Here is a 72,089-nt window from a genome sequence, read left to right as displayed (position 1 = left end):
CCTCTAGTTAGGTCCGTATTGCACGGTACTTTACTATCTCCACAAGCACCAATAACAATAGTCTGCCTATAGAGCATTTGGTATAATAAATAAAAAGCTATCCCTTTATCTAGACATTGCCCGAACAATATAGATTGTCCTTTTAATACCAAGGGCTTACCCATTTCCAGGAAAATCAAAGCGAAATACACTGATTCCTTCTTTCTCCATAGCAACAGCAAGGTTCACCATAGCGTAGAAGTCCTATCAACAGAAACACAATGAAAAAGTTAGATGCTTCATCTGCAACTCTCCCACAATCAAACAGACTACATATATACTAATAAAGAAGTATGGAGAAATAATCATCTGCTGTTAACCAATGAGATAGCCAATGAGCCAGTAATTGCTTCAGTCAAAACTTAAGGATACTTTTAACTTTCTTCCATACTGTCCATCTATAATAGCTCTATACTGATCATATATAACATTTGACTTCAATTTTATTCAAACCCGAAAAGTCAAATAAGAAATTTGCTAATAGTTCAGAGTTCCATTCTAAATATAGCCAAATCAAAGTTGTTAAGTTTTTTTTTTTCCTTTTGAGAAGGAAATCAAAGTTGTAACTTTTCCATAGATATCTAGAGCATCACTTGATAATATAGTCATAACTATTTGCTCGACAGAGTGGAACTAGATCTATTTTCCTCAAAAAGAGCCTAAAATTGATATCAAGAAACCCCATTCTGGGTCAAGTCAACATGGAAAATCACCAATCAATTAAAAATCAATGCAAAACTTTGCTAAACAGAGATGTGAAACAGCAATGGATGCTGAAAACAATCCAAATAGTAGAAAATTCAAGGGTGCAATATAACAGCTAATGTAGCACAAGAAACATAGTAGAAATGGTAATAGTTCAAACCTTCGAGGATCTGAATCCATGACACAAAACCACGATCTCCACCGATCCAGTATCATGCAACACACCAACTAGTTTCTCATTGTGTTGGTTCAGCACTGTAATTTTCTTCTGCACAGCTGCTGAACATTAGGACGCGTGCATCAGTAAATAGACAGAACAATGTCACAACATATGTTATAAGTTGTCAAGGAATCTGCACTGCCTCTTTCACCAGTATAAGCAGATTGATGAATATACTATAGCGCTTTTTGTTGGCATCAGGCTTTCATACTGAAAATGAAGAGGAGTATTTAAGCTTTCACCAAAAAATTGTCAAAAAAAACTCGGATTATGTTTGCTGCAGATAATTCTGTACTAGCTACAACACAACAGCATAGAGCTGTTTGCAAACGAAGGGCCACTTTTTCCGTAGTAATTATAGATCATATGTAATGAAACTCGAAAACTATCAAAAATAAGCATTTTTCTTCATATTGTAATTCTGTTTTTTTTTAATAAAAGCAAGCTAAAATTTGTCACCTGGGTTTTGTGCCATACTGAAAGCAACTCTGAATCTGATATTGGGCTTGCGTGAAAGATTGACGCGCACCTGCGGAAGAGGAAATTCTGAGAAAAGAGATCTTTTTTTAAGAACAAAATTTGGGGATACCACATTGAAATTGTACGCTAAAATTCCCATATTGATTTTATTGAATCTAATTGGATAATTGGATTATACACAGAATAAAAGTCAAAAGAGGTTCTTACTTGGGTCTGGACTATTGGTTGCTACTACTACTGACTATCACTGAATCAGACAAAAGAGTAGGAACTTGAGATGAAAGTCAAAATTACGTAAAGGTCCTCCTTTCTGATACTTTTTCTGTTTTGGTCCTTGATGTTTTCTATGTAGAAATTTCAATCACATAAAGAAAAATGACGCTCCTATATTATGTTTTTGTTATAAATAGAATTGTATTTAAGGTGAATGTCTATATGTTAGAGAGATTTTAGGGTTTGTTACTTTGTGGCTAAGTCACTTTTCTCCTATAAATAGAGGGATTTTATTCCATTGTAATTGATCCCAAATCAATAAGAATTCACTCTCTACTTTTCTCTGCAATACTCTTCTTCTTCTTTTATTATTTTATAACACGTTATCGGCACGAGACTCTAACCAACGGAGTAGAGGCATATGCTTTGGTCGCTAGTGTTACACCATGTGCGTCCCAAGGTGACGTATAATGAATATGAGACTTGTTAATCATGATTTAAATGAGTTTAAAGTCATAATATGATTATATATGATGTTTGGATAAAACATATAAAGTTTGGAAAATATCGGATTAAAGTTGCGGAAAAACTAACAAAGGATTTACCCTGTAACAGAGCTTTTTGAGAAATAAATTTTGTGTGCTATATGAGGTCTTTTTGGGACATATTATATACCAAATTGAAGGTCTTGAAATGTAGTTTCTAACACTCTTAATCGTTCATTCATACGATATCCGGACAAAAAGATATAAGTGTCGGAAAATTGGCGAATTAGAGGGTGCCAAGATAGCACCTCTTGACTTTTCAAAAGTTGATATATATGTCTTAACTCGTCTCTCTCTTCATTTCTACATAGAACCTGACCAGAGAACACCATAAAAACAGTCCTTGAGCTCTCTAATAGTGTTTCAAAGAATAGTATCATCCCGGGCACGGAATCAAGAAGCGATAACATTAAAACGATCCCTACGACGTAAGTATCGCTATATCGCCTCTCTTTTTCTTTGTAGTTTGAGTTTTGGAATGTATTTAATAGTTAATAAAATTTCTACTTTCTGTATTTAAATGTTTAAATATCAAGAAATTTTGATAAATTCATTTCCTAATAGTTAGAACTCACGGGACGGTGATCGGAAGCCGTGAGTTCGAGTTATTTGACTTGTAGCGAACTGTTTTGTGGGCTGTTTCATGTTGCCTTTGGGCTGAATATTTTTCTACTATTTAATGGAGTTTTGGAGGATAAATGGTGTGGAGAAACACCACATAATGACGGAATGGTGGGCTTGTCGTTCGTCGTTATATTTTTAAAGTTATTTGATACTACTTTGGTTGTCGTTTTATGTATGAAGTGATTAGGGTGTGTGGGCTACTTTGTGGTATATTGTGATGGAGATAAGGTTGAAAAATGATGCTTACATGTTGTTATTGTTGTGTTCTTGTTGTTGTTGGTATATGGTATTGGAGGAGGGCTTAGTTACAAGGGAGATGCTGCCCAAATTTACGTAAACGAGCTACTAGTTTAAGTTGCGGACTTAGCCTTTACTCGGCACTGATTTTGAATCTCCTTATGATGTGGTAGATTGAATTGAGTTGTTTGAAGAATTTCTTGGAAGGTATTAAGGACTCAATGGAGTTAAGGTATGTTAAGGTTATCCCTTCTTTCTTTTTGGCATGATCCAAATGATACAAACGAAACGAGCAAAATACGCAACTTTCATAAATGACTCTATTCATAGAAATACTAGGGGTGTCTATATTCTTGATTCCCGATGTGAATTATTATTATATCCTCTATTCATGAGTCTCAGAAAAATACGTATTTGATAAAGTTTGTCCCAAAGGCATATTGATTTTATGATATTCAAGAAATCTTATTAACGTATTTTTTTATGCATTTCATGCATTTATACATGTACCTTGACCCATGACCAGAAGGCGTTATATACGCGTATATTATATGTATATAGGATATGGGAAAAGGTTAAGGCGTTATATAGGCACCACCACCTGATCAGCTGATATATGTTGATGATTTTGCCCACAGTGGCCGAGATGATACGATAGGATGCCCTTAGAGGCTTGATGATGTTATGTACACCTATACCTATGCATGATATGGCATTTACACGCACGTGCATGACATTATAACTGTTTCAGGATTCATAAAGTTATTTAAACTCACAGGTGGAATTCTTTACCCCGTGTTTCATCTATGTCTTTTATGTACTGATTTTCATGCTTTACATACTCAGTATATTATTCGTACTGACGTCCCTTTTTGCCTGGGGACGCTGCATTTCATGCCCGCAAGTGCAGGTAGACAGACTGACGGCCCCCCTTCTTAGGATCCTTGATCAGCGAGAGTTGGTGTGCTCCATTTGATCCGGAGCTGCTTTGAGTTTTGGTACGATGTGTTTGCATACATATATGGGTACGACGGGTCCTAGTCCCGTCCTTTATACAGTTGTACACTCTAATAGAGGTCTTTAGACAGTCATATATAGTTAGATAGTATGTGGCCTTGTCGGGTCACCCTACCGTATTCGGTACGATGTGTTTGCATACATATATGGCTACGACGGGGCCCAGTCCCGACATATATATATGTCTTTTGGGCATGTTTTCCCACGTAAGTTGTTCATATGAATTAGTAGTTTATTTCCAGATGTTATGCATGACCTACACTTATTTCATGTTTATATCTTAGACGAATGCTTAGGGGTGTTCGATAGGTAGAACTCGGGCACTCGTCACGGCCCATCGGTTTGGGTCGTGACAAAAGTGGTATCAGAGCAGTTCTGTCCTAGGGTTGTCTACAGACCGTGTCTAGTAGAGTCTTGTTTATGGGTGTGTTGTGCACCACACTTATAGACATGAGGCTACAAGATATTTAGGATGGTTACTTTTCTTTCTTATCTTAGATCGTGCGATATAAGAAATCATTTTTCTAACGACATGTTATGTTTTCAGCGATGCCCAAGAAGGCTACAGCCGCCCAAAAGGGCAAGTCTGTGGATGATAAGACTACAAGTAGAGTGCCACAAGTTACCAGGTCTCGAGGAGAGTCGCATAGTGAGACTTCATCTCAGACTTCGCATACCCTTCCCTCTCCAGAGGAGATCCGAGGGGAACCAACTCCAACACCCGCTCCAGTACCCCCAGTTCCTCATCCAGATGCACCGGGTCAGGAGATGAGAGATGTTATTCAGCTATTGACTCGATTAGTAGCCGCACAAGCTCGACGCCAGGAGGTTGGTATTAGTCATACAGATAGGGCCATTAGTGCGAGGGTTCGTGATTTCATTAATTTGGACCCTCTGATATTCACTGGAGCAGATCCAAATGAGGACCCTCAGGTATTTATCGATAGGATGTAGAGGACTTTGAGGGTAATGAAGGCCACTGCGACTGAGTCAATTGAGCTAGCTTCTTATAGACTTCGGGATATTGCAATTAATTGGTACGAGTCTTGGGAGTTGTCCAGAAGTGAGGATGCCCTTCCAACAGTATGGCAGGATTTTACAGAGGCTTTTCTTCGTCATTATTTGCCACCAGAGCTTAGACGGGCCAGAGTTGATAGGTTCTTAACCCTTCGACAGGGTAATATGAGTGTTTGGGAGTACAGCCTTCAGTTTGATTCTTTGGCTAGGTATGCTCCCACTATTGTAGCTAAGATGGAGGAACGAGTTCACTGGTTTGTGATGAGGATCGGGTTCTCGTATTTAGGCATACGCTCAGGGTGTAGAGGAGCGTAAGCAAAAGCCGAGGGCCGATCGTGAGCATAATAGGGGCCAGAGTAAGAGAGCGAGATCTTCAGGTCCTTCTGGTGAGTTTCGAGGTGGTTAGAGACAACAGTACCTGAGGTATCCAGCTCAGCCATCAGCTAGTGTACCCCTGATGTTTGGCATATTTCGATATGTGTTGATGTTACTTTACCCATATTTTAACCGCTTTTTGATGCTATTTGATCTTTAAAATGCCCAACATGGTTTAATTATTGGTTTTATAACTAATTGAGTTGTGTGTGGTGAATTAGGGTGTGTGGAGTGCAAAAATATGAAGAAAAGGTGCTCTAGGTAGAGGAAGAGAGATTGGATGCGTCGCATCCAATCTAGAAAAAGATCAGTTCGCGCACCCTTAGCAGTGAAGTCAGCCCATAGCATCCGCCATAGCATCCGCACCTGGGCAAAGCTGAGATGGAGGAACTAGGGGTGGACGCGTCGCATCCACCCTCGCATGCAAAGCTGAGAAATAGAGGACAAGGTGGATGCGTCGCATCCACCTTCGCAGGCAAAATTGAAATGGAGGACGAGGTGGATGCGTCGCATCCACCTTAGCATCAATCCCTGAAGCCGAATTGGACTAGGAATAGGAGAGCTTTGGCCCACGACTTTTGTACGCAATATATAAGCTAAAAACGCCTCTTTTAGGTTATCGAACATATTGGGAAGGGGAAAAAAGCCACGACAAAGCTGTGGAGGCCGGAATTCATCAAGTTCCATCTTTCTCCCACCAAACTTAGTAATTTTTATGTTTCCGTATATGATTTGTTGTTTGGCTACCATGTCTATGTGGAGCTAAACTTCACGTTCTAGGGTTGTGGTTCTTTCATGACTATTGTTATTCGGATATTGATTTTGACTTCTTGATTTATCATATTAGTTTATTTATTCAATCTTGCACTTAATTATTTAATTGCTTGATCACCAATTGAATATTATCTACGAATCTAGAATTGAACTCGAAAGTGGGAATTCTATATTGCATATAGGATTGAGTAGGGCAAGTTCTTGAACTCGGGCATCGGGGAACGGATTCGTGGTTAGGATAGACATATACCTAATTGCCTTGCTTGGTTGATTTACAGGAATTATAAATGCGTTCTTGTTGATTCTAACTCCATAGACATATAGGCGTTAGGTTAGCTTGAATAGGCAAGTAAGAACTCGACAGATTCTTATGAGCATTAACCCTGTCAACCAATAAGCTAGATAAATTAGTCGGTCAATTCAATTGAAGAATACAATAGGATTTTTAGATAGCCCATAACCCTAGATCGTTTTCATTACATTGATATCATTAAAATCTGCTCTTTCTCTGTTTAAAGTTTATTATTTATATTTTTCTTATTTAATTAATTGGAATAAAATATTTTTAGATTTAATTCTTGTTTAGATAATTAGGATAGTCTAATTTAGTTAATAGCTAATCATAAGTCCTCGTGGGTTTGACATCCGACTTTTAGTCACTTTATTACTTGACGACCGCGTATACTTGCGTGAGTGTGTTTGGTCGCAACAAGTTTTTGGCGCCGTTGCCGGGGACTTAGAAATTTGCTATTTTTCTAGATTAGACATTTTTTATCTATTCATGTTTTTTTTATTATTTTATTTTAGTTAGTATTTTTTATTTATTTTAGCATGGCATCTTGGAATAAAAATTGTTTGAATGATGGTTATTCTTATTTTGATGATCCTTGTCCATATTGTGGAGGACCCCACTGGTGGAAAAATTGTCAGAATGTTCCCAGGAGCGAGTTGTGCGCACAATCTCAATCCTTTGAGTGGAATATTTGTAATATGTGTGGTGGTCAAGATGGCCATTGGGATGGTTGTCCTAATTTTGTTCATCCTTCTCTGAGCCCTTATTATGATCTTTCTAATGATATTTCTGAGTTTGATAGGGGCAATGAAGTGCAGGATATGGAGCCTGATGCATATATTAGGGATATTCTGAGGCAAGTAGCAGAGCAACAGGATGAACTCAAAAAAGATATGAAAAGAATGAGGGCAGCAATCACAAGAATGAAGGCCAATATGGAAGAATTGAATGAAGAGAGCGAGTACCAGCAAGAGAAAATTTTTGAAAAAGAGGAGATTTTGAGCCAAACTTGGCTGGCAGAACAGGCTGAAAAGTTAGAAATATATGAAGCTCAACATGAGGAACTTACTGATGGGATGAGACACTTTATAGAGGGAAGATCTAAACTGGGACAAGGGATCTATAAATTTGTCACTACTATTCACGACTTGCAAGATAAATTAAATGCAAAGGTTGTTGCGTCTATCGCCCAACAAAATAGTAATGAGTTGTCAAAAGCTGAAAAGGAGCTTATACGCCAAATTGAGGAGCTAAAAGTGGAGAGCCAATCATTCGAGCATATTTCTGTTGATGATGCCCATGTTGAAAAAAGTACACTAGAGCCATGCGAGGTAGCAGATAATGTTATATTTGAAGACTCTAATGTGTGCACATATGAGGATATAAATAGTAATACAATTCTAAAGTTGGGGCGTGTTGGTCCTCATTCTAAACATTTTTCGACATTGTATTTGGATGATGACATGGAAATCGAGTCATCTAAGCCTTTGGAGGAGTCAATGGAAGAGGAAGATGATGCCTATATTTTTGAATTTGTCATGCCAAAAAGCAAAAAATACATTCCTCATCTAAAGGCCGAGAAGTGTAGAGTGAAAAATTTATTACTTGGCCTGGTTATCTTTGTAGCCCCACCACTGGAGCATAGCCGCAAACTGGATGCCATGTTAGGGGCTCAATTCATAAGTTCGAGGTGGAGGCAAAAAGTGGTTCACGTCGTGCCGCTACGTTAAATCAGGCGCTTGTTGGGAGGCAACCCAGCGTTACTGCTTTCTTTTATTTTTGTTTACTTTTTATTTTATTTTATTTTTATTATTTTGTAGTATTTATTTTTGTTTTGTAGGATTATGAGCATAGGAAGCAAAGCCATTAGAAGAGTGCAAAAGCGAGCTAGATGGTGAGGACTAAGTGTGGGGTGCCCACACAAAGGACGATGCCTGGGGGAAGTCTGAGTACCTCGTGAGCCGCTATTGCTTCGGCCTTTGGCCTACCAGGGAGTCTCGTTTACCCTCTTATTATTTATAATGTGCATTGAGGACATTGCAAAATTTTAAGTGTGGGGTGAGGAGATCGTTTGGATGAGTTTCTGTGCTATTTTAGCTTAGTTGTAGTACTCATTCTTAAGTGTAGTAGCTTTTGTGAAAAAAAAAACGAAAAAGTAGAAAAATTGGACTTTTCCCGACGATTGATCTCCTAGACAGTTTTCTTGAGGGATTAAAGTCTAAACAAAAATTCAAAATATGTCTTTTAGCTTTCTTTAGGTAGTAATAATCCCCTGTGGTTTTTCTTTGTGCCTCGGTTCTTTTCCATGGGATGTAGTTTGAACCGGGTAGTTTTTTTCTTTCCGAGTAGATTAGGAATTTAGGGAATAAAAGGAGCAAGAATGATGAACCTAGGCGCCCTTGATGATGCCTTGTTAAATTGGATAGCATGTTTTGTGGCGCCTATGTCTCGTTTACATGACTTATGTTCACCTTGTGTTTAATACTTAATATCTCGTGGCTCCGTGAATACTTGCATTACTTGAGAGTCGGAATGTGATCGTCCTTAGTGAGTCATGTGCCATGTGTGGTGAGGTTTTTTGTGTTGTCCATGTAGTGTACTTGTGTCTAGAACTTGCCCAGTATGTGAGTTGAAGCGAAATTTTAGGTGATGCTCGGTTTGAAAAATGATTTTAGGCTTTCTTTGATCTTTTTGAGCTTATTGCTTATCACAAATAAAATCTATCCCTAGTTAACCCTTTTGAGCCTGTAGACCTTTTATTTGGTACCCACATTACAAGCCTATACCCTTTTTATTTTTAATTGACATTGTTTTGATCCTTTTACCTCTTAAAGCACTTTAATTGTTAGATGAGCGCTAAAAGAAGTAAGAAGGGACTAAGTGTGGGGTGACTTTTGAGTGGAACCAATGAAAGAAAGAAGGGTACACTTATTTTGTAAAATAATACACCTCTAGCGAAAAGTGAAAAAAAAAAAAAGAAGAGAAAAATCTGGAAAAAAAAAAGAAAGAAAAATATAAATGAATAAATTGTTGTCTTGTTCTTGCTAGTGGGTATGAATTAAAGTAGTGCTTAAAGAAAAAGGGACTGTTTTGGGGGTGATATTGTTTGTGAAATTGAAGTGGGGTTGAAGAAAAAAAATGCTTAAAGTAATTTTGTGATGTATTAAAGTGCTTAGGAGGGTGAGTCACTATTCCTTAAATATATCCTACCCGTCCCTTAGCCCACATTACAACCATGAAAAAGTCCTAATTGATTTTAGATCGAGCGAGCTTACATTAGTAGAGATTTACATTAAGGGCAAGCCTATGGTACTAATTTCATGCATGTGACTTCTTTGTGAGAGTGAGCGATTTTCTTTGATATATGTGAGTCATTAAAATATATTTGATCATGAGATTCGAATGTGTGGATTGAACTCGCTCTCTTGTTCTTGTTGTGAGGGCACATGGTTTCACGAGGGATAGGTAACGTTATTAGACTTCTCTATGATGTTGGTTGTTCAAGCCATGAGTGCATTGTGACATTGAGTCGGTTTTTGAGGTTAGGATTGTTGTGAGCATGTTGTCTTTGTTCGAATATGTTTAAAGAAGGGCATAAGTAAAGGGAAGTGTATGTGATGCATAGTCTAGAGCCTAATTGTTGCAAATAACCACGGTCATAGGTGCAGTGTGCTTTGAATGATAAGAGCTTAATTTTGTTTCGTTTACTATAGGATGGTTTGTTCGAGGACGAACAAAGGTTTAAGTGTGGGGTAGTGATGTTTGGCATATTTCGATATGTGTTGATGTTACTTTACCCATGTTTTAACCGCTTTTTGATGCTATTTGATCTTTAAAATGCCCAACATGGTTTAATTATTGGTTTTATAACTAATTGAGTTGTGTGTGGTGAATTAGGGTGTGTGGAGTGCAAAAATATGAAGAAAAGGTGCTCTAGGTAGAGGAAGAGAGATTGGATGCGTCGCATCCAATCTAGAAAAAGATCAGTTCGCGCACCCTTAGCAGTGAAGTCAGCCCATAGCATCCGCCATAGCATCCGCACCTGGGCAAAGCTGAGATGGAGGAACTAGGGGTGGACGCGTCGCATCCACCCTCGCATGCAAAGCTGAGAAATAGAGGACAAGGTGGATGCGTCGCATCCACCTTCGCAGGCAAAATTGAAATGGAGGACGAGGTGGATGCGTCGCATCCACCTTAGCATCAATCCCTGAAGCCGAATTGGACTAGGAATAGGAGAGCTTTGGCCCACGACTTTTGTACGCAATATATAAGCTAAAAACGCCTCTTTTAGGTTATCGAACATATTGGGAAGGGGAAAAAAGCCACGACAAAGCTGTGGAGGCCGGAATTCATCAAGTTCCATCTTTCTCCCACCAAACTTAGTAATTTTTATGTTTCCGTATATGATTTGTTGTTTGGCTACCATGTCTATGTGGAGCTAAACTTCACGTTCTAGGGTTGTGGTTCTTTCATGACTATTGTTATTCGGATATTGATTTTGACTTCTTGATTTATCATATTAGTTTATTTATTCAATCTTGCACTTAATTATTTAATTGCTTGATCACCAATTGAATATTATCTACGAATCTAGAATTGAACTCGAAAGTGGGAATTCTATATTGCATATAGGATTGAGTAGGGCAAGTTCTTGAACTCGGGCATCGGGGAACGGATTCGTGGTTAGGATAGACATATACCTAATTGCCTTGCTTGGTTGATTTACAGGAATTATAAATGCGTTCTTGTTGATTCTAACTCCATAGACATATAGGCGTTAGGTTAGCTTGAATAGGCAAGTAAGAACTCGACAGATTCTTATGAGCATTAACCCTGTCAACCAATAAGCTAGATAAATTAGTTGGTCAATTCAATTGAAGAATACAATAGGATTGTTAGATAGCCCATAACCCTAGATCGTTTTCATTACATTGATATCATTAAAATCTGCTCTTTCTCTGTTCAAAGTTTATTATTTATATTTTTCTTATTTAATTAGTTGGAATAAAATATTTTTAGATTTAATTCTTGTTTAGATAATTAGGATAGTCTAATTTAGTTAATAGCTAATCATAAGTCCTCGTGGGTTCGACATCCGACTTTTAGTCACTTTATTACTTGACGACCGCGTATACTTGCGTGAGTGTGTTTGGTCGCAACAACCCACAGAGGTCTTATTCCTATTGAATTACTTGTTTAAATTTATAATTATGTACTGAGTCAAAGTTCCAGGGCCTCTCGTTCTCAGTATAGGGGTGAGTCAAGTCAGATGAGGCCACCCTTGCCACGATGTGCTCAGTGTGGTAAGCAGCATGTCGAGCAGTGCCTCGTGGGGTTAGGTGTTTGTTATACTTGTGGTTATCCAAGCCACGTTATGAGAGATTATCCGACAAGAGGTGGTGCAGGTATAGTTCAGCTAGCGGGATCTATAGTTGGTTCGTCATCATCAGTACGCCCCCTGGGCAAGGATCATAGGCACCAGCCGACCGTAGTAGAGGCATAAGTGGAGCATCTAGCTCGAGCGATCCTCAGAACTGCATTTATGCATTAGCGGGTCGACAGGATCAAGAGTCATCACCTGATGTTATTACAGGTATATTATCAGTCCCCTAATATGATGTATATGTATTGATTGATTTAGGTTCCACCTTATTGTATGGCACTCCGTTAGTTGCTAGTAAGTTTGGGATAAAACCTGAGTTGATTAAACCTTTTGAGGTGTCTACACCTGTTGGGGATCCAGTGATAGCTAGACAGGTATATAGAAATTGTATAGTAGTAGTTCTTAGTCGTTATACAGTAGCAGACCTGATTGAGCTAGATATGGTAGAATTTGATGTTATAATGGGTATGGATTGGTTGGCTTCTTGTTATGCTAACGTTGATTGTAGATCAAAGATGGTTCGGTTCCAGTTTCCAGGGGAGCCAGTTCTAGAGTGGAAAGGTAATACTGCATCGCCGAGAGGTAGGTTTATTTCCTATCTCAAGGCAAGGAAGATGATCAGAAAGGGCTATATTATCACTTAGTTTGGGTACAGGATGTGAAAGCAGAGTCACCGGCCCTTCAATCTATTTTGGTGGTTAATGAGTTTCCCGATGAGCTTCCAGGCCTTCTGCCAGAGCGAGAGGTTGAGTTTGCTATTGACACATTACGAGATACTCAGCCTATATCTATCCCTCCTTATAGAATGGCACCTGCAAAGCTGAGAGAGTTGAAAGAACAACTGAGGGATTTACTTGAAAAAGGCTTTATCAGACCCAGTACATCACCGTGGGGAGCACCTGTGTTATTTGTGAGAAAGAAAGATGGTTCCTTGCGGATAAGTATTGATTACAAATAGTTGAATAAGGTGACGATCAAGAATAAGTACCCACTCCCGAGGATTGATGATTTATTTGATCAGTTGCAGGGTAACATGTGTTTCTCAAAGATAGACTTGAGGTCGAGGTACCATCAGATAAAGGTTAGAGAGAAGGATATTCCGAAGACAGCATTCAGGACAAGATACGAACACTTTGAGTTTCGGGTTATGTCGTTCGGTTTGACCAATGCCCCAGCGGTATTCATGGACTTGATGAACCGTATGTTCAGACCCTTTCTAGATATGTTCGTGATTGTATTTATAGATGAAATTTTGGTTTATTCTCGTTCAGAGGCTAAGCATGCAGATCATTTGCGTACTGTGCTCAGAGATCTACAAGAAAAGAAGTTATATGCAAAATTCTCTAAATGTGAATTCTGGTTGAATTCTGTAGCCTTCCTTGGTCATATTATTTCGGGTGAGGGTATCCGGGTCAATACTGTTGCGACCAAACACACTCACGCAAGTATACGTGGTCGTCAAGTAATATAGTAATGAGTAAAGTATCGTTCCCACGAAGACTTATGATTAACTTTTGACTAACTCAAACTCAAATAACTTATCGATTCAAGCGATTTCTCACAAAATAGATAATTTTCTAATTTACTACCTAAAAACTATCAAGTAATGAAATACTAAAGATCAACCACAATACTTAAATGATTTCGAATAACAATCAATAGGAGATAATATTCCAGTGTCACGGGTTATCTAACAATCATGTTGTATTCTTAGCTTAAAATAACTAATTGATTTATCTGGATTATTGATTGACAGGGTTGATATTATTCATAAGAATCTGTCGAGTTCTTACTCGCCTATTCAAGCTAACTTGATGCCTATATGTCTATGGAATTAAGATTAACAAGAATGCATTTACACTTCCTGTATTTCAACCGAGCAAGACAATTAGGTATATTTCTATCCTAATTGCGAATCCGTTCCCCGATGTCCGGGTTCAAGAACTTGCTCTATTTAATTCTATATGCAATCTAGAATTCCCACTTTCGAGTTCAACTCTAGATTCATAGATAGTAATTCACTATTAGCTACTCAAAAAATTAATTAAAAATAGAATTAAATAAACAACCCAATATTATAAAATCAACTTTGTCATATTAAACTTCAAACATCAACATTCATGTATCGCCTATGACCCTAGAATAATAGGGTTCTTAGCTACTCATGTTCATGCAATCATCAAATAATTCACAAGAGTGCATAATAATCAATAAAAAAAGGAAAAATAAGAACTCAAGATGAATTCCGTGGTTCCCCAGCTTTGTCGTGGCTTTTTCCCCTTCCCAATCTCTTAGATGCCCTAAAAGAGGCATTTTTGGCTTATATATTGCGTACAAAAGTCGTGGGCCAAAGTTCTCCCATTCCTAATCCGACTCAGCTTCAGGGATTGATGCTGGGGTGGATGCGTTGCATCCACCTCGTCCTCCACTTCTCAGCTTCACATGCTAGGGTGAATGCTTCGCATCCACCCTTTGTTCCTCCATCTCAGCTTTGCCCAGGTGCGGATGCTAAGGCGGATGCTATGGGCCGACTTCACTGCTAAAGATGCACGAAATCTGACTTTTTTCTAGATTGGATGCGACTCATCCAACCCCTCTTCCTCTAGCTAGAGCACCTTTTCTTCATAATTTTGCACTCCAAACACCCTAAATCATCACACATAACTCAATTAGTCATAAAACCAATAATTAAACTATGTTGGGCATTTTAAAGATCAAATAGCATCAAAAAGCGATTAAAACATGGGTAAAGTAACATCAACACATATCGAAATATGCCCAACATCACCACCCCATACTTAAACCTTTGTTCGTCCTCGAACAAACCATCAATATAGTAGACGAAACAAAATTAAGCTCTTATCATTCAAAGCACACTACACATATGACCATGGTTATTTGCTACAATTAGGCTCTAGAATATGCATCACATACACTTCCCTTTACTTATGTCATTCTTTAAAAATATTCAAACAAAGACAACATGCTCACAATAATCCTAACCTCAAAAACCGACTCAATATCACAATGCACTCATGGCTTGAACACCCAACATCATAGAGAAGTCTAATAACGTTACCTATCCCTCGTGAAACCATGTGCCCTCACAACAAGAATAAGAGAGCGAGTTCAATCCACACATTCGAATCTCATGATCAAATATATTTTAATGACTCACATATATCAAAGAAAATCGCTCACTCTCACAAAGAAGTCATATGCATGCAATTGGTACCATAGGCTTGCCCTTAATGTAAATCTCTACTAATGTAAGCTCGCTCAATCTAAAATCAATTAGGACTTTTTCATGATTGTAATGTGGGCTAAGGGACGGGTAGGATATATTTAAGGAATAGTGACTCACCCTCTTAAGCACTTTAATACATCACAAAATTACTTTAAGCGTATTTTCTTCAACACCACTTCAATTTCACAAACAATATCACCCCCAAAAATAGTTCCTTCTTCTTTAAGTACTACTTTAGTTCATACCCACTAGCAAGAACAAGACAACAATTTATTCATTTCTATTTTTCCTTCTTTTTTTCTTCTTTTTTTTCTTCAATTTTCGCTAGTGGTGTAGTATTTTACAAAACAAGTGCACCTTTCATCCTTTCATTGGTTCCACTCAAAAGTCACCCCACACTTAGTCCCTTCTTACTTATTTTAGCGCTCATCTAACAATTAAAGTACTTTAAGAGGTAAAAGGATCAAAACAATATTAATTAAGAATAAAAAAGGTATAGGCTTGTAATGTCTGTACCAAATAACAGGTCTACAGGCTCAAAAGGGTTAACTAGGGATAAATTTTATTTGTGATAAGCAATTAAGCTCAAAAAGATCAAATAAAGCCTAAAATCAATTCTCATACCGAGCGTCACCTAAAATTTCGCTTCAACTCACATACCGGGGAAGTTCTAGACACAAGTACAATGACATGGACTACATAAAAAATCTCACCACACATGGCACATGACTCACTAAGGGATGGTCCCATTCCGACTCTCAAATAATGTAAGTATTCACGGAGCCACGAGATATTAAGTATTAAGCGCAAAGTGAATACAAGTCAAGAAAACGAGAAATAGTCGTCACAAAATATGCTATCCAATATATAAAGGCATCAAGATTAATATCAAAATATAGGGGAGATACTACACATGCCAAAGCATAAATATGCTACTATGAAACAAGTCAAGGGCGCTTAGGTTCATCATTCTTCCTCCTTTTATTTCCTAAATTCCTAATCTACTCGGAAAGAAAAAAAACTACCCGGTTCAAACTACATCCCATGGAAAAGAACCGAGGCACAAAGAAAAACCACAGGGGATTATTACTACCTAAAGAAAGCTAAAAGATATATTTTTGGATTTTGTTTAGACTTTAATCCCTCAAGAAAACTGTCTAGGAGATCAATCGTTGGGAAAAGTCCAATTTTTCTACTTTTTTTGTTTTTTTTTCTTCACAAAAGCTACTACACTTAAGAATGAGTACTACAACTAAGCTAAAATAGCACAGAAACTCATCCAAACGATCTCCTCACCCCACACTTAAAATTTTGCAATGTCCTCAATGCACACTATAAATAATAATAGGGTAAACGAGACTCCCTGGTAAGCCAAAGGCCGAAGCAATAGCGGCTCACGAGGTACTCAGACTTCCTCCAGGCATCGTCCTTTGTGTGGGCACCCCACACTTAGTCCTCACCATCTAGCTCACTTTTGCACTCTTCTAATGGCTTTACTTCATATGCTCATAATCCTACAAAACAAAAATAAATACTACAAAATAATAAAAATAAAATAAAATAAAAAGTAAACAAAAATAAAAGAAAGCAGTAAAACTGGATTACCTCCCAATAAGCGCCTGATTTAACGTCGCGGCACGACGCAATACGTTCTTCACGCCTCCACAAATCCATCGAGGTCTTGTGACGTACAATAGTGTGACGTGCAATGTCCTTGTGACGTGCAATGTCACCACCCCAATAGTGTTTTACTCTCTGGCCATTTACCAAGAATGTTGCATTGGAACTCATATCACGTAATTTTACCGTCCCATGAGGTTTCACACTAACCACTTCAAACGGATCCGACCATCGAGATTTAAGCTTTCCGGAAAAAAGCTTTAGCCTCGAATTAAACAAGAGAACTTCTTGACCTGGCTCAAACTCACGATGTTGGATGTGCTTATTGTCACACCTCCTTTTCCCCGGAAAAATGGTGTCGAAGGAGTTTTTCCAATTTAAGTGACATTAATATAAATGGGATTATTTATTAGATTCAGAGCCGCCACTTGGGATAATTTCTGGTGTCCCAAGTCACCGGTTTATTTTAAATCCCAAATCGAGGAAATTTAACTCTGTTTTACGGTCCGCGAACACAGAAGACCGGGTAAGGAATTCTGTTAACCTGAGAGAAGGTGTGAGGCACTCTCGGATTCCGTGGTTTTAGCACGGTCGCTTTAATCATACCTGGCTTAATTAAATTATTTAATTACTCATTTTAGAACCTATGTATATTTACCTTTTTACTGCTTTTAATTGCTTGATTATTCATAATTATGAAATTATCTTGAAACGAATCACGCGTACGTATATTCGTTTTGTTTGGTGTATCAAGAATCATGTCACGCGTACGTATACACAATTAATAACACTTTATTATTTTTAAGATTGTTTCGCCTAAAGTTGCGCGAACGCATACCTTGGTATAGTTTTGGGAATCGTAATTATGTCACGCGAACGTATACATAATCACGATGATTCAATTGATTAACACGTGCCTAAAGCATACTAGCATATTCAAAGTATTTTATTTATTTATTTTTTTAGATCTGAGATATTTATTTCTATATTAATATTTTTACTTATTACAACGAATCTTGAATTAGTTCCTAACTCATCTCGCTCGCTCACAATTTCTTTTACCACTCTTACTTCTTCTTTTTTTTTTTACAACAGACTTTAAATTAACTCGTAATCCGCATTTCTCACTCACCTATGAATATTTGTTTTTAGTTCTAACTAGCAAGCCATTATTTTATGATTTGGGATAACTATGAAATAACTTAATTAATTAAGAACATTCTCGTAGCAACTCCTAAATTCACAACAAAGTATAGGATGGAACAAAATAACCCAAATAATTAATTCACATAAACCATAACAGAAAACATAAAAATAAATACATTAGTTGAAATAAAATTAGGAGCAAGTTATTTAAGAACAAGTTTCTCAACTCACACATAAAGTCACTTATCATTACAAAGAGCTACATGATTTATTTTTTTTAATATATGGACACGGTATAAAAGAAACTAAACTATAAACCTAAATTGAGAAATTTAAATCGTCGTAAATCATAACAATTAGTAACAGAAAAATTAAAGGATTATGTCAATTCCATTTATGAAGATTAAACTACTACTAAAAAAAACTTTGAGAAAATAATATTAAGCCCAATAAACTTTTAGTGAACTTAACGATTCTAAATACATCGCCCGACGTTCTTTTTGTTCTTTTTCTTTTCTTTTTTTAAATATATAAAGTATAAAATAAAATATCATGAGATACCTAATCTATCTAAGAGAATATAGTGAGACATTTCCTAAGTATCTTCTAGTTCAAATAAACAAATGGATATCCAGTCTCATAAACTTTCCTTCAAACTCAAATATCACAAACACAAAAAAAAAATTCTCATAATAGAAAGAATTATTTATTATTAATTAAAGATTATGTAATATACCACAAAATTTACGCCAACATCTTTTAATCTAATAAATCATTTAGAAACATGAACTTTCTTTATTAAAACGAATATCTAAAGATTTAAACTAGAGATACTATTAAAGCTTAAAATCATTTCTTTTTTACTTAGCTTTTATTCTCATCCCAAACAAACATGTGAGCATTATAAAGATGAAAGCAACGAATTTTACTCAAAGACAAAAGAATACAGAGAAAAAACAATTAAACTTGAATTGAACAACTCTTCATATCGTCCATCACACATAACAATAACAAGAATTAAGTAAGTATGCTGACCTTTAAAGCAAAATATTTTCTTAGAAAATCCAACGAATGTAATAATATTCGATGTCGAATTTGAAAAGCGACAACGAACCGCGAATAGAAAAATCACGAGCTAAGCTCTCCTCGGTTAATCTCTAAGGAAACAGAACTCGAAAGGAACTTTCACTCCAAACTCAAATACACTTCTCCATCGTGCCTTCAAATATAATTACTAACTCTACTTCTATTTTTTTTTTGTTTTTCCTACATCTCATGAAAGAGTGAAGCTAGCCAAAGTTTTTCTCTCCAAAAAAAATCAAATATTTATTGAGGTCTTCTCCCTTCCCCTTCCTTGTCCAAGTGTGTGCTATTTGTATAGAATGTGTGTAAGATCATGGGATTGGATTGAGGGGATATTTGGGATGTGAGGAGTGGGACGTGGGGAATTAGAGATGAAAGGAGTGGGTAATGGGGCTGGGAGGAGGGAATCATGGGTGTTAGTTAGGAATTATTTGAATTTTAAAAATAAAATAGAATAAAAATCAAACAAAGTGTGTGTGCATATTATAAAGAGTGAGTAACATGTAGTGATAGAGAGGGGGGAAGACGTGAGGAGTTCTGGAGAAAAGTGGGGAGTTTAGCAAAGTTAACTAAATTAAGAATCTGATTTTTGACTCTTTTGACGTTAGCTCCACTTTCCTTTTTTTGTCTTTTATTTTAAAAGATAAAATAAATTATAAGGAAAAGAATATTAACCAACATTTCTTATAATATAGAAAAATTAAATATTTACATGTAACTTAAATGATACTAAGAAAAACTTATTAAAATTCTAATAATAATATTAAAAAAAACCATATACCTACTATATATATATATATATATATATATATATATATGTGTGTGTGTGTGTGTGTGTGTGTGTGTGTGTGAATGTACATATATAATTTTTGATTTTTGATTTTTTTGATTTTTTTTGGTAGTATGAAAAAAAACTATTAAGAGTGAGATCAAAGTTTAAGATATTAAGATTAGACCTAAAAGAAATATTTACGCTAAAATAGTATAAAATTTGGGTGTGGTAAAAAATTAGGTGTTCACACTTATCATGCCACCTCTTTGTCTTTTCTTTATACAATTTGGCATTTTCATACGCATGCAATCGAAATTCATCAAGCTCGTTGAGTTGTAGCAATCTCTTCTCACCGGCCAAGTCCATCTCCATATTTAGCCTTTTAATCGCCCAATAGGCTTTGTGTTCAAGCTCAACGAGAAAGTAGCACGCCTTCCCATAAACCAACATGTACGGAGAAGTACCTATGAGGGTCTTGTATGCAGTGCGATATGCCCATAATGCATCATCCAGCTTTCCGGCCCAGTCCTTTCTATTCCCACTTACTGTTTTCTCCAAAATCTGCTTTACCTCTCTGTTGGAAACTTCTACCTGACCACTCGTTTGGGGATGATAGGCAGTGGAAACCTTGTGCTTAACTCCATACTTTGCAAGAATATTATTCAGCAATTTGTTACAAAAGTGAGTTCCTCCGTCGCTTATCAAAACTCTTGGAGTCCCAAAACGTGTGAAGATGTGCTTCTTTACAAAGCTTACCACTACCTTTGCGTCATTAGTAGGAAGAGCAATTGCCTCCACCCACTTAGAAACATAGTCGACCGCCACCAAGATGTACTTGTACCCATTAGAATATGGGAACGGTCCCATAAAATCAATCCCCCAAACATCAAAAAGCTCTATTGCCAGAATATTTTGCAAGGGCATCTCATGCTTCCTTGTAATAGTTCCGGTTCTTTGGCACCTGTCACAATGTTTAACAAAGGCATGTGCATCCTTAAATAATTTTGGCCAATAGAAACCTGATTGTAGCACTTTTTGGGCGGTTCTATCCCCGCCGTGATGACCTCCATATGGCGAAGCATGGCAGTCATGCAGTATAGCATTCATCTCTTCCTCAGGAACACACCTTCGCACCAACTGATCTGCGCACTGTCTATATAAGAATGGCTCACCCCACATGTAGAGCCTCACATCATGTAAGAATCTTCTTCTATTGTCACGTGTCAATTCTAGTGTCATCACCCCACTTGCAATAAAATTCACATAATCTGCATACCATGGGGCTTCACCTGAGGTGACTGCTAATAACTGCTCATCAGAAAATATTTCTTTGATTGACCCTCCTTCAGCTACATGGTTCCGACTTTCTAATCTGGACAAGTGATCAGCCACTTGATTTTCTGTCCCTTTTCGATCTCGGATCTCTAAGTCAAATTCTTGCAAGAGGAGGACCCAACGAATCAGCCTCGGCTTGGCGTCTTTCTTTTCAAACAAGTATCTGATAGCTGAATGATCTGTGTAAATGATGACTTTGGTTCCCACTAGATAGGATCTGAACTTATCAAATGCCCACACCACTGCAAGCAACTCCTTTTCAGTAACTGTATAATTCATCTGAGCTCGATTCATAGTTTGCTCGCATAATAAATGGAGTGAAAGATTTTATCCCTCATTTGCCCCAAAACAGCTCCGATTGCTATGTCACTTGCATCGCACGTCAACTCAAATGATTGCGCCCAATCTGGGCCAATGATAATTGGTGCAGTCACCAACCCTCCCTTCAACTCCTCAAATGCTCTCAGACAGGCATCATCAAACTTGAAGGGCACATCTTTCTCAAGAAGCCTGCACAAAGGAGAAGAAATTTTCGAAAAATCTTTAATGCAACGACGATAAAAACCTGCATGGCCCAAGAAACTGCGAATGCCTTTGACGGATATTGGTGGGGGCAATTTTTCAATCGCCTCCACCTTTGCTTTGTCCACCTGTAAACCACTTTTGGACACCTTGTGCCCCAAAACTATACCTTCACGTACCATGAAATGGTATTTTTCCCAGTTTAGCACCAAGTTCGTCTCTTCACACCTAGCAAGCACTTTATCAAGGTTCATTAAACAATTATCAAAAGAACATCCAAACACAGAAAAATCATCCATGAACACTTCTACAAATCTTTCAACCATGTCAGTAAAAATAGCCATCATACACCTTTGAAAAGTCGCAGGTGCATTACAAAGACCAAAGGGCATTCTTTTGAACGCATACGTGCCATAAGGACACGTAAATGTCATTTTCTCTTGGTACTCTGGGGCTATAGCAATCTGATTATACCCCGAATAACCGTCCAGAAAACAGTAGTATTCCTGGCCAGCTAACCTATCAAGCATTTGGTCAATAAAGGGGAGGGGAAAGTGGTTTTTCCGGGTGGCATTGTTCAATTTTCTATAATCTATGCAAATTCTCCATCCAGTGACATTTCTTGTAGGAATTAAGTCATTATTTTCATTAACTACTACAGTCATCCCCCCTTTCTTCGGCACACATTGAACGGGGCTTACCCATTTGCTATTAGAGATTGGAAATACAATACCTGCATCAAGCCACTTAATCACTTCTTTTCTTACCACCTCTTTCATGATTAGATTTAGTCGGCATTGTTGCTCTACACTTGGCTTGTGTCCGTCCTCCATGAGGATTTTATGCATACAGAAAGCTGGACTAATGCCTTTAATGTCAGACATTGTCCACCCAATTGCTCGCTTGTGCTCACGTAGCACCCTCAATAGCTTTTCTTCCTGCAATTTAGACAAGTGAGAAGAAACAATAACAGGTAAAGTGTCAGAACTACCCAAATAAGCATATTGAAGGTGAGGGGGTAGGGGTTTAAGCTCTAATTTTGGAGCTTCTTCAATTGACGGCTTTGGAGGGGGACCACTTGGCCTATTCAGGGGCTCAAACGGGTGTATTCCTTGCATGTAAGCACATGATGCATCTAGGATATGCATCATCTCCTCAACCTCATCATCAATCATCAAGCTATCAAACAACATGAGTGCTTTTTCTAGAGAGTCGTCTAGATATACACTCGTGTCAAGAAGTTGCTCATCCACCTCCACAACAGATATCATAGAGAGCTCCTCATAGTGGCGGGGAAGTTGGATTGCTTTGTAGACATTGCTTCCTCATTGTCCACCCTCATAATTATTTTCCCTTCTCTCACTTTAATTATTGCATCACCAGTAGCCAAGAGAGGTCGTCCCAATATGATTGGAACTTGTTCATCAGCCTCAAAATCTAGAATAATGAAGTCAGTTGGGAAGATAAATTTCCCAATTTGCAGCAGCACATCTTCAATCACTCCTTCAGGGTAGGCTATGGACCTATCAGCTAATTGCAACATCACATTGGTTGGTCTTAGAGCTCCCAGACCCAATTGCTTAAACAAGGACAATGGCATCAGATTTATGCTCGCCCCCAAATCACAAAGAGCACGACCCACATCAATATTACCGATTCGCACTGGAATGGTGAAGCTGCTAGGATCCTTAAGCTTTTGAGGAAGCTTGTTTTGGACCCTTGAAGTGCACTCCTCAGTAAGTGTAACTGTCTCGAACTCAGTCAATTTCCTCTTGTGAGCCACTATATCTTTTATGTACTTAGCATACTTTGGAATTTCACGAAGTACATCCACCAATGGAATATTTAATTGAACCTGACTCAACATAGAGAGAAATTTATTGAACATGCGATCGTCATTCTTTTTCTGCAATCTCTGGGGGAAAGGTGGTGGCCTTGCAGCCTCCACTGGCTCTGAACTTGCATTATTTTTCTTTGACTCGTGTATTGCCTTAGGGGTCAGCTCCCCCTCAGATATAGGTTTGTCATTTCTCTTCTTTGGCACTTCCTCTAGTTCCCTCCTGTTTCTGAGTGTAACTGCAGTAACTTGAGGGTTCTTCTCTGTATCACTGGGAAGAGACCCTGTAGGTCTAGTATTTTGATTTGCTGCTAACTGCCCCATTTGCCTCTTAAGATTTCTGAAATCGGTCCTGAGGTGTTGATTGTTAAGGAACAACCTTTTTAGCAAGTCATTCGTACTCTCCTCTATTTGTTGGGGTGGCTTCTGAGGCTGATTGAAATTTCCTTGAGGCCTATACTGATTCTGATTCTATTGATTTCTGCCCCATGAGAAGTTAGGATGATTCCTCCAATTTGGATTGTAAGTGTTCCCATATTGTGCATGCTGATTCATCGGACCTCTGTTTTGTTGCCCCACATAGTATATAGATTCAGGATTCGTGGGGCACATGTCACTCATATGACTGTCACCACATAGTTCGCAGCAAATAGATATCTGTTGTACATGTTGCATCTGTTCATCTGATTTGTCAGCTTTGCAATATCTGCTCTCATGGCTGAGAAGTCATCAAGCTCAATCACCCCGACTGCCTTCTATTTAATTGCTCTTCTTGAGTCCCCATGTCCTTGCCAATTATGGTCATTAGCAGTGAAGTTATTTAGCAAGAGTTGTATTTCACTATACGGCATCGCCATGCAACTACCCCCACAAGCTGAATCAAGATTCATCTTTGATGCCTCGTCTAGCCCATCAACAAAAGTGTGACCCAATACCTCATCAGTCTGACAATGATGCGGGAAGTCTCTGAGTAGCTTCTTGTATCTTTCCCAAGCTTGACGAAGTGTCTCGCTGTCCCGTTGTTAGAACCCAAGAATTTGGCTCCTCAGCGATTTTGTCTTCTTAGTAGGGAAAAACTTGATTAGGAATTTCCTTGCTAAATCATCCCAAGTGTGGATTGAGTTCGCGGGCTCCTTTTGCAACCATTCCTTAGCTTCCCCCAACAATGAAAAGGGAAATAGTGTCATCCTGACATAGTCCTTGGAAACGTTCGGATAATTGTAAGTGTCTGTAATTTCCAAGAAGTTCTGAATGTGCCTCTACGGGTCTTCATGAGATAGACCCACATATTGCCCTATGGACTGAATCAGCTGTACCATGTACTGTTTGAGTTCAAAATGCCTCGTGATATCAGGCTTCACGATAGCCTGAGTCATATTAGCAAGATTGGGCCTTGCGGCTTCTATCACCGGACACTCCTCATTACCTGCCATCTCTATTGGCTGTGGTTGAACTACGATGTCCAACTCTCTTTCTATTCTCATTCTAACTTCGACTTCCCTCCTCACTCTATGAAGTGTTCGTTCAATTTCTGGATCAACAAGAAGGAGGTTGTTTGCATTTCTACTCCTCCGCATTCAAGAGAAGATCCTGCGTTAACACAAACAAGGCAAACTGAAAATTAAAACTTGAACAAATAAGTAATAAAAGCTTAACTCAGTCAAGTAGCTAATTTCTAGGTCCCCGGCAACGGCGCCAAAAACTTGTTGTGACTAAACACAGTCACCCAAGTATACGTGGTCGTCAAGTAATATAGTAATGAGTAGAGTATCATTCCCACGAAGACTTATGATTAACTTTTGACTAACTCAAACTCAAATAACTTATCGATTCAAGCGATTTCTCACAAAATAGATAATTTTCTAATTTACTACCTAAAAACTATCAAGTAATGAAATACTAGAGATCAACCACAACACTTAAATGATTTTGAATAACAATCAATAGGAGATAATATTCCAGGGTCACGGGTTATCTAACAATCATGTTGCATTCTTAGCTTAAAATAACTAATTGATTTATCTGGATTGTTGATTGACAGTGTTGATATTACTCATAAGAATCTGTCGAGTCCTTACTCGCCTATTTAAGCTAACTTAATCCCTATATGTCTATGGAATTAAGATTAACAAGAATGCATTTACACTTCATGTATTTCAACCGAGCAAGACAATTAGGTATATTTCTATCCTAATTGCGAATCCGTTCCCCGATGTCTGGGTTCAAGAACTTGCTCTATTTAATTCTATATGCAATCTAGAATTTCCACTTTCGAGTTCAACTCTAGATTCGTAGATAGTAATTCACTGTTAGCTACTCAGCAAATTAATTAAAAACAGAATTAAATAAACAACACAATATTATAAAATCAACTTTGTCAAATTAAACTTCAAACATCAACATTCATGTATCGCCTATGACCCTAGAATAATAGGGTTCTTAGCCACTCATGTTCATACAATCATCAAATAATTCGCAAGAGTGCATAATAATCAATAAAAGAAGGAAAAATAAGAACTCAAGATGAATTCCGTGGTTCCCCAGCTTTGTCGTGGCTTTTTCCCCCTTCCCAATCTCTTAGATCTCTTAGATGCCCTAAAAGAGGCATTTTTGGCTTATATATTGCGTACAAAAGTCGTAGGCCAAAGTTCTCCTATACCTAATCCGACTCAGCTTCAGGGATTGATGCTGGGGTGGATGCGTCGCATCCACCTCGTCCTCCACTTCTCAGCTTCGCATGCTAGGGTGGATGCTTCGCATCCACCCTTTGTTCCTCCATCTCAGCTTTGCCCAGGTGCGGATGCTAAGGCGGATGCTATGGGCCGACTTCACTGCTAAGGGTGCACGAAATCTGATTTTTTTCTAGATTGGATGCGACGCATCCAACCTCTCTTCCTCTAGCTAGAGCACCTTTTCTTCATATTTTTTCACTCCAAACACCCTAAATCATCACACACAACTCAATTAGTCATAAAACTAATAATTAAACCATGTTGGGCATTTTAAAGATCAAATAGCATCAAAAGGAGGTGAAAACATGGGTAAAGTAACATCAACACATATCGAAATATGCCCAACATCAAATACACATAAGATTGAGGCAGTAAAGACTTGGTCTAGACCCACGACACCGACAGAGGTTCGTAGCTTCCCGGTTTTGGCAGGTTATTACAGGAGATTTGTATAGGGGTTTTCTTCCCTTTCAGCACCATTGACAAAGTTGACACAGAAGGCAACCAAGTTTCAGTGGACTGATGCTTGTGGGCAGAGTTTCCAAGCATTGAAAGACAGATTGACGTCAGCACCGGTTCTGATACTTCCAGAAGGGACCGATGGTTATGCTATCTATTATGACGCTTTGAACATTGGATTGGGTTGTGTACTGATGCAATATGGTAAGGTTGTAGCTTATGATTCTAGACAACTAAGAAACCACAAGAAGAATTACCCGACCCACGATTTAGAGTTACCTGCAGTGATTCATGCACTAAAGATATGGAGGCACTATTTGTATGGCATTCATGTTGATATCTATACGGACCATAAGAGCCTTCAGTATATATTCAAGCAAAAGGAATTGAATTTACGACAGAGGCGATGGTTGGAGCTACTAAAAGACTATGATGTTGATATTTTATACCATCCAGGAAAGACGAATGTACTAGCCGACGACCTCAGCCGTAGATCTATGGGTAGCTTAACATATTTACAGCTAGAGAAGAGTGATATATCTTGTGAGATTCATCAGCTAGCTAATCTTGGAGTTTGATTATTAGATTCAGGTGATACCGGAGTTACTATTCAGGACACGGCAACATCCTCTCTAGTAACTGAAGTGAAGGAATGCCAGTATGAAGATTCTGTGCTAGCTCACTACAGAGATACAACCCCTCAAAAGGAGAAGACACCATTGGAGATTACAGGAGATGGAGTCCTCAGATATCGAGGTCGATTATGTGTTCCTAATGTAGCAGGGTTGCGCCAGCAGGTTATGGGAGAAGCTCACTATTCTCGTTATTCCATTCATCCAGGAGCGACGAAGATGTATCATGATATCAGGGGAATATGCTGGTGGGACGGAATGAAGAAGGATATAGCAGAGTTTTTTGCTCAGTGCCCTAATTGTCAGCAGGTTAAGATTGAGCATCAAAAACCCGGTGGATTATTATAGGCTATAGAGATTCCGACTTGGAAATGGGAAGTGATTAATATAGATTTCATCACAGGCTTACCTCGTACCCAACGTAAGTTCGATTCTGTATGGGTTATTGTCAATAGACTTACAAAAATTAGTCCATTTTTTGCATGTCATGACTACTTATTCAGCAGAGGATTATGCAAGGCTTTACATTAGGGAGATAGTACGACTTCATGGTGTCCCTATATCTATTATCTCAGATAGAGGTGCTTAGTTTACAACTAATTTCTAGAGGTCCTTCCAAAAAGGATTGGGGACTCAGATAAGTTTTAGTACATCATTTCATCCCCAAACAGACGGTCAGGCTGAACGTACTATTCAAATACTGGAGGATATACTACAGGATTGTGTGATGGACTTCAGGGGTAGCTGGGATGATCATCTTCCACTTATTGAGTTCGTATATAATAATAGCTATCATTCAAGCATCCAGATAGCTCCATATGAAGCACTTTATGGACGAAAGTGTAGGTCTCCTATAAGATGGTTCGATATTGGGGAAACTAAGTTAGTAGGACCAGAGTTGGTACAACAGGCAGTTAAGAAGATTAAGCTTATAAGGGAAAGGGTATTAGCAGCTCAGAGTCGTCAGAAGTCCTATGCAGATAATCGACGACGAGACTTAGAGTTTTAGGTAGATGACTGGGTATTCCTAAAGGTATCCACGATGAAAGATGTTATGAGATTCTGTAAGAAAGGAAAGTTTAGCCCTCGGTACATTGGACCTTATAAGATTATACGTAGAGTAGGCCAAGTAGCATATGAGTTAGACTTGCCTTCCAAATTGGAATCTGTATATCCAGTATTTCATGTGTCTATGCTCCGTAGGTGTATTGGATATCCCTATAAAGTCATTCCAGTTGACGATGTTCAGGTTACAAAGCAACTATCATATGAGGAAGCTCCCATTGCTATACTAGATAGACAAATTCAGAGATTAAGAACTAAGGATGTAGCTTCGGTTAAAGTACTTTGGATTAACAATAATGTGGATGAGATGACTTGGGAAGATGAAGAAGAGATGAAGACTAGGTATCCTCACTTTTTTCCACTTCCGGAGGAGGATCAGACTAAGAGATCACAGCCCTTAAGTACGTATATGGTACTTGATTCTTATGTTAATTATTGTTATTGGTCGTGTGAGGCCATTGGTGTTATTGATGATTGTGGCTTTGTATTGTTGGGTTTACTGTGTGACAAGTTGGTAGTAGTACCGTTACAAAGGAGACTTTTCCAAAATATCTATAGATTTCTGGGAGTTTAACATTCGAGGATGAATGTTTCTAGGGGGGAAGATTGTTACACCCCGTGCGTCCCAAATTGATGTATAATGAATATGAGGCTTGTTAATCATGATTTAAATGAGTTTAAAGTCATAATATGACTATATATGATGTTTGGATAAAACATATAAAGTTTGGGAAAATCGGATTAAAGTTGCAGAAAAACCAACAAAGGATTTGTCCTGTAATAGAGCTTTTTGAGAAATAAATTTTGTGTGCTATATGAGGTCTTTTTGGTATATATTATACACCAAATTGAAGGTCTTGAAATTTAGTTTCCAACGCTCTTAACCGTTCGTTCATACGATATCCGGACAAAAAGACATAAGCGTCGGAAAATGGGCGAATGAGAGGGTGTCAAGCTAACACCTTTTGACTTTTCAATAGTTGATATATATGTCTTAGCTCGTCTCTCTCTTCATTTCTACATAGAACCTGACCAGAGAACACCATAAAAACAGTCCTTGAGCTCTCTAATAGTGTTTCAAAGAATAGTATCATCCTGGTCACGGAATCAAGAAGCGATAATATTAAAACGATCCCTACGACGTAAGTATCGCTATATCACCTCTCTTTTTCTTTGTAGTTTGAGTTTTGGAATGTATTTAATAGTTAATAAAATTCCTAATTTCTGTATTTAATTGTTTAAATATCAAAGAATTTTGATAAATTCGTTTCCTACTAGTTAGAACTCACGGGACGGTGATCGGAAGCCGTGCGTTCGAGTTATTTGACTTGTAGTGGACTGTTTTGTGGGTTGTTTCGTGTTGCCTTTACTCTGTATATTTTTCTACTGTTTAATGGAGTTTTGGAGGACAAATTGTATGGAGAAACACCACATAATGACGGAATGGTGGGCTTGTCGTTCGTCGTTATATTTTTTAAGTTGTTTGACACTATTTTGGTTGTCGTTTTATGTATGAAGTGATTAGGGTGTGTGGGCTATTTTGTGGTATATTGTGATGGAGATAAGGTTGGAAAATAATTCTTACATATTGTTATTATTGTGTTCTTGTTGTTGTTGGTATATGGTATTGGAGGAGAGCCTAGTTGCAGGGGAGATGCTGCCCAAATTTACGTAAACGAGTTACTAGTTTAAGTTACGGACTTAGCCTTTACTCAGCACTGATTTTGAATCTCCTTATGATGTGGTAGATTGAATTGAGTTGTTTGAAGAATTTCTTGGAAGGTATTAAGGACTCAACGGAGTTAAGATATATTAAGGCTATCTTTTCTTTCTTTCTGGCATGATCCAAATGATACAAATGAAACGAGCAAAATACGCAATTTTCATAAATGACTCTATTCATAGAAATACTAGGGGTGTATATATTCTTGATTCCCTATGTGAATTATTATTATTATTATATCCTAGATTCACGAGTCTCAGAAAAATACGTATTTGATAAAGTTTGTCCGAAAGGCATATTGATTTTATGATATTCGAGAAATCTTATTAATGTATTTCTTATGCATTTCATGCATTTATACATGTACCTTGACCCATGACCAGAAGGCGTTATATACGCATATAGTATGTATATGGGATATGGAAAAAGGTTAAGGCGTTATATACGCACCACCACCTGATCAGCTGGTATATGTTGATGATTTTGCCCACAGTGGCCGAGATGATACGATGGGATGCCCTCAGAGGCTTGATGATGTTATGTACACCTATACCTATGCATGATATGACATTTACACGCACATGCATGACATTATAAATGTTTCAGGATTCACAAAGTTATTTAGACTCACAGGTAGAATTCTTTACCCCATGTTTCATCTATGTCTTTTATGTACTGATTTTCATGCTTTACATACTCAGTACATTATTCGTACCGACGTCCCTTTTTGCCTGGGGACGCTGCGTTTCATGCCCGCAGGTGCAGGTAGACAGGCTGATGGCCCCCCTTCTTAGGATCCTTGATCGCGAGAGTTGGTGTGCTTCATTTGATCCGGAGCTGCTTTGAGTTTTGGTACGATGTGTTTGCATACATATATGGGTACGATGGGGCCCAGTCCCGTCCTTTATACAGTTGTACACTCTAATAGAGGTCTGTAGAGAGTCATGTATAGTTAGATAGTATGTGGCCTTGTCGGCTCGCTCTACCGTATTCCATATATATATATATATATATATATATATATATATGTGTGTGTGTGTGTGTGTGTGTGTATGTATATATGTCTTTTGGGCATGTTTTTCCACGTAGGTTGTTTATATGAATTTGTAGTTTATTTCCATACGCTATGTATGACCTACACTTATTTCATGTTTATATCTTAGACAAATGCTTAGGGATGTTCGATAGGTAGAATTCGGGCACTCGTCACGGCCCATCAGTTTGGGTCGTGACAGCCAGGTTTTGGGATACTTGCATGATGCTCAACTCGTACATAATAGCATAATGATTATCAACTGTTCCATGAACTTTCTTCATGAATAAATTCTGGATTTAAGGTAAGTAGTTTACTTTATTTTTCTCTTTTAAATTCTTAAAATTCTATAATTTGATTTTAAATACAAGCAAAGACAATAAATTTTGATTATAACTCTAATGGAGTTTGTAAGAAATTATAACCACCCGAAGTGGTAAAATTTTTATATCTTGCCATGATCAAATTCATGTATGAATGTGAGCACAAGAAGTGAAAACCCGTCCCATTGAATTTGTTTTATTCTCGTTTCCTTAAGAGAATGTAGTAGCAATATGCAATAAGTCTCAAAGAAGACAAAATTATTACTGTGAAGGTATTAATGGATGTGGACGTGGCAATCGACGAATTATAATCGTCATCATTGTGTTAATGATAATAATAAGGATTCTCAAAATAATCCTTCACTCTGTGAAAGTAATGTTTGTCATCTATTTGACATGAGATTTTGTAAAGCACATATAGATGATTATGGTTCATTCATGGTGTGAATATGACAACATCTGATTTATGAATACATATTCATTCTTGAAATAATATGAATGTGCTAGAGGTAGTGGATATACCACACTAATCTCTAGAAAGAGGTTTGAGATGAAATAAGAAAATAATTTCATTATTATAGCATGTGGTAATTGATCACGTACCTATTGTGATTATGCCAAAATGTTATGGCCATGTAATTATTACAGGGCAAAAGTAATAGAAGCAACATATCTTGCCTATAATGATTTTGACCATAATGGTATAACTTTCTCCTTAAAAGAGATATTCACCATATGAATGTTGATGAATATGTGATAATACAAAATTAATTAAAAGCTCTAGAAGAGCCAATTATACTACTTTGGAGAAATAAAATTGATTATCAATAAGGTATGGTGTCGTAGTAAGTCTCAAAGAAACTTATTGAGTTTCTAAAGTATCCGCGAAAGCGGTTGGTTATATTGAGACTATAAATAATCAGAAGATTTAATATCTTTATATTACTACAACTGTAGCGGGGTAATATGTATATGAAAACTACCCGCTTTATTTCCTGATTTGTACTACACAAATAAAGAATATGGTGAAATTACATGACGCAGTAAACTAGAAGTTTATTGATATAAAAACCTATATCGTAATAAACTTGGAGTTTATTGATAATTGCACATGTCATGGTGTAAACCTAAAGTTTATCAATATTGATAATTTATCCAGTTGGCATAACTAGTTTAGCTATATCAATTTAAGTATGATGTGCAAAAATAAAAAAGAATTCACATGGGTAAATATTAAACAACTAGAAAGTTCTTTACGAATTTTCTTATATTGTTTGTTCTCATTAATTAATAGACCAACTAAAATTGGGATTGAATCCCATGAATGCTGGAAATATCAAAGGTGAATATGAGCTCATTCACCTGCCATGTATACTACATAAGATGCATATATGAGATGGTTACATGTGCGATTATTATTAACCCGCATCCTGATATTTGCGAGGTAACTTGCTCAATAATTTAATTTCAAGCATAATTTCCATATATTCTATTTAAGACAGTTCATCTTGATGAGTTGGTTTACATCACAGCTGGTTTAGCAAAATAATTTATTGAGTGCCTCCACTTAATAGTTAAACTATTGCTTATGAGAACAAAGTTATCTATATCAGTTTGATATAGGTTATATACAAAAGTATATTACATTATTCCCTCATAAATGGTTCAGGGTCAGGAACCAAATAATTTCATCTTATTATTATTGACGTGCGGTGTATATTTTGATCAACACCATAACGCACAAAGGTGAGTTTCTAAAATTGAGGAAGCAAGTAAGTTTTTCTAACATGAGGGGGAGACAGGATAAACAATTGAGAAAAAGTTACGGAATGAATTATCATTCGTACATCTAGATCCTCGAATAAGATAATATGAACTTGAAGTTCATAAAAAGATAATTCATCTGTAATATATTGCAAAACATGCCAGAAGCATTTGCTGACCCAAAGAAAGTAACTATATTTTCACTGTAAATGCTCCTATTAGAATAAGTCCTAGAAGGACAAAGTCTATGGTACACTTAAAGCGTATAAACAAATCGGTTTCAAATAAAATTCTTAATAAAGAAGATGAGCAAATGATCAAAATGATCATAATAAGGAGGCAAGTGATCTAGAAGATCACATGACATAATATTTCATAAAATCTCAGGAGAGGTTCAGGTACCTGAAAATATGAATGAAGAGATCTCTATGTTATGTCTTTATGAATAAATAAGGTTGGAACCAATATAAAATATTCCTCGACTACATTTATGATAACGCTGAATATATATGAGGATCTTAAGTTTGGAGAAACAATTCAAGTAGAATTGGTTTCATACAAAAGACATGTATGTTTTGACCTGCAGATCAAACACCTGAAAGTAAAAAGTCAATGGTGTGTGCAATCACTTTTATCTATCTTATGTGTCTAGCATGACATGAAAACTTGATATGCATCTAAAGTCTATTTATATGGCTTATATGACTTAACTTATATGACAATCCATGAAGGATTTAAATCGCTTAAAGCATATACAATTCTTGGTCCAGAAGTACCACATCCTAAGTGCAATTTGTGCACATATATATCTTGCTATAACTATAAGCATGACAATGTGATACCGAAAATCTTTACCCCTATGTGAAGATATTCAAATGAGATTCCAACAAGATCATATGAAGACAATACATCTCAATCAAGAATGATGATTTCAAAGTGAAACAAATTCATTCAAGTTAATACGGTTGATTATTTATCAAACCTCTATCAACGATCTTTTGAAGATGGTATACAAGATTGGAATGCGAATGCTCAAAGATGTGAATTGATGCTCTCATCAGGGGGAGTTAATATACGTTGTACTCTTTTTCTCTGACAAGATTTTGTCCCACTAGATTTTTCTTGCAAGGTTTTTAACGAGACAACTAAAAGGCGTATTGTTAGATATGTGTACTCTTTTCCCTTCACTAAAAAACTTTTCCATTGGGTTTTATTTTAGTTAAGATTTTAGTGAGGCACATTATGTGTTGAATAGACATTCAAGGGAGTGTGTTATAAACAGAATTGTATTTAAGGTGAATGTCTATATGTTAGAGAGATTTTAGGGTTTGTTACTTTGTGGCTAAATCACTTTTTTCCTATAAATAGAGAGATTTTATTCCATTATAATTGATCACAAATCAATAAGAATTCTTTCTCTACTTTTCTCTGCAATACTCTTCTTCTTCTTTTATTGTTTTATAACAATTTTATTTTTATTTAGGTAGGAGGAGTTGGAATTGGTGGTGGAATGCAATTGGTTCTATACAAAGTTTAAACGTATTCAACTAGTTATATTTGTGGCAAAATTGCTTAATTTGAAAAGCTCCAAATACGTTGAGGTTTTGAAATAGAAGAAATGGCAGGAATTAATAACTATTTGAGTGATGTCATAAATCGACTTGAAGTTAGTAATTGGCATATCACTTATTTCAATCCAGTATTGGTTGCATTGAAAGAGAAAAGAAAAGGTTGATTAAACAAGTTTTATATCAATTTATTAATCATTCGATATCATAAGAGTAAAATAAAATTTGATACTACCAGTAATACACTTCAAGTTAGCATATCATTTCTTACTCTAGAGTCTAGAGTCATATTTTCTTCCCGATTAAAATACTTTCTTTTTCAATTTAGACGATATAGTTTGATTTGACACAAAATTTAAGAAAAAAATGAATATTTTTGAATCATGTGATCCTAAAAGCTTAAGGGGGCAAAAACTTTATAGGGCCATGATATTTTTGTGGCTATAAAAACATATCATTAAGAGTAGAGTAAGTAAAATAAAAAGTTTAAAGTTAAATTATTTTCAAATATATAAATATGTCATTCTTTTTAGAACAGACTAATAAGTAAAGTGTGCCGTACAAGTTAGCACTAAACACACCCAAAAATAAATAAATTATCCCCTTGATCCTTTGACTACAATGAAACACTTAGTCTTCCTAGAGGTCTGCTGCGTATCTCCAAGTCCAAATCTGGACTTTTTTTTCAACTCCAACATCTCCCACTCAGACATGAATCTTCTTCATTTTCATCCAATTCCACAGTGCTCACTCAATGTCTCCTCCCCTACAATTTCACGTTTTCATGTAGGTTCTTATTCTTCTTTTCCCCCTTCTTCACAGTCTTTGAGCTTGAGGAGGAACATTAGTTCTTTCACAATTTCAGCAGGTTCAAGAGCAACTGGTCCTAGACAAATTCCAGCGCGAGACAGAGTCATAGATTTTGGAAAATACAAAGGTAAAATGCTGGGTACACTCCCATCTAAATACCTCAAATGGGTTTCCAAAAATCTTCGAGCTCGTGATTTTGAAGAGTGGGCCAAGCTCGCAGATGAAGTCCTTTCTGACTCTGTGTATAAGGACCGAATTGAGTGGGAGTTTGCTCAGAATCTCCTGAACGGCGACGTTTCAGCAAGCACACAAAGCGCGGTTTCTGAGTTGCTGGAAATCAGCACAAGATTTGGTTGGGACAATGAAGACAAGTTGGGTTGGAGCAAAATTGATTATGAACTACTTGGTACATCCAAAGGCGGTCGAATACCAAGACTTTCTTATTCTCCAAATAACAACACCAATTTAAAAGGGATTGCTGAAGTTGATAGTAGTCAGGAGGAGGAAACTGGAAAAGGTGAAAAAGACAGTAGGGAGAGAAGACGGGAACGGATAAGGTTACAGAGGAGAAAGAATGATTCTGGCTCACCTTCAACTATGACAGAAAGAACAAGAAATTTACAGAATCCTGAGAATCATACTGATTATAATACAATCAACAAAGACCATTCTGTATCAAATACTGGAAGTCGTTTTCCTGGTCGCGAGGCATTGTTGAAGGCGGCCTTGTCTCTTGGTAGCAGGAAACAGTTTTAGCAACTGTGCAATCATCTGTTTTGAGGTTGTCAGTGTATACACAAATAGAATTCGTTCTTGATTAAAGCATTTTGCTAATTAAACATTGTCTTATCAGCACGCAGAACAAACTGGTTCCCAAATAATATGTCAAACGAGAGAGCTAAAAAACAAAGATAGTTCAATCTCTGCCCGCATAAGACCGCGTTACATTTGAAATTCAATCAGGCTAACGGTACTATGAGTGCTGTGAGCACCTAATTTTTACAATCCATAATAACACATAATATTTTGTGGGTAGAAAAGAGGGTGTGACAAGTATAAGAACTACTCACGACATAATAGTGAGAAGAAAGAGTGAACAAAAACAAAGAGGAAAAGCCATTACTTGAACACCCAGGAGATCTAACGCATACAACCAAAAAAACAAAAATTCACCTAAACATAAGAGGGTCCTTTTTCTTTTTTGATTTCCCAACTGTTGTTTTGTATCCGCGTTAGAGCTTCGACTAATCCGGATTCGTGTTGCGCAAGGCCCATCAGAGGGGGAAGTGCTCCCTACCAGGATTTTTTCACACCTAAAAATAGAGGATGAAAAAGATAAACTACGACATACTAACTGAATAATGAAAATGGCAGAGAACATAGCTGAGAGAACCACCAGAAACATATGCATGCCAACCACTTAACAATAACAACAGCAAAGCATAACCTGTTAACATAAATGTCAATGTCAAAGTAAATATATTGAAAAGGCAAAAACATATTCAAATTTTCTTTTCTTTTCAAAGGAGTTATTGGTTCTAGTGTAGCTTCTCCAGTCTAAACAAAAAAAACCTAAGATGTATTTACATTAACTTCACAATAGATCAGACTGTAACAGAGTCAAAAGGGTCTAATCTTGACCTACTTGCATCATAGTCAATTAGGATCTAAAAGATGAGGCAACCTTCCAAATTTGAGATTTGTGTAATAAAATAGATGATATAGCAAAGAACTACATTTATGCTTGAAAATCTTAACTTATCCATTTTCTTAGTCTGGCATGCATTTATACATGAATGAAGCTGATAAGGATACAATGGCGAGGAGCAACAGCCACAGTTAACTTCATGAACCAGGATAGTACCCTTCTTATAACCATCACAGTGGAAGGCAGAAAACCAGAAAGCTAGTTATAAACACGAACAAATTTAAATCAGTTTTTACCTTGAAAGGGAAATTAAGCTCAGAAAACAATTTATGACCACAAAAATCACCAGCAGGGTCACATTTGAAGCATTCTGCTCCTTTTTCCTCACCAATTCCCAAAATGATAGCAAGTTCACATTAACAAAGAAAGACATAAACAGGAATGAGTAAAATGCAGAAGCACAAATGCATTTACCCTCCTCCCCACCAAGAAGAAGAAAAGGAAGGAGGAAATGCATCACAAAATTCAATCAAACCAACACCATAGGCATGCCGCAGGTAAATCCAAGATGTCTGCAATCCTGCAAGCAGATGCTCGTTAGCTGAATAGAATTTTACCACTGAAAATTCTAGTGGAAGAACTCTTCTCGCACTCTCATAGTTTTATTAGTTATTCATTCTAGCCGATGTATTATACCATTGTCAAAGAAAGAGCATCCATAAAATTCTTGAATATTTATTGGATTCCTCCAACAACTCAAACAGAAGATTTATGGCTTGTGAAACTAAAGCTTATCAAGGAAATCTATAGAAAAGAAATGACATGTCAAAAGCTACTCCACAGTGGAAGGCAGTAAACCAGAAAGCTAGTTATAAACACGAAAAAATTTAAATCAGTTTTTACCTTGAAAGGGAAATTAAGCTCAGAAAATAACTTATGACCACAAAAATCACCAGCAGGGTCACATTTGAAGCATTCTGCTCCTTTTTCCTCACCAATTCCCAAAATGATAGCAAGTTCACATTAACAAAGAAAGACATAAACAGGAAGGAGTAAAATGCAGAAGCACAAATGCATTTACCCTCCTCCCCACCAAGAAGAAGAAAAAGGAAGGAAGAAATGCATCACAAAATTCAATCAAACCAACACCATAGGCATGCCGCAGGTAAATCCAAGATGTCTGCAATCCTGCAAGCAGATGCTCGTTAGCTGAATAGAATTTTACCACTGAAAATTCTAGTGGAAGAACTCTTCTCGCACTCTCATAGTTTTATTAGTTATTCATTCTAACCGATGTATTATACCATTGTCAAAGAAAGAGCATCCATAAAATTCTTGAATATTTATTGGATTCCTCCAACAACTCAAACAGAAGATTTATGGCTTGTGAAACTAAAGTTTATCAAGGAAATCTATAGAAAAGAAATGACATGTCAAAAGCTACTCCACACAAAATTTGCTCTTACTTTTGACTTAGAAAAAAATTCACGAACAATGGTACTTTATATAATTAACTGGTCAAGTAGAAAGCGAAGATCTTTTTTTAAAAAAAACTACAGACAATTAACGCTCACCATAGAGCATTTAGTACCATTGTCTAAAGAAAATAGATCCCGGAAAGTAGAGGTAAACTAAAGAAAGAAACTCAAGCATAACCAATAGAATGCTCACCATTTTCACATCATCTGCTCAGTCTCTTCCCTTAACACGGGATCTTATGGATCACTAACCAAACCCTCAAGACAACCTCTAGATCAAAATTGTAGTACTACCTGCAGTTCTTACAAAAGAAATGCCAAATTGTTTAACGGAAAACGGAAGAATACCACCAAGAAGACAAAGATATCAATTCCCAGGAACTTCAGGATCGTTTAGGACACAGTAAAACATTAGCTTAATATCCCCCCCCCCCCCAAAACCCTTTTTTCTTTTGCTATAACAAGAAAAAGTAGATGAATCAACCAAATCTTAGTAAATTCTCACTGCAGAGTAAAATTCTTTCTTAAATAGATGACCTCAAAGCATTCTTCAACCTAGATGAGAGAGGTCCGAAACATCGCATTCACATGCTTACCTCTGTGAAGCACAAACAGATATGAATTTGGCAATATGTGCTTGCTGATCTCCTTTGGTGATTTCACTGATGCGATTACACTGTCCTCCCAGGGAATGAGAGAGGCAGAGAGAGAAAATAAAGAGAATGGAAGAGTAGAGAAAAGGCCCAATACATGCATTACCAAAAAGCGCTTCTTAAATAGCTTGATCTACGTAAACATAAGAGAGAAATGAACATAAAGGTCTAGACATAAGCGAAAGAAAGACCTTCAGAACTAAATGTCAAAACTGCCATGTGAGGACAATAAAAATCTCTTTATTCTATTTCTATATAGTATTAATATTCCCCCTACTGTCAAAAAGTAGTTCAAGGGTCATTCCAACAATCCATCCTTAGAACAGGAAAAAATTGAAGTTCAATTCAAGAGTAATTTCCCTTGCAAAAGCACATAACTGAGGGGTTATAACCACTTTTGAGAGAAACTTTTATCGAGCCCACTTGAGTGAAAACTATAACTGGTCAAATCGGGAAAAAGCTTACATGAAAGAAGTGCTCCAATTGACAAATTGCTTTAGATTGACCAAATATATGTCGCTTTACAATAACAAACAGCGGGCATTTCATTGATGATTGAACCAACACAGAACAAAAAAGAAAAGAGAAAAAAAAGAATCACGCTCTCCTCTTACTCAATCGCCATGAGTTTGGCTCATGATATCTATCGTAAAGAGGCTCAATACGTTCCTGTCTCTTGCGCTTGCTTAATTTCATTGAATCAGCCACTTTGAAGAATCTTGGTGCCAACTCGACAAGCCGCATTTAGGATCTACCACGGTCACTTCGCGCATGTATTCCTTTGTTGTCATAACAAGCTCATGATAAATAACCCAGTCTGGCTGTCTCTGGAAAAGAGCACTGCTAGGATGAATGTAAACTGGCTGGTTCTCAACAAGAGTTCTGTAACCCTCTTGAGGATCCTTTCTAGCAGCATGAAAAAAGAAACCTGCAGCAATAGCCTTTCGGATCTTCGTGAAATTCTTTCCAGCACTCACAACATCCAATTTATACCAGTCCATGATGAAGAGCAGCTGTTTTCTAACATCCTGCGCCCTCCTGAGAGATCGAGACTGGACAAAATTTTCAAAACACCATGGACCTGAAAAGTTTTTGGCTTTCCAAGCCTCATAAACAGCAAGCAAGGTAAGATGATCACCCTCAGGCTGAAACAATTTGGCCCTTTTCTGATTGGCCTGTGCTTGTTTTTCCCTTGGTCGGTAAAAGATGTTTCCGGTTTGAATAATAGCAATTATGGTCAAGATCTCATCACTACAGCCAAGGTCCACACTAGCAAGAAGCATCTTGGACAAAGGAGGATCTAATGGAAATTCCGCCATTTTTCTTCCCAGCTTCGTCAGGAGCCCCTCCTCATCGAGTGCTCCAAGAGTGTAAAGTTGCTCCATGGCAGATACGAGAGCCTGAGGGGAAGGTGGGTCCATGAAATCAAACGACAGAAGATCATTAATACCCATTGCTTTCATCATAAGAACCGTGTTCCCAAGATTTATCCTTTGGATTTCGGGAATGGCAGTAGGGGACATTTCACTGTGGAATGCACTCTCAGTAAACAGACGGTAACACTTCCCAGGTCCGGTTCGGATGCTTGTGAAATTGGGGTAATAACCAGTGAATCAAGCCCCTGTTTTGGATTGTAGACATTTTGCTTTGCAAATCCAGGATCAATAACATAATATATACCATCAATTGTCAAAGAAGCTTCAGCAATATTAGTAGCAACAACAACTTTTCTCTTCCCAGGAGGGGCAGGGTCAAAAATTCTGGACTGCATTTCACTGGGCAAGGCACTATAGACAGGTAGTATGATCAGTTCAGGAACATTTTTACCTAGTCCTTTCATCCTCTCGAAAAGGCACTGGCACGCATAATCAATCTCCTCTTGACCAGTCAAGAAGAGGAGGATATCACCTTCAGGTTCTGTCAAGTGGATCTGCATAACAGTAATTAAAGCTGCATCAAGGTAATCACTTTCTGGCTGCTTTGTGTAGAGTATCTCTACTGGGAAAGTTCTTCCTGGGATTGTAAAGATGTTGCAGTCGAAGAAATAACCAGAAAACTTCTCTGCATCCAAAGTTGCAGATGTGACAATTAGACGAAGGTCAGGTCTCCTCTTCACGAGCTGCTTAAGCAAACCGAAAAGAACATCAGTGTGAATTGTTCTTTCGTGTGCTTCATCAAGCATTATGACTGAATACTGGGACAAATTTTCATCGATCAAAATCTCCCTCAGAAGCATGCCATCAGTCATATATTTGATCACAGTATCTGGCCCGGTACAATCTTCAAACCGAATAGCATAACCGACCTCTTCGCCTAATCGACAACCAAACTCCTCAGCAACTCTCTTAGCCACTGACGTTGCAGCCACTCGACGAGGCTGAGTACAGCCAATTTTACCCTTGGTCGTATAACCTGCCTCAGCTAGATATTGTGTCACCTGTGTTGTCTTGCCAGAACCTGTCTCACCAATGACGACCAGCACCTGGTTATCATGGACAGCCTGAATCAGTTCTTTCTTCAATTTGTAAATAGGAAGACTCTGCCGCTGCTCCTGGAGGGATAGCTTAGACCTCTGGCCGAAGGTCAAGGCTTTACCATAAGCATCCTTCTTCCACTCTTGCATATCATAGGCAGACAAACCAACACCCCTCAGCTCTTGTGCCAGATGCCTCTCGCCTGTCTCTGGCATTGGGTCTTCCCACGGTCTGTTGAGATCCTTTGGGATGGAATCAAGCATCATCCTCTGTTGCTGCTCCCTTACTTCCCTTCTCTCCTTTATCAAAGCTGATTGTAGGGCAGCAGCACGACTCAAGGATCCTTCAGGATTTTTAAAAATTTTAACAGGGGACATATCCACTAAGTAACGACTCTGGCCTTGCAAGAAAGGGGGTTCGTCTTCATTCAGCTCAATCTCAAGTTCTTCTTCAGCACCTTCTTCCTGATATAGCAGCCCGTCCCCTTCTTCATCAAACATGATATGTTCCCTCACCCCCAAAACTCCTGCAGCAATAAGTTGCTTCGCTTCCCACCTTTCAGGTGAACTCATTCTCTTCAGCGGTCTACGAGACGGAACAACATGCTCCTCCGCCTCAGTAATGCTGATACCGGAAAGGCCAACCCTCCTAGTCCTAGAGCCCTCAATATTCACGCCTGAAGGATTTGCATCATTGCCTGAGCTTTTCTTCAAGGGCAACAGATCCTTTCCTGTATTCTGATCAACATCTCTCATTGACAAACTCAGCTTCTGCCCACTGATAGAGATAACCTTAACATAAACATCCCGGTCCCGCTTAACTAAACCTTTAGCATTACTAACCCTTGTATTAGCAAGCTGAGAAACGTGAACCAAGCCTTCTTTCCCTCTAAAGCCATTCAGCTGAACAAAACAACCAGAATCCATCACCCTCGACACCCTCCCCTTATAAACTGTATACAACTCGGGCTCATCCATAGCAGGATGCGTCGACTTCCTCCAATCATCAGCTCTCTTGCCCTTTGCATATGTATCTCCATCTCTGTCCCTGTTCCTCTGTGAACCCCTATGACGTTCAGCTCTACCATCATCATAATCAGCATCCCTAGCCCTAGGCCTAGTTCTAGTCCCATCCCGTTCTTCTTCCTCTCCATCTCTCCTCTTACTCTTCTTCGCCTCAAGCTCAATCTCCCCATCCTTCGACTTAGTGCTAGGAGGAGGCAATATAGCATGGATAATAGTAAGCAATGTTCGTACAAAATAATCTGGGATTTCAGCACCATTATCTTTCAATTTCCTATCAAATACATCTACTGTTAAGCAACTTCTACCAAAATCAGTAATAAATTCAGCTAATACTTTGTAGCCAAAACCTAAATGAGATTCCAACTCGTTACATACCTTCGATATGAGCAACAGGTACTCCAACCTCTTCATACCCTCTTTCTCCATGTCCTCCCTTCCCTCAAATCAAACGTGCTACATTTATAGTACTAAATTTGCATTAATCCGAATCCTGCTCAATAAAGGAGTTACTCAGATGCAGGATTGTAAATTCGCTCATCTTAAAACTAAGGCCTAGTTTGAGGGTTATTTAGGTAATTTCAATTTAACTACACTTTAGTATAATCCATATCTATAAGTTACTATAAAATTGGAAAGATCTAAATTAAAAAGTTGAAACACCAAAGTAACTTTTAATAAGATAATAAAATACTTGAAATAAAAAACTAAAACTTATTGACTTATATTGTGTTTTTCCTAAATAACTGTATTTTTATTAGTAACTAATTTTTAAACAATCTATTTGCCCGTTAACATTTGAATCCGCAATTATTTATTTTATGTCAAACTGATTTCTTGTGTGTACGAGAACATTTGAATTTTGTTAACATTTTTTCTCAATGTCAGTCAATTGAAAAAAAAAATTATGTTCCCAACCAAGCATATATTTTAATTTTAAATTGAAGTCAACTTAAAAAATGCTTGAGAGAAAAATTTCTTACAAAATTCCAAAGGTTCTTGTAAGCATTTTCTTGGAAAAGAAAAAGAAAAACAAATTGCAGGCTCAATTTCAACTCCATTTGTTTTGTTTCTTTAATATTCTTTTTTATATCTTCATTATAGTTTGTAGAAAAAAAGATAGGGAGAATTGATCTCAACGTTCAAAAATAGACATGGATATATATTACTAATTTGGTAGTCTTGGGAAATAATGGAGAACATTCTAATGGAGCAATGAGCAATCCCTGTTGACATATACTAACCTTATGTTTTAGCAATTCCTATATTAGAGATTACAAATTTTCAACGTATATCTGTTACATGTATTTTATGAGGATTCATTGGGAGACAAAGGAAGTTATATAACAGTGATTGCTTGAGACTTGGTATTTTTTTTTAAAAAACTATACTGCCATGGGGGGAAGAAAATTGATGATCTGCTATGGAGTTTGTTCTTTACGTTTTGGGAATAATAATTATCTAGTGATTGGATCCTAATAATTGTGTAATGATTAAATAGTAGTGGAGTTAGACATAATATACATGGGTGTATACGGTCAAATCCGAGTTTTCCCTTCATGTAATTAATCGAGGTTAGAATATGATGAACTGAGGGTCGTCACTGTAGCTTCGAGATAAGAAGTAAAGCCAGGTTATCGAGCTCAAAATTTAGGGACCGATCCTCGAGTCAATATCGAGTTATGATATGAAGTAGTGTTATCGAGCTCAAAAGCCAGAGACCGATCAATATCGAGCTCGAGATCCGGAGATCGACCAATACCAAGACCGACCAAGATCGAGCTAAGAGACAAAGAGTCATTGCAGCCGCACTTAGGGAGAGAATCTCGATGAGAATTAAGGAAAAACTAATTAACTAATCTATCGTGGGATCCCCACTATGTATTTTTAATAATATCCAAAGTAGGTTCTTCCACTATATAAAGAGTGGCTATTATTTCTAGAAGGGGCATGATTGAACATCCAGAGAAGCAAACATTGATACACTATCATTTCAAAGATTATTACACGGATATATAGTAGAGATTATCCTTTTTTGAGCTTTGACATTGATCCATCCTACTTGTTTATAAATCATTCTCTACTCAATTTGGTTTGTATTTCATTCCTTTACACAGTCAATATTCGATATATTTCTACTTACTTCTTCGATTTGTACCAAGTTATACCACGTATCCTTAGAACTACGTATAAATTCAACTTTATCCATTTTTTGGGTAAACAGTTTGGCGCCCACCGTAGGGCTAAGGATAATAGTGGTTATTTGGTACGAATCTCTGTGAAATACACTATTTTACACTTGCTCTTGGAAGTGTCTTCAATTTCAGGCTGAAAACGACGAATTCTCAATTAATGGCCTTATCTACCGACAACGAAGCTGGCTTTCAAGATGAGAACAACAACTTGACACCCGTGGGTGAAACGCCACTCGTCAATCCCGTTGGAGCTCAGGTCGAAGATCCAATAGACGTTAATTCACATGTGGCCATCGAGGCAAACCGACGTTCCGACCCTGAAAATAGCATTCATGGTGAAACTCGATCTGCAGCTCAAAATACCCAAAACGCTGAGGAAAACGGAATCAGCTTGCGTATGATTTTCGAAATGTTGCAAGCTCAACAAGTAGCAATAGCCCAGTTGCAGAGCCAAACCTAGGAACCGACCAGACTCGATCCCGATCCACCCCGAGAAGTCACCTACGAAATGGGGCCAGCTGTAATAAGATCAAATGAGCAAGAATCGGGGACTAATCCCGAAATTATTAAGATGCTCGAGGAACTGACAAAACGAATAGAGTAAGGAGAAAGGAGGATTGAAGCAAACGACAAAAAAGTGAAAACGTATAACTGCAGAGTTGATCAGATCCCGGGGGCACCACCAATATTGAAAGGCTTGGAGTCCAAAAAATTCGTACAAAAGCCCTTCCCCCCGAGCGCAGCTCCGAAACCGATCCCCGAGAAGTTCCGCATGCCCGAAATTCCTAAATATAATGGAACGACCGACCCCAACGAACACGTCACCTCTTACACATGTGTCATTAAAGGAACGATCTAGAAGACGACGAGATCGAATCTGTATTATTGAAAACATTCGGTGAAACCCTGTCAGAGGGAGCAATGATATGGTATCATAATTTACCGTCTAACTCTATCGATTCTTTTGCTATGCTTGCAGATTCTTTCGTAAAAGCACACGCTGGAGCCATAAAGGTCGAGACCAGGAAGTCGGACCTTTTCAAGGTAATACAAAAGATAACGAGATGCTACGGGAATTCGTATCTCGTTTCCAAACGGAACGAATGGATCTACCACCGGTCACTGACGATTGGGTTGTACAAGCTTTCACTCAAGGACTGAACGAGCGGAGCTCGATGGCTTCACGACAGTGTTGAAGCAGAATTTGATCGAATACCTGGCTATTACTTGGGCCGATGTACACAATCGATATCAATCGAAGATCAGAGTTGAAGACGACCAGTTGGGGTCTAGGTCCGTTATTAAAAGGGACATCGACCGAGAACCAAGGTCAAACAAGGATCAAAATCAGCCGTATAACGGAGATCGTAGGGGTAGCGAACCTGCACGCAACTCCGTACGAGGCAAAAGGAGAAGTGATCAAGGCCAAGGGTCTCGGGGGATGATAAACAAAAATGGGTTCGACAGGCATACCGGACCTAAGGAAGCGCCACGGTTATCAGAATATAACTTCAACATTGATGCATCCGCCATTGTGTCGGCTATCGGATGCATCAAAGATACTAAGTGGCCTCAACCTCTATAGTCCGATCCAGCTCAGAGAAATCCCAATCAAATGTGCAAGTATCATGGCACCCATGGCCACAAAACCGAAGACTGCAGGCAATTGAGAGAGGAGATAGCCCGGTTATTCAATGAAGGGCACCTTCGGGAATTTTTAAGTGACCGGGCCAAAAACCATTTCAAAAGAAGAGATTTCAGTAGACAAAACGAGCAAGAAGAGCCACAACACTTCATCCACATGATCATTGGAGGGATCGACGTCCCTTAGGGACAGGTGCTTAAATGCACTAAGATGTCTATTGTAAGAGAAAAGTGATCTCGGACTCAGGATTACACACCTAAAGGAACCTTGTCCTTTAGTGACGAAGACGTAGAAGGAATCATGCAACCCCATAACGATGCACTGGTAATATCTGTACTTATGAATAAAACTTAAGTTAAACGTGTGTTAAATGATCCAGGTAGTTCGGCCAATATCATTCGATCAAGGGTCGTAGAGCAACTCGGTCTACAGGACCAGGTCGTACCCGCTACCCTGGTACTGAACAGATTTAATATGGCATGTGAAACTACTAAGGGCGAGATAGTTTTTTCGGTAAACATGGTCGGGACCATCCAGGAAATGAAGTTCCACGTAATCGAGGGCGATATGAGATATAACGCCCTGTTCGGGAGGCCATGGATCCACAACATGAGAGCAGTACCCTCGACCCTTCACCAGGTTCTGAAATTCCCAACTTCGAAGGAAGTCAAAACGGTCTATGAAGAACAACCAGCCGCAAAAGAAATATTTGCCATCGATGAAGTGATTCCGATATATTCACTATCATCGACAAAGGGATCAGATTCGAAGAAGGAACAGGATACCAAATAGCAATTACAAACGCCAGCCTCGACCCAACTAGAGAATCAAAAGACTGACGAAGACGATGACTATGGCGTCCCTCGATCCTTTGCGGTCCCCGATGATACCGACGCAACACAATCAACGGTTGAAGAGCTGGAGCGAATCACACTAATCGAACATCTGTCCAAGCGAAAGGTATACCTGGGCACATGATTAGATCCCGAGCTCAGGAAAAAGCGCATTCAATTTCTTATAGCTAACATAAATTGCTTTCCTTGGTCCCATCTTAACATAACAGGGATCCCACCGGAGATAGCCACTCATAGACTGAGCTTGGATCCAAAATTCCATCTGATAAAGCAAAAAAGAAGGCCCCAGTCCGAGGTCAAACATGCCTTCATCAAGGACGAGGTAACTAAACTTCTTAAAATAGGATCCATTCGAGAAGTTAAATACCCCGAATGGCTAACGAATGTGGTGGTGGTCCCTAAGAAAGGAAACAAACTTAGAATGTGTATAGATTATAAAGACTTGAACAAGGCATGCCCCCTAAGGATTCCTCTCATTTTCCTAGCATCGATCGTATGATCGATACCACGGCCGACCACGAGACTCTCAGTTTTCTCGATGCCTACTCTGGGTACAATCAGATACAAATGAACCCGGAGGATCAGGAAAAGACCTCGTTCATCGCTAAGTACGGTACCTATTGTTATAACGTAATGTCATTCGGTCTAAAAAATACTGGTGCAACTTATCAACGCCTAGTAAATCGAATGTTCGAAAAACAAATAGGAAAATCAATGGAAGTTTATATTGATGACATGTTCGTTAAGTCCCTGCGAGCAGAGGACCATTTAAAGCATTTGCAGGAAACTTTCAACGTGATAAAGAAGTAAATATGAAGCTTAACCCCGAAAAATGTGCATTCGGTGTAGGCTCGGGCAAGTTTTTTGGTTTCATGATGTCCAACCGAGGAATCGAAATCAATCCCGATAAAATCAAAGTTATCAAGGACATCACGGTAGTAGATAATGTGAAGGCCGTGCAAAGATTAGCCGGGAGAATAGCCGCCCTAGGACGATTCATTTCGAGATCCTCAGATAGAAGCCACCGATTTTTCTCACTGCTTAAAAAGAAAAGCAACTTTGCATGGACTCCGGCATGCCAGCAGGCTTTGGAAGAATTAAAGCGGTATTTATCAAGCCCGCCTCTGCTTCATACCCCGAAAGTGGACTAACAGTTTTACTTATACTTAGCTGTCTCGGAAATAGCGGTAAGTGGAGTCTTGGTTCGAGAAGAACGAGGTATGCAATTCCCTATTTATTATGTCAGTCAGACCATAGGAGAGGCCGAAACTAGATATCCACACTTAGAAAAATTAGTGCTTGCTTTAATAAGCACCCCTAGGAAATTAAAACCATATTTCTAATCTCATCTGATATATGTTATAATAACTTATCCTCTTCGAAACATTTTGTGCAAACCCGAACTTTCGGGTCGATTGGCCAAATGGGCCATAGAAATCGGTGGGTATGATATCGAGTATCGAACCCGAACCGCTATCAAATCTCAAATCTTGGCGGATTTTATGGCTGACTTTTCGCCAACCCTCGTGCCCGAGATTGAAAGAGAGCTACTTATAAACTCGGGTACCTCTTTGGGAGCCTGGACGTTTTTCACGGACGGTGCCTCGAATGCGAAAGGGTCCGGATTAGGCATTGTACTAAAATAACGCACATGTAATGTAATTAGACAGTCTATCAGAACTACAAAATTGACTAACAATGAGGCCGAGTATGAGGCCATAATTGCAGGACTCGAACTAGCTAGAAGCTTGGGAGCGGAGATCATAGAGGCTAAGTGTGATTCCCTCTTCGTGGTAAACCAAATTAACAGGACTTTTGAAGTCCGAGAAAATCGAATGCAAAAGTACTTGGATAAATTATAGGTGACTCTACATCAATTTAAAAAATGGACTTTGCAACATGTACCCCGAGAACAGAACAGCGAGGCCGACGCTCTTGCGAATTTAGGTTTATCGGTCGAAGATGACGAACTCAACTCGGGGAATGTCGTATAACTTATAAGATCGGTGGTCGAAGAAGGTCACGCCGAGATAAACTCCACAAGTCTAACCTGGGATTGGAGAAACAAATATATAGAATACTACAAGAACGGGAAGCTTCCATCAGATTCGAAGGAATCGAGAGCTTTGCGTTTTAAGGCAGCACGGTTCACCCTATCCGAGGACGGAATGCTGTATAGGACGTTCGATGGACCATTGGCAATATGTTTAGGACCAGGAGATACCTATTACATCCTACGGGAAATTCACGATGGCACTTGTGGAAACCATTCCGGTGTCGATTCACTGGTCCACAAAGCAATCGGAGCAGGGTATTACTGGACCGATATGGGCAAATATGCAAAGGAGTTCGTTCGAAAATGCGACAAATGCCAAAGACATGTGCACATAATTCTTCTACCCGGGGAGCTACTCCAATCGGTCCTATCTCCATGGCCTTTCATGAAATGGGGAATGGACATCGTCGGCCCCCTCCCATCGGCCCCAGGTAAAGCTCGGTTTATTTTGTTTATGACTGATTATTTCTCTAAATGGGTTGAAGAATAGGTTTTCGAGAAAGTCAGAGAAAAATAAGTGATAGACTTCACTTGGGACCACATCATATGTCGATTCGGGATGCCAGCCGAGATTGTATGTGATAATGGAAAACAATTCATTGGCAGCAAAGTAACTAAATTTCTCGAGGATTACAAGATCAAAAGGATCCTATCAACACCGTATCACCCCAGCGGGAACGGACAAGCCGAATCGACCAACAAAACCATCATCCAAAATCTTAAGAAGAGATTGACCGAAGCCAAAGAAAAATGGAGAAAAATACTACCTGAGGTCATATGGGCATATCGCACAATATTGAAATCCAGTACCGGAGCAACGCCATTCTCATTGGTTTATGGAACCGAAGCTCTGGTCCCAGTGGAGGTTAGAGAACCTAGCATCAGGTTTCGATATGAAACAAAGAAGTCGAATAACAAAACCATGAACACGAGCCTAGAATTATTGGACAAAAAACGAGAGGCCGCTCTCGTCCGATTGGCTGCCCAAAAATAACAGATCGAAAGATACTACAATCGAAGAACCAATCTTCGACATTTTAAATTCGGGGACTTGGTGCTAAGGAAAGTCACCCTCAACACCCGAAATCCGAATGAAGGGAAACTAGGTCCGAACTAGGAAGGACCATATCAGGTTCTCAAAATCGTCGGAAAAGGTTCCTACAAGCTCGGCGTGATAAATGGCAAAAAACTACCGAGCAATTGGAACGTGTCACATCTAAAATGATACTACTGCTAAGGTATGACCCTCCCATGTTCATTTGTATTTCGGAATTAACCCTTGCAGGTGTTCGATCAGGAACAAGGATGGATTATTCAACTCGAAGCCTTTACGTCTGAAAGCACCGTTGCACTCTTTTTCCCTCATACCGGTTTTGTCCCTAATGGATTTTTCGGCGAGGTTTTTAATGAGGCAACCATTGATCGTGCTAACTTAGAACAATTCAATAGTATCTGAGGCCTCTTCACAATCAACCTCGAATACTGGGGGTGTTACCCTCGAATATATCAAGTTCGATTATCAAGTTCGATCCAAGAGAGTTACTTCATGGCTACAGGGTCTCTATAGGCAAAATTATAAGGGCCAAACGGTCAAATGAACCATGTCTGTGTAGTTTGCTCAAGCCCTGGCACAAAACACGAACACATGTATAATAACTTATAAAGAGAAATTTCTTCTTTACCGATATCTCATATCTTGGAAAGATTCTTCTATTTTGTGATCTATTATGCAAACAGGCTTAAGGGCTGACCATCACCGAAGTTTGAAAAATTACCCCATAAATCGGGGACTACCAACCAAAAAATCAACGAGACCAAGCTCCTACATTAGTTCGAGTTCGAGCAAATACTCACTAGACCATTAAGCCTAAGGGCTACTCTTATTTCGAGTCCGAGAAAACACTTACTCGATCATAAAGCCTAAGGGCTAGTCTTACTTCGAGTTTGAGCAAACACTCGCTCGATCATTAAGCCTAAGGGCTACTCTTACTTCGAGTTTGAACAAACACTCACTCGACCATTAAGCCTAAGGGATACTCTTATTTCGAGTTCGAGCAAACACTCACTCGACCATTAAGCCTAAGGTCTACTCTTATTTTGAGTTCGAGTAAATACTCACTCGACCATTACGCCTAAGGACTACTCTTATTTCGAGTTCGAGCAAACACTCACTCGATCATAAAGCCTAAGGGATACTCTTACTTCGAGTTCGAGCAAACACTCACTCAATCATAAAGCCTAAGGGCTACTCTTACTTCGAGTTCGAGCAAACACTCACTCGACCATTAAGCCTAAGGGCTACTCTTACTTCGAGTTCGACCAAACACTCACTCGACCATTAAGCCTAAGGGCCACTCTTATTTCTAGTTCGAGCAAACACTCAATCGATCATAAAGCCTAAGGGCTACTCTTACTTCGAGTTCGAGCAAACACTCACTCGACCATTAAGTCTAAGGGCTACTCTTATTTTGAGTTCGAGACAACACTCACTCGATCATAAAGCCTAAGGGCTACTCTTACTTCGAGTTCGAGCAAACACTCACTCGACCATTAAGCCTAAGGGCTACTCTTATTTCGAGTTCGAGCAAACACTCACTCGATCATAAAGCCTAAGGGCTACTCTTACTTCGAGTTCGAGCAAACACTCACTCGATCATAAAGCCTAAGGGCTATTCTTACTTCGAGTTCGACCAAACACACACTAGACCGTTAAGCCTAAGGGCTACTCTTATTTCGAGTTCGAGCAAATACTCATTCGACCATTAAGCATAAGGGCTACTCTTATTTTGAGTTCGAGCAAACACTCACTCGACCATTAAACCTAAGGGCTACTCTTATTTCGAATTTGAGCAAACACTCACTCGATCGTAAAGCCTAAGAGCTACAATTATTTCAAGTTTGAGCAAACACTCACTCGACCATTAAGCCTAAGGGTTATTTTTTCACTTCGAATTGAGAAATCACTCCCACCCAACCATAAAGCCAAAGGACCACATTGATTCAAGCTCGAACTACTACCCCGAATCGAGAACTACGTGTCAAGCTTTAAAAAAAAAGAGGCTACTCTGCCTCAAGTTTGAGCAAACCATTTTCATTTGGCATCTATCTATCAAGCCTAAGGGCCACCTCAGTTCAAGTGCGAGGATTCACTCGGGGACTACCTATAAAAAACGGTCGAGCGCAGTACCTACTATCGGTCCTTACTATCTCAATCTTGGACCATCGAATAAATATCCAATGCTAAGGCACTTTCGAACAAGTTTACAAAGGGCAAAAGATTCAGAAGCTATGAAAAGAAGAAATTTTTTATATTCATGTCAAAATCATTTACAAAGGCAAGACGGCCGATCAAAAATTCTTTACGAAAGACCGAAACAGTTTTATAACAAATACAAAAAATACTAAAGGGACTTAGTCCTCTCTAGGAGCAACATCTTCACCCTCGAGGCCTCCTTCGCTCTCAGAACCGCTCGTACTCCCGGTATCGTCATCATCGGGAAAGGCCAACACTCTGGCTTCGACTTCGAGCTCTTTTGCATTCTCGATCTCAGCTGAAAGATCGAAGCCACGAGCATGGATATCCTCTAGAGTCTCCCTCCGAGATTCCTCCGAGATTGGAACTTAGCATACTTGGCAACCCAATTTGCTCGAACTTGAGCAGCCTCAACAATCTCTTTTGCTCGAACCTGAGCGGCTTCAGCATCGGACCGGTAAACAGACACCATTGCATCAACATTAGCCATGGCTATTTCGGCCTCTGATTTGGCCGCTGACAGTTCCGGGCCAATCTCTCTCGATCAGAAGTCACTAAGCCCAACTGAGATTGGAACTCCTCGATATCCTTGGCTTGCACCAAGGCTCTCTCTTTCGAGCTTCGGAGTTGGGCCTCGACCGAGGCCAGTTGAGCCCCGACAGCCTTCTTTTTAGAAGCATGGCGGTCCATGTTCTTTTTCCACTCCTCGGCCCCCGCTTTCACTGCATCCACCTCGGCGCGAAGTTGGCCAACCATATCAAGCTTTTGCTGAACCTGCGGGACCGAACTATTAGCCTTCATGCCCAAATCAGTGTCATTAACTTCAAAGACTCTTTTTACCTACTCGGATAAATTGGTTTGTTCTTTTCGAGTTGCTTTTAGCTCATCTCGAAGCCCTCTTGCTTCTCCTTCCCTCTGCTCACTGAGAAGCTTGAGGGTATCTCTCTCATCGGTAAGCCCTCAAATTTCGACTTTGAACCGGCATAGCTCCCCTCGAGATCGGAAAAATGCCTCGTGATAGAGCGCAGAAGCCTATAAAAAATAAAAGAGAGTTATACAAAAGAAGAAAAATACAAGTATAAAGTTGACAAAGAGAAAGAGAAATTACCCAATTCAGGTCCTGCAGCGCTTCATTGAATATACGAGGAATCTCCGCCTTGCCCGAGTTCTTCTTCGAAGCCTCCAAATCGCTCGGACCGGTAGCACCTTCTACTCCAATAAAATAACCACGGAAAGGATCCTCCTCTCCATGGGCTCCCTCCCCATGATAAACTTCCACAGCTTGGGCGTCATGTATCATAGACTGTGAAAACGAAGGAAAAGAAGGAGAATCATTGATCTCTATTGCCTCGATTATGTATTTCGAGGCGCCGCCTCCATCTCGGGGAACCTCAAACTTAGTTCCTGCGCCATCATCAACCGCCTCTTCAACGGATTTGTTGCCCCGAGGTAAAACCTCCTCGGTCTCCCTTTGCTCGGGAACTCGGTTCGAAGTTTTCTCCTCGACTTTGTCGGACCTGGGTGAAGCAGGATGAGTCTCCACCGATCCCAAAGCTTTACAAATATCGGTGCCAGTCCGAGCATGGGCCACCAGTCCAGAGTTATCTTCTTCATCTTCTTCTTTTTTTTCTTCTTCTTCTTCTTCTTCATCCCTTAGATGTAGGACCGATTCCATAGTCAATGGGATTATGGTTCCCTTGGGCTTACGGACTGTCCTCTTCTTAGGTTTTTGACCCTCAGAATCCGAAGTCCTTTTTCTCTTACTTTCCTTCAAAGGCTTCGAGACAGGCGGTAAAACTTCCTAACCGCCGGACGGGGGCCTCATGACCGCATTTTTTCTGAGACCAGTGAAGGGAAAAGATAAGTAAACTCATGCTTCGAATAAACATGTCACCTCGAACGACAAACGAATTGGAAGACCAAGATAAAAGCTTACCATGAGTACGAGCTTCCCATCGACCCTTCGACAAATCGCGCCATGAGCGCTCGGCAAATGATGACATCGAGACCAGGTTTTTGACCCAGTTCTCGAGATGGGGAACCGCACCCGGCATCCAAGCAACGACTATGTCAAAAAGAACACGGATAAGAAAAGATGAAGTGGAAAATGACAAAAACTAAAAATGGCATCACACTCACGGTTCATATTCCATTTTTCGGTAAATGGCATGCTCTCGGCCGGGATCAGATCTGAGGTCTTCACTCGAATGAACCGGCCTATCCAGCCCCGATCCTTATCTTTATCTATGCTCGACGTGAACACCTTGGCGGCACAATGTTGAAGCTTTATCATCCCGCCTCAGTAAAGTCGAGGACTATACAATCTTATAAGGTGATCGAGAGTGAAGAGAAGCCCATCAATTTTGCTCACAAAGAAACGGATCAAGATCACGATCCTCCAGAAAGAAGGATGAATTTGGCCAAGGGTCACCTGGTATTTTTTGCAAAACTCGATGATGATTGGATCGAGGGGACCCAGCGTGAAAGAGTAAGTATAAAGACTCAGATACCCTTCCACGTAGGTAGTGATCAATTCCTCTGGTGCCGGTATCACGACCTCTTTGTTTACCCAATTACAATATTTCTTTACCACATCAAGGAAACTTACTGGTATCGAGCATATGTATCTCGATACCGGCGCGCATCGACCGACAACCGAAGAGGGTTTGTCAACATTAAAATCAGAATCAATAACACCCCCAGGAACAAGTTTTTCAAGGCGTGGCTCTACCACTGTCTTCTCACTGGCCGACCGAGATGAGGAAGCGGTCTCTTTCTAAGGAACAGTTTTAGATATCTTGGCCATCTAGGTTTTCAAATAACAAAGGAGATGGTAAATTAAAATATTTCGGTGTTTGATAAAGAACAAACAAAGAACTTTTCCGAACCTGGAAATAAGATAATTTTGGAGAAGACGAAGAACTGTGAAGGATAGATTGAGAAGATTTGAAAGTAAAAATTTAAAATAATGAAGGAAGGGGGATATTTATAGATTTGGCAATGATGATTCAAAATCTACAGTGGCTGACCATCGTCTGACGCACATTTAATGCCTTGGTAACTGAACCGATGGGACATTTGGCACATACGTCATAACCGGGCTTGATGCAGACGTCAGTGTATATCTAGTCATATCATTGAAAAATCATATCATTTCTCACCACATTCTTTCAGAGAAATGAGGGGACTATCTGTATACGGTCAAATCCTAGTTTGCCCTTCGTGTAATTAATCGAGGTTGGAACATGATGAACCGAGGGTCGTCAATGTAGCTTCGAGATAAGAAGTAAAGACAGGTTATCGAGCTCAAAATTCAGGGACCGATCCTCGAGTCAATATCGAGCTCGAATCAATATCGAGGTATGATATGAAGTAGTGTTATCGAGCTCAAAAGCCAGAGACCGATCAATATCAAGCCCGAGTCAATATCGAGCTCGAGTCAATATCGAACTCGAGATACGGAGATCGACCAATACCAAGACTGACCAAGATCGAGCTAAGAGGCAAAGAGCCATTGCAGCCGCACTTAGGGAGAGAATCTCGGTAAAAATTAAGGAAAAGCTAATTAACTAATCTATCGTCGGATCTCCACTATGTATTTTTAATAATATTCAAAGTAGGTTCTTCCACTATATAAAGAGTGGCTATTATTTCTGGAAGGGGCATGATTGAACATCCAGAGAAGCAAACATTGATACACTATCATTTCAAAGATTATTACACGGATATATAGTAGAGATTATCCTTTTTTGAGCTTTGACATTGATCCATCCTGCTTATTTATAAATTATTCTCTACTCAATTTGGTTTGTATTTTATTCCTTTACACAGTCAATATTCGATATATTTCTACTTACTTCTCCGATTTGCATCAAGTTATACCACGTTTCTTTAGAATTACGTATAAATTCAACTCTATCCATTTTTCGGGTAAACAATGGGATTTTAAAACTGATACAGAGAGCAATTATTTACTCTTCAATTCGTTCCCTTCCAATTTTAAATTAGGATCATGATTTTGCAGTGACTATGAGCTTGTAAAGATTAAGTTTAAGGAATGTGGAAATTTAATCACGATTCCATGATTAGGAATAATTATATTCAATGATTGGAAATGATTAAGAATTGTAATAAGGAGGTTGGGTGGATTACCACCGTAATGTATTATGTAGCCTAATATTGTTTTGGTATTTTCTTTTTCGTTATGTGTAGGGTTGTTCAAAACTGAATCGTAACCGTTAACCAAATAGAACCGATGGCTTATTGACTTATTGGTATCGGGTTATCGGGGCAATAAATAGTGAACAGATTGAAATTTTATAATTAACGGCTTAACGGTTTGGGGGCGGATTACTCATTTTTCTTATCGGATAAACCGTTAACCCGTTAAGAATCATTTAAATTTCTTGTATACATGTGTCACATTAGCCTAGTGTGTCTTGTTGTGCATTTGTGGAGGGTATTTTTCTCTATACTATTTTCCTCTTATTCTTAATTCTTATTAAATAAAGTTTTACAGCATATTGTGAAAAGTAATTAAATATTTTTCTATGTTACAAGATTTAATCTCATTAAAAATGCCTTTGAAAAACAAGTGAGGTTTATATAATTGCAATTCAAAGCATAATAATAAATCTTGCATATTTTTTATCCACCAAAGGATATGCATTATGAACTGAAACAAGACTTCTACTCTTTATTGTTAGCCTCTTACGATTATGCAAAAAATATTTTATTTTAGCTAACAATGTATGATACAAATTTTAGCTTTAGATATATCCAAATTTCAAACAATACAATTAAAAAATATGAAATAAGATGGTCTAGCAAAATGATCATCCCATTAAAGTCAAAAACAGATACTTTTAAATAAGAATAATGTCCTACGATACAGATATGAGGATGACTTTCATACTAGAAGCTATTATTTTAACTTCGCCGGTTGAAGTTGGACTATATGTAATTTTAATTTTTATTGTCACTTAGTCTTAGATTTAACCGATACACCGCCCAATAACCGCCGATAATTGCTAATCTGATACCGAACCGTCCGCTATCTTATTGGTTGGCTAACTGATTAATACATTTAAAATTCAATAACCGATAAGCCAAACCGTTAAGCGTATTATCCGTCCGATAAGCACCCTGCTTCTGTGTTTAACGAATTGTATACGGATTTTTATTAGTTGGATTGGAGGTTGACTTTGATTTTAACTTGTCCTTAAATTGTGAAAATTATTCACCTAGACTAATTAGGACGTGTTATTCAATATTTTGGATAGATTGAGGCCATTGGAGGCCACTTGGTTGGTATTCTAGACGTTGCAAGATTGGAAAACTTTCCTTTAGCGAGGTAAGTAAGACTTTAAGCTTTGCTACTTACTTTTTTAAAACCCGCTTTGAAAATATATTTTCTCTGTCTGGTCCATGTGTTGAGACATGCGTGCGCTTGGCAGAATCGGTGGTCTTAGACTAGCCGCAAATATATTATTTTATAAAAAATACAAAGAAATTATTTTATAAGTTGTTTGATACTTTGATACGGATGTGAGCCATAATGTTGAGTGTGATACTTTGATATGGCTGTGAGCCAGGTTGTCGAGTTTGATACTTTGATACGGCTGTGAGCCATGATATTGGGGCATTGTGTATGCCTTTGTACATCACCCGAGCATTGTGTATGCTTCTTGATATATATATTTGGAGCATTGTGTATGCTTCAGTAAGCATTGTGTATGCTCTGTTATATATTTGAGGCATTATAGTGCCGTTGTGGACTTATAGAGTTATTGGTTAAATTCTTTCACTGTAATTATGACAAGCCCTTAGTGTGGAGCGGGTTGAGATATGTGTGTTCTTGTTAGTTAATTATTATTAACTCTGTTGATACCTATATATTGTGTTATTGTATAATTATTGTGTTAGTATATTGTTCTTGTTGTGGTGTATTTGTATTTTCAAACACTTATTCCAGAAGTATTCAAAGTAGCGGATCGAGGATCTTACTCGGTTATATTTACGTATAACTCACCCTTACCTGCATCTCTATGAAAATACCATTGCAGGAGATAGAGATAGTGGCTGACGAGTTTGTTTAAGTGGATCATATTGCTGAGGTGAGCCATCACATTGTTCGTGGAGGCTTTGTTTTAGACTTATCTAGTACGTGTTAGTCATTTCATTTTCTGTGGGGTTTGCATACCCGTTAGTTAAATTCATGTCACTATGTTTGATGCTCCATGGTCTTAGTGTGGGATTTGAATTAGAGTATTATTATTTGAGTGGCCGTTGGTCTTTCTATCAATTGACTAAGGTATTGGTTGGTAGCTATTTCATTTTTAGTTATTAATAATGTTTTTGGACCTGCACTTATTCTTCTCCTAGTGTTTGGTGTAAATGGTTGATCGTTTGAGAAAGGGGTTCGCCTAGCAGGTAGTGTTAGTTGGGTGTCAATCACGTCTAGGGGTAATTTCGGACGTGAAAGAACGTCCTCACTGATAAAGCGCTATAGACTGAGTGTGTTCAGGTAGAAGAACATTTTCTGCTGCTAGCGTTTGAAGTTCACGCTGGAAAACTTTCCGGGCATTTCTGCCGGTGCCATCGCCGGTGCAGCCGTTGTGCGAGTTGAATACGCCGTAGCTATTGCAGCAATAGTCGTTTCAACAGAACCATTTTGTTGTCCCATACTTATTGTCATTTATCTGTAAAAGAAATTGACACAAACAAAATTAGTATCTCAGTGAAGCTTTTATATCTTCAAACCGAATACAAATAACCGAGTAGAAAATCATAAGGATTTTAATCTCGGATTGAGTAGAAAGTCACAAAGACTTTAATCTCAAACTGGAGTAGAAAATCCGAAGATTTTAATCTCCAAAAAGGGAGTAGAAAATCACTATGATTTTAGTCTCCCAAACCAGAAAGTAAGATGAATACATAAATAAATGTTACATTCCTTAAGCTTGTTAGTATTCTGTATTCAAAATCAGAAAATCAGAAACGTTAGTTTAAGAAAACAAAACATAAAATTTCGAGCCCACAAGTTTTTTGTGTATCCTTAAGGAATTTAATCCCCTCATAGTTGCCCAAGGTTTCGGATTAATTTCTCCTAGGATAGAACGGAATAACTATTCTGTGATAACGACACTTCAAATCATAGAATTTCGGCGAACTCAAATGGCGGAGCAAATCACACAAAATGCATACGTTTTTGCTTTGAGAAAAATACAACGCAGAATGCAGAAGATAGAGGGGAGAGATTTTCAGATTTCGGTGGTGAAAAATGAGGTTAAGCCTCTCTATTTATAGCCAACAGAGTTGAGTCCCAACAGGTACAAAGGTGCCTGTTCGTTTGAAGAGGTATCTATTCGACAGAATTTCTGTTAAACGGAATGGCTGGTCGAAAACTTGACCATTGGAAACAATGCCGCAAAATTAATATTTTTGCCGCGCAAAAATATTAGGAAAAAAAATATTAAATGATGGAAATGAAAAAGAAATTTGCTCCAAAAAATTATCAATCAAATCAATTGGCCAAAAATTATCAAATATTAAATGACGGAAATGAAAAATAAATTTGGTCCAAAAAATTATCAATCAATCATATCAATTGACCAAATCTAAACACGAATTCGAAGCCGGCAATAAATTATCAAATATTAAATGACGGAAATGAAAAATAAATTTGGTCCAAAAAATTATCAACCGACGTCGAAACCGAGCGAGCGAGCAACGACGACGGCGCGAGACTTGCTCTCTTCTCAACTTTTTAAGAGGTAGAAGAAGTACTTTAATATATAAGCACGAGAATATTTTCTCTTCCTATCCAATGAGGGACAAAGTTCCTTTGTAAAATGGACTAATTCAAAATTCCATTTCTTTTCCCACCATTTTTCCCACACATCTTTTTGTTTTTAATTAAAAAACTCAACAATAGCCGAAGCCAAGCGGCGACGATGACGGCGCGAGGCTTGCTCTCTTCTCAACTCTTTTATAGTTAGAAAAAGTGCTTCTATATATAAGCACAAGAATTTTCTTCTTCCTATCCAATGAGGGACAAAGTTCCTTTGTAAAAGGGACTAATTCAAAATTTCATTTCTCTCAATTTCTTTTCCCACCATTTTCCATTCACACCTCTTTTTGTTTTTAATTAAAAAACTCAACAGTACAAACCTTCTTTGCATTGAGGAACTGCAACGTGGACTTCAGGAGTGACAAATGGCCCTTTAAAATCTTGGCTATAGAGGATGTATATGTAATTTTACTATAGGTAGCAACTATATCCAAGTAAGTTCTATAATTCCATGCCACTTTGCATGTTTGTTTTTGTACTAATCTTTTCATCATTTAATTAATTGTAAATGAACTCTTCAAGAAGAAATTTCCTAGGATATAACTTTTTTGAATTACAAATTTTCACCACAAATAATTGAGGTAAAATAAATACATAATAAACATGTAGGGGAGGATGCACCATACAACTACCGGTTCAACTGAACCCAGTACTTTCGACGCGAAGCATAAATTTATGTATAAAAATCACTAAAATTTCAATAAATAGTAGATATGCACTCATAAGTTTAAATGTTGAACTCATAGAACTAAAGTTTTAAATCCGCCTTCGCAAACATATGATCTTTAACTGATATACTGCAAATTGGTAGACAATACTAATTTATGATAATAAACGTCAAACTCTAGCTACTTAAGTGATAAGTTGATGAGTAAATTGTTCAATACTGAGAAACCATCAAAAGTTAAAAGAAAATTTGCTAACATATAAAAACTTTTGAGCTTACAAAAGTGTCACGATCCAATTTCACCTATAGGTCGTGATGGTGCCCAATATCACAGCTAGGCAAGCCAACTAGTGATTTAAACATATATTTATTTCTTTAAAACTTATGCGAGTAATAAAACTCTTCGTACTTGCAAAAATTAAGAAAATATGAAAGATCTGATAAATTAAAAGCCAAAAAAAATAATTAAATCTAAAATTCTACCAGTGTGTGTGCCAAGACCTGGTGTCACAAGTGTATGAGCATCTAGTAGATTATACAAAAAAATTTAAATACTGTCTGAAATAAAATAGACAGAATATAAATACAAGAAGAGGCACTAGTTGCTGCAGAACAGCTCAAGGCAGCTCACCACTAAGCCTCTGGGTAACGTGGGTACGCGTCGGTAGGTCCTCCTATAACACCTGTCTCAAGTCCTGCACAGAAAGTGCAGCAAGCGTAGCATGAGTATGTAAACAACGTGTACCCAATAAGTATCAAGTCTAATCTCGAAGAAGTAGTGACGAGAGGTCGACTTTGACGCTCACTACGGGTCAATAATATTAAAATAAAATTTTTAAATAAGCATGATTTATGTAAACAACAATAATTTCCTTAACAAGCAGAAATAATTATTTCCTTCAATTTAAATAAATTTTCAATTATCAAATAGCTTCACAAGCTGCTATAAATATCAAATTATCGTGTAATTATTATTATTAAGCACGATTTCTGCCGAGGTCGTACGGCCCGATCCAGAGTGTCGTGTACACTGCCGAGGGAAGAGCGACACGATCCATAGATGCATCTATACTGCCGAGGCGTTCGGCCCTCTCCACAAGAAATGGGGATGATAAGTAGGGATTTTGACCGCTTATTTGCTCTCTTTTACTTATGTTTTAGCTCAAAAATGCTTAAAGGTATTCTCTAAAACTAATAAAATGTGCTTTCATGCAGGAATATTGGGAAACGAGCCAAAGAAGTAAAAATTAACTAAAAAAGGAGTAAAATTTGACAAGAACCAAAACAAGGCAAAAAGAGATACAGTGCGAACCGCACAATACTGTATGCAGCCGCAAACTCTGAAGAAGCACTGATAGAATCCCTTCATAGAGTGAGGACCGCACAATTATTGTGTGGCTGCAGAAGACTAGATTCAGAGACCTTTAGTTTTGGGAGCTTGAAGATGTGCTGACCGCATCATTATCGTGCGGCCGCAGGATGCCAAAATGCAGTCGCACTCAGAATTGTGCGGTCCGCACAATTAGAGGAAGTGCGGCCGTATCTCACTTTTGTGCGACCGCAGAAAGCCATACCCACCAGTCAGTCTCAAAGTGTTGACCGCACAACCTTCGCAGGGGTAATTTTGTCAGATATTTTCAGCTGGGTATAAATAGATCTTTTTGTCATTTTTAGGTTAAGGTTGGGTGCACCTGAATACTTAGAGCCGTTTTTATTTACTATATTGGGCAACGTTGTACTAGTTTAGCATTTAAACATTAGATTTTCTTTCCTTAATCAATTATTATGCATTTTATCTTAGTTTCTTCTTTAATTTCTTCATTTTCCATGAGTAGCTAAACCCTTAGCTAGGGTTGTGACCCAACCCTAGTATGGGTACTTAATGGGTGATTGATTGAGGGCTTATTTGTGATTGGGAATATGAATTTTACCCTAGTTCTTGCTTGAATTTGAGAGTTGATGGTTGCAAACATTGATTCATGCCTAATGGACTTAGTCTATACTTGAGAAAGTGAGACTAAGTCTAGGAAAACTTGGCTAACAAGAAATTGATAGCTCCAATTAAAGGGTCGAATCTAGAGATAGTAAGACCCGACTTGAGCATTTATCACTTGTTTAGTAAGATACCCATTTGGACTTGAGAAAGCTGAATTGGGCAAAAATCACTTAAACTACCGAGAGGTATAGAGTGAGTAATTATGTGTGATTGCTATATTGTATCCCTATCAACCAAACATGCCCTAAAGCTATAAATCTCTTAGGTAACCAACTAGGTGGAAGTTGCAACTCTAGATCTTTTATAACTTGAAAAACAACCAAAATCAAAAACATTGTCTCTTAGCTTTACAATTACAAGCCTTGGCGTAAAAGTAGAAGTAGAAACAATAATTGAAAATGTGGAAGTGTAGTCTTAGGCATGTCATACATTCACACTAGGTATATACCTAATCCTACATCAAGCTCCATGTGGAATCAACCCCGACTCGCGTTGGGTTTTTATTATTTCATCGACCGCCTCGCAACCTAAATTAGTGGTGTGAGTTTGGGCGACATCAAATTTTGGCGCCGTTGCCGGGGAGCTAAAAACGGATTTAACTATATATTTGGTTTTGTGTGTGACTTGTCTTCTTTTTCTTCCGGGTTATTAACCTTTTTTGTGAATCGATTATTGGTACAAAAAAATGGATCTCAACAATGATCCTCTCGGAAAAATATGCCTTTGGAGGATATGGACGTGGAAGATGACCCGGTTGAAGAGGTTCCTCTCGAACCTCAAGCAAATAGACGAGGCTGACAGCCTCAAGACAACATTCCCATTCCTCCCCCAAATCCACCAAGAGCGGCTCCACACCGGGTATTGCTGAATGAAGGGTACGCAAGTGCCATAGTCCCGCCCCGCATTAGGGCGGGCAACTTTCAAATCACAAATGTTATGCTTACACTGCTTGAGCAACAGGGATTCTTCACAGGGGCTCCGAATCAAAATGCGTACAAGCACTTGAAAGGATTTGTGGACACCTGCTGGGGTAGTAAATAGACCAACGTTTCTGAGGATGATTTAAGGTTGAGACTATTTCCCTTTTCTCTATGAGGGAAAGCCTTGGACTGGTTTGAAAGATTGCCAAACCATTCTATCCATACATGGGATGAATTAGCGAAAATATTGATTGCTAAGTTCTTTTCTCCCGGGCATATGGCTACTCTTAGAGACGAGATTCTAGCATTCAAACAAGAATCCAATGAGCTGTTGCACGAGATATGGGAGAGGTACCGCACTATGGTGAAAAAGTACCCGAATAATGATATGACCGAGGCTATGATTCAACAAACCTTCTACAGGGGGATCAATACTACCAATCAATGCGTGGTCAACCAACTTGCCGGTGGAAATTTCATGACAACACCATATGCCGAAGCTTGTGAAATCTTAGATGAAATGGCGGATACTTCATCGGCATGGCAAAGTAGAGCAAATGTTCCTCAAGGTGATCCAAATGTGATTCACCTACACAAAGAATTGCACGATCATGGGCAAGCAATTGCTGAGTTGACCAGTACAATGAATCAATTGGCCAAAGCTCAACTTCAACGGGTTCAAGGTCCTAAGCAAGTAAATGCAATGGAAGGTGTCAATATGATGGTGAACAAGCGAAGGCAAAAGGGTCAACAAATGCAAAACCATGTAGAACAATTTGTGCAAGATGATAGTGAGTTCGACCAAGATGAATCATATAATGAGCAAGAGGAAGAAGTGCAATATGTGAATAATTACCAAGGGCAAAGGAACAACTCTTAAGGCCCGAATCAACAATGGTGATCTCAAGGAAATCAAGGAAATTGGAATAATCAAAACCACCAAGGCAATTGGAGTGGTTGTACTAACAATCAAGGTAATTGGAACAATAACAATGATCAAGGCAATTGGAACAATCAAGGAAACCAAGGCAATTGGGGTGGAAACAATCAAGGATATTGGAGAGGCAACAACCAAGGGGGTTGGAACGGTAACCAAGGGAATCGGGGGCCTGGCTCTCAAAGGCCCCCGATGTATCAGCAACCAAACAACTTGCCTCCTTATCCATCTCAAGGTTCTAGTTATTCCAACAATGAGATAAGACGGATTGAAAATATGTTCAAACAAATGATGGAGAAAAATGCCGACTCCGATGCTCAATTAGCCTCTCACAACACTTCAATCCGCAATTTGGAAGTTCAATTGCGGCAAATCTCGCAAGCTTTAAACACTCTTCCTAAGGGGGCACTACCTAGCGATACGGTGGTGAACCCGAAGGGTGGGAACAATACGGGACATACCATGGGCGTAACAACAAGGAGTGGAAGAGGTGGAGATGCAACTACCTCAAATCAAAGAAGAATTGTGGATGATGATGTAGTGGTTCAAGAAGATGAGATTCCAAGCAATGTGGTTCAAGCTAATGAAGAAGTGAAAATTGATATTGATGAGAGTGTGGAGGTGACCCAAAAATAAGTGAACCCGTCTAGGGAACACGTGATTGACATACCGGAACCGGTAGTGCCAAAGGCCAAGGCACCAATGCCAATGCCTCCTCCTCCATACCCTCAAAGGCTCACCAAGCAAAATGGTGAGAACTAATTCAAGAAGTTTATTGACATGATAAAGAGCTTATCCATTAATGTGCCATTGATTGAGGTGTTAGAACAAATGCCCAGTTATGCAAAGTTCATGAAATATTTGGTGACAAAGAAAAGATCAATGAATTGTGAGACTATCAAGATAACACATAAAGTGAGTGCTATTGTGCACTCAATGGCTCCGAAATTGGAAGATCCCGGCACTTTCACAATCCCTTGCACTATTGGAAGCGTCGACTCTGCCAAAGCTTTATGTGATCTAGGGGTGAGTATTAACTTGATGCCCTACTCAGTTTTCAAAACTTTGGGAATTGGGAAACCAAGACCCACATCTATGAGGTTACAAATGACGGATCATACTATGAAGAGACCATTGGGTATTATTGATGATGTGTTGGTTCGTGTTGATAAGTTCATCCTCTCAGCGGACTTTGTGATCCTTAACTGCGAAGTGGACTATGAAGTGCCTATTATCTTGGGTAGACCTTTTCTTGCTACGGGGAAGGCTCATGTTGATATGGAAGTCGGTGAGCTCACCTTCCATATGGGTGATGAAAAGGTTATTTTCCATGTGTGCAAATCTATGAGGCAACCAAATAGCAACGAAGTTTGTTCGTGAGTTAGTGAACGAGGTAATTGTTGATGATGCTAGTTCCATGATGAATGTTGATGATACTTTGGAGGCAGTATTGCTTAATTATGATGATGATGAAAAGGATGACTATGTAGAATGTGTAAATGCATTACAAGGAATGGGGTCATATACTTATGAACCCCGAAAATTGTCCTTAGATCTTGAGAACCAGAAGACTCCTCCAACAAAGCCCTCAATCGAGGAGCCTCCCACTTTGGAGTTAAATCCATTGCCTTCACATCTCAGGTATGAGTTTCTTGGCCCATGTTCTACTTTACCTGTTATTCTTTCCTCTTGCTTGACTAACGTGCAGGTAGATTCTACTTTGGCAGTGCTTCAAAAGAGGAAGAAAGCTATAGGATGGACACTGGCCAATATTCAGGGTATAAGCCCCGCCTTTTTCATACACAAGATTATTTTGGAGGAGGATGCCAAACCCTCCATTGAACACCAAAGAAGATTAAATAAAGCAATGCAAGGGGTGGTGAAGAAGGAGATCATAAAATGGTTGGATTTGAGGGTTGTTTACCCCATTTCTGATAGCTCGTGCACCTCTCTGGTGCAATGTGTCCCAAAGAAAGGGGGCATGACTGTGGTCACCAATGACAAGAACGAGTTGATTCCTACAAGAATGGTGACCAGGTGGAAAGTGTGCATGGACTATCGGAAGCTCAAGAAAGTCACTCGGAAAGATCATTTTCCGCTTTCATTTCTTGATCAAATGCTTGACAGGTTGGCCGGATGAGCTTTTTATTGTTTCCTTGATGGATATTCCAGCTACAATCAAATTTGCATTGCTCTTAAGGACCAAGAAAAGCCTACTTTCACTTGTCCCTATGGTACTTTCGCATTGTCGTAGATGCCATTTGGATTATGCAATGCACCGATGACTTTTCAACGGTGCATGATAGCCATCTTCACCGACATGGTAGAGGATTTTCTTGAGGTCTTTATGGATAATTTCTCTGTGGTTGGGAATTCCTTCAATGATTGTTTGAACGACTTGGATAAGGTCTTGGCAAGATGTGAGGAGACAAACTTGGTTTTGAATTGGGAGAAATGTCACTTCATGGTCGAAAAAGGCATAGTCCTCGGCCACAAAATTTCAAAGCATGGTATTGAGGTCGACAAGGCCAAAATTGAGGTGATCTCCAAACTCTCTCCCCCTACATCCGTGAAGGGAGTGAGGAGTTTCTTGGGTCATGCGTGGTTCTATCGTCAATTCATTAAGGACTTTTCTAAGGTGGTGAACCCCTTGTGTAAACCTTTGGAGAAGGATGCCAAGTTCTATTTCAACGAGGATTGTATGAAGACATTCGAATTGCTCAAGTTCAAGTTGACTACTACTCCTATTATCACCATACCGGACTGGAGCTTGCCCTTTGAGCTCATGTGTGATGCAAGTGATGTGGCGGTCGGAGCAATTTTGGGGCAGCGTATCAAAAAAATCTTCCATCCGGTCTATTTTGCTAGTAAGACCATGAATGATGCCCAAGTCAACTACACAGTGACCGAAAAAGAGCTCCTTGCTATTATTTTTGCTATGGAAAAGTTTTGCCCGTACTTGATGAGTACAAAGGTAATTGTTCACACCGACCATGCGACGCTTCGATATTTGATGACCAAGAAAGATTCTAAAGCAAGATTAATGCGGTGGGTGCTTCTATTGCAAGAGTTTGATCTAGAGATTCAAGATCGCAAAGGTAATGAAAACCAAGTGGCGGACCACTTGTCTCGTTTGGAGGAGGAAGGGAGGCCACATGATGGCCTTGAGATAAATGATTCATTTCCCGACGAGCAACTCCTAGCCATTTCTATGATCGGGATGCCATGGTTCGCCGACTTTGCCAATTATCTTGTGAGTGGCATTGTACCGAATGAGTTCTCTTCAAACCAAAGGAAGAAGCTCAAACGGGATTACCTTGACTATTATTGGGATGAGCCTTATCTTTTCCGGATTTGTACCAATGGTGTGATTCGACGATGTGTACCGTAGGAGGAACAAATGGAAATTCTTGAAGCTTTCCACTCTTCGCCATATGGTGGTCACCATGGTGGAGCTAGAACGGAAACAAAAGTGTTGAGTTGTGGATTCTATTGGCCTACTCTTTACAAGGACGCTAGCGATCTCGTCAAGCGTTGTGATGAATGTCAAAGGGCCGATGGGATTTCTAACAAAAATGAGATGCCCCTCACCACCATATTGGAGATTGACATTTTTGATGTGTGGGGCATTGATTTCATGGGTCCATTTGTGAGCTCTTGTGGGAACACTTACATATTGGTAGTTGTAGATTATGTGTCAAAGTGGGTTAAAGTTGTGGCTTTGCCCAACAATGAAGCTCGGAGTGTGGTGGCATTTTTGAAAAAGAACATCTTCACAAGGTTTGGTACTCCAAGGGCCATTATTAGTGATGGAGGATCTCACTTTTGCAACAAATCTTTTGATACCTTACTTACAAAGTATGGTGTTACTCACAAAGTGTCGACCCCCTATCATCCTCAAGCAAGCGGAAAAGTTGAAGTTTCCAACCGAGAGATCAAGAGTATTTTGTCAAAGACCGTGAATGCCAACCGGACAGATTGGTCAAAGAAAATTGATGATGCTCTTTGGGCTTATAGGACGGCTTAAAAAACACCGATTGGTATGTCTCCATATCAATTAGTGTTCGAGAAAGCTTGTCACCTACCAGTGGAACTTGAGCACAAGGCTATGTGGGCATTGGAGAAGCTTAATCTTGAATGGGATGTTGCCGCCAACTTAAGGGTGGCACAATTGAATGAGCTTGATGAATTTCGGTTCCATGCATATTCAAGTTCGTCCTTGTACAAGGACAAGATGAAGTACCTCCATGACAAGTACATCCGGAACAAGTAGTTCAAAGAAGGCGATCTTGTGCTATTGTTCAATTCTCGGTTGCGGATGTTTCCGGGAAAGTTGAAATCGAGGTGGATTGGTCCATTTGAGGTTGTGCATGTGACACTCTTTGGTGCATTATACTTGAAGAACAAGAATGATGAAGTGTTTATAGTCAATGGTCACCGGGTGAAACATTATCTTGGCAAAGTTGATGATGGCCACATTGTGGCGTTAATTTATTTCAAGTGATTGATGGTAACCTGCGTCGTGCCACGACGTTAAATCAGGAGCTTCTTGGGAGGCAACCCATGTGTCTTTTTCTTTTTCTTTTTTATTAGATAGGCTTTGTTTTATGCTAACTAGTTTTGAAGTGTATGCAGGAATGGATGTGCATTGCAGTGACTGTATCAAATATTTTGGCCAAGTGTTGAAAGAGTGTGGGCCATACATTAATTGTGCGGACCGCACAATTCTAAAGGCAGCATTAGAAATCACTCTGCGACCGCACAATTCTGTGTGCGGTCGCACAACTGGAAGACAAAAATTGCAAGTTCTCTGAAGTTGGCCTGTCAAAATTCATAGCCAATCTGCGGCCACACATAAAATTGTGCAGTCCGTACAAATTCTGCGGCCGCACTCACTTTTATGCGGACCGCAGAGTTGCTTCAAGGTCTAGGTAAAGACTGTGGTCCACACTCAAAATTGTGCGGCCGCACTCGCCTTACGTTTGGGGTGACTTGGTCAACCTACAAATAGAACCTCGAGACACTATTCATAGCTTTACCACTCTGAAGTCTTGAATCCTAAGCAAACACAGTGCACGATCAATTAATTCACAATCTTCCTTCATTTCATCAGTGTAGATTCTTACATGCATCCTTCATAATTGGTATGTTCATTACGTCTTTAGATTTTGCAATTTCTTTTAGTTTTTGTTCTTTTGTGGTGCGAGTTGTTAGACCTAAAATATCAATTGTTAGTCATGGGTGCTTAAAATTATGTGGGTAGTTTCATATATGTTCATTAGGGACTGGGTAGACCATTAATCATGCAAATTTGTGCATGCCATATCTAAATTGTGAAAAATTACATGAACCCTAACTTTACTGTCATAAATGCTCAAATTGTGCGGCCGCACACAAATTTTTGCGGCCTCACACAAATTTGTGCAGTGTGCGGTCCGCAGATCACTTGATTAGGGCAAATATTGTACTTGAAATGTGCGGACCGCACTAAAAATTATGCGGTCCGTAGAAAACAATTGTGTGGCCGCATAAATATGTGTGCGACCGCATATTTGAACTTCAGAGAATCAGTATCTCGGGATTGAACTTGTGCATCCGCACTCAAACTTGTGCGGTCCGCATAAAAATTGTGCGGCCTCAGTTGTGAACTTCAGAGAATCAGTATCTCAGGAATGGACTTGTCCGGTCGCACTTAAAATTATGCGGTCCACAATTCAGGATGTGCAGCCGCACTCACAATTATACAGTCCGCACTTCAAGGTGTGCGACCGCACTTCAAAATTGTGCAGTCCGCACTAGACAGTCTGCGCCCCCACTTAGAATTGTGCGGTCCGCACTGTCTCCTTTGATTACTTTTGTGCTGCAATTGTTCTGTAAATGTTTGAAGTGTTTTGAACTCAACTGACCTATGTACCTTGTATTGCAGATAATGGTTAGATCACGTGGTAGTGGCGATACATCAAAAGGGAGAGGTAAACCCTCTCGAGGCAGAGGAAAAGGCCCTCGCCCTCTACGAGTGCAATCAAGGCAATTGTTAAAAAGCCGACCACCGGGAGAGGAAGGGCCGCAGAGCCCTCAGAATCCAGTTCCTATGCCCCATCCAGGGAAGCCTCCAAGGGTCATTCAATGGAGGTCCAACCTGAGGCCCAGTCCCAACCATCCCAACCCATTGGGTGTTTTCAATTGCGCGACGAACCTACATCTAGTTTTTCTGGGGGTTTTGATGCAGGAAGCCAGGGTTCCGAGCCCTCTTCTACACATACACCTCCGACACCAATACCTATTGATGTCGATGATGATAATGTACCGGATGATGGTAGAGGGGGGGACACTCAAGTGGACGGCCTTGAGAGGTCGAAGAAAAAGGAAATGTGGAAGGATCGGTTCGTGACCTTGACAGCCTTCAACATGTTCCGGGAATGGTGGCCCCAGAGGTCGCTCACACTTGAGCGATAGTTCTTATTTAAGGATTTAGATATTCATAATCCAAATGTCCTTAGACAGTTCTTCGAGTGCAAGGGGTGGAAGTGGTTCACCCATAGTGTCATTGATGCAAATGAGCACTTGGTCAGGGAGTTCTACGCCAATGTGGCTCACATCAAGAAGGGGACTAAAGTGACAAAGGTGAGAAATTTGAAAGTCCACTTCGACGCCTGCTCTTTGAACACTTATGTAGGATTCGAAGACGTGGAGGCAGTCCAGTACCTAGAGAAGTTGGCTCTGGGTGACGCAGCTCGCCCGTGGCTAGCTGAGATTTTGGCCTCCCGGGGACCATCACCACCATGGATTATAGCAGGAGTTCCTATCCTCCGGGCCACTCTAAATTTTGAAGCTAAAGGGTGGCAAA

General features: G+C 38.9%; 2 protein-coding genes and 1 pseudogene across 9 annotated transcripts in view; 1 reads left to right on the top strand and 2 right to left on the bottom strand.

The window, feature by feature from the left end:
• Positions 1-1,687, bottom strand: part of LOC107800772 (uncharacterized) — a 5,725-nt gene extending 4,038 nt beyond the window's left edge. For 2 of the 8 annotated variants that reach the window (XM_016624000.2, XM_016623999.2), the window contains exons 1-3: positions 1,424-1,641; positions 905-1,023; positions 161-243 (exon numbers count right to left, since the gene is read on the bottom strand). In XM_016624000.2, the coding sequence (XP_016479486.1) occupies positions 161-243; positions 905-1,023; positions 1,424-1,583 (362 nt within the window). In that variant the 5' untranslated portion in view covers positions 1,584-1,641. The other 6 variants (XM_016624002.2, XM_075239333.1, XM_016624003.2 and 3 more) reach the window with 6 other exon arrangements.
• A 33,679-nt stretch (positions 1,688-35,366) lies between these two features.
• On the top strand, positions 35,367-39,124 carry LOC107809342 (uncharacterized). The gene has a single exon (XM_075239305.1). It carries the CDS (start codon positions 35,404-35,406, stop codon positions 36,346-36,348), a length of 945 nt encoding a protein of 314 aa, XP_075095406.1. The 5' UTR covers positions 35,367-35,403; the 3' UTR covers positions 36,349-39,124.
• A 708-nt stretch (positions 39,125-39,832) lies between these two features.
• On the bottom strand, positions 39,833-43,375 carry LOC107809344 (putative pre-mRNA-splicing factor ATP-dependent RNA helicase DEAH5; annotated as a pseudogene).
• Between the last annotated feature and the right edge of the window lie 28,714 nt (positions 43,376-72,089).

This window comes from Nicotiana tabacum, chromosome 2 (assembly GCF_000715075.1).
Source record: "Nicotiana tabacum cultivar K326 chromosome 2, ASM71507v2, whole genome shotgun sequence".
Taxonomy (NCBI): Eukaryota; Viridiplantae; Streptophyta; class Magnoliopsida; order Solanales; family Solanaceae; genus Nicotiana; species Nicotiana tabacum.
Note: the sequence above shows the minus strand (reverse complement) of the source record. Positions and strands in the feature narration are given on the sequence as shown.

Excerpts from the sequence above, each read along its gene's own strand:
- LOC107809342 (XM_075239305.1), top strand. The coding sequence starts at position 35,404 with ATGAAACACTTAGTCTTCCTAGAGGTCTGCTGCGTATCTCCAAGTCCA.